At 46.6% G+C, this 69,892-nt stretch overlaps 4 protein-coding genes across 15 annotated transcripts in view; 3 read left to right on the top strand and 1 right to left on the bottom strand.

Annotated features, from left to right (window-relative positions):
• Window positions 1-9,621, top strand: part of CCDC114 (coiled-coil domain containing 114) — a 21,696-nt gene extending 12,075 nt beyond the window's left edge. For 4 of the 5 annotated variants that reach the window (XM_032839239.1, XM_032839240.1, XM_032839241.1 and 1 more), the window contains 10 exons: window positions 1-8; window positions 2,162-2,229; window positions 4,310-4,497; window positions 4,649-4,783; window positions 5,503-5,585; window positions 5,686-5,854; window positions 7,906-8,069; window positions 8,177-8,280; window positions 8,583-8,661; window positions 8,738-9,621. The exon at window positions 1-8 is cut by the window's left edge and continues 106 nt beyond it. In XM_032839239.1, the coding sequence (XP_032695130.1) occupies window positions 1-8; window positions 2,162-2,229; window positions 4,310-4,497; window positions 4,649-4,783; window positions 5,503-5,585; window positions 5,686-5,854; window positions 7,906-8,069; window positions 8,177-8,280; window positions 8,583-8,661; window positions 8,738-9,283 (1,544 nt within the window). In that variant the 3' untranslated portion in view covers window positions 9,284-9,621. The remainder of the gene's footprint in view (window positions 9-2,161; window positions 2,230-4,309; window positions 4,498-4,648; window positions 4,784-5,502; window positions 5,586-5,685; window positions 5,855-7,905; window positions 8,070-8,176; window positions 8,281-8,582; window positions 8,662-8,737) is intronic. The other variant, XM_032839242.1, reaches the window with a different exon arrangement.
• Window positions 9,622-12,605: 2,984 nt separating this feature from the next.
• On the top strand, window positions 12,606-17,394 carry LOC116855941 (60S ribosomal protein L6-like). The gene is given in 5 exon segments (XM_032839031.1): window positions 12,606-13,025; window positions 16,489-16,609; window positions 16,612-16,676; window positions 16,678-17,157; window positions 17,159-17,394. Coding segments are annotated over 5 exon segments (1,281 nt in total). The 3' UTR covers window positions 17,354-17,394.
• Window positions 17,395-19,284: 1,890 nt separating this feature from the next.
• Window positions 19,285-44,767, bottom strand: ZNF114 (zinc finger protein 114). 8 transcript variants are annotated; one of them, XM_032839162.1, is made up of 7 exons: window positions 44,683-44,767; window positions 39,488-39,640; window positions 26,101-26,282; window positions 25,511-25,596; window positions 24,693-24,831; window positions 22,342-22,468; window positions 19,285-20,353 (listed from the first exon to the last, which is right to left on the bottom strand). In XM_032839162.1, exons 6-7 carry the CDS (start codon window positions 22,373-22,375, stop codon window positions 19,353-19,355), a joined length of 1,035 nt encoding a protein of 344 aa, XP_032695053.1. In that variant the 5' UTR covers window positions 22,376-22,468; window positions 24,693-24,831; window positions 25,511-25,596; window positions 26,101-26,282; window positions 39,488-39,640; window positions 44,683-44,767; the 3' UTR covers window positions 19,285-19,352. The 8 variants fall into 8 exon arrangements, 7 of the variants coding, with proteins under 7 accessions (XP_032695053.1, XP_032695050.1, XP_032695045.1 ...); XM_032839159.1 differs by having other exon boundaries at window positions 25,511-25,571; XM_032839154.1 differs by lacking the exon at window positions 24,693-24,831.
• Window positions 44,768-53,197: 8,430 nt separating this feature from the next.
• Window positions 53,198-69,892, top strand: part of LOC116855886 (caspase recruitment domain-containing protein 8-like) — a 17,952-nt gene continuing 1,257 nt past the window's right edge. The window contains exons 1-11 of the mRNA XM_032838941.1: window positions 53,198-53,314; window positions 54,547-54,669; window positions 56,071-56,205; window positions 58,532-58,588; window positions 58,847-58,902; window positions 60,844-60,994; window positions 61,555-61,784; window positions 61,855-62,117; window positions 63,579-63,704; window positions 64,058-64,199; window positions 65,247-65,291. Of these exons, the coding sequence (XP_032694832.1) occupies window positions 53,271-53,314; window positions 54,547-54,669; window positions 56,071-56,205; window positions 58,532-58,588; window positions 58,847-58,902; window positions 60,844-60,994; window positions 61,555-61,784; window positions 61,855-62,117; window positions 63,579-63,704; window positions 64,058-64,199; window positions 65,247-65,291 (1,372 nt within the window). The 5' untranslated portion in view covers window positions 53,198-53,270. The remainder of the gene's footprint in view (window positions 53,315-54,546; window positions 54,670-56,070; window positions 56,206-58,531; window positions 58,589-58,846; window positions 58,903-60,843; window positions 60,995-61,554; window positions 61,785-61,854; window positions 62,118-63,578; window positions 63,705-64,057; window positions 64,200-65,246; window positions 65,292-69,892) is intronic.

The following is a 69,892-nucleotide window of genomic DNA, read 5'->3' as shown; positions in this document are numbered from 1 at the left end:
TGCAGAAGGTCAGTGGCCCTAAAACCTGGGACCCCTTGGCCCAGCCGGGGGAGAGGAGAGGTTGCAAGGGTCACCTTGCCAACTCCAGCACAGTGGCCTCAAGTGAGGAATCGGTCGGAGTCCTAGGTTTGATGTGGTCCAGGGGGAATGGAGACCTCGAGAAGGTTCCGGGACGCCTCTAACAAAAAAAGCAGCCTCCTTCAGACTTGCAGAAGCCAGAGATGTCATTTTGAATATCATTGGCCGGGACAATCAATGAGCAAGCAAGACCGTTTACATTCTGTGGGTATCTTCGTAACCGTTAGTGTCCCTTCCCTTTTTCTTCCACCTTCGCTTCCCTGGAAGGATAGTACAGAGAACTCCAGCCTTCACCAAGATGGATAATTTGCCATATTCTCTCTCTCTCTCTCTCTCTCTAATTATTATTTTTACCAAAAAGGATTTGTTATCACGATTGCTGAACTATGGAGAGCACACTGCAGACACTATGCCCCTAAGAACTTCAGCGGGTTTTGGTCCTAAGAATAAGACCATTTTCTTGCAGAAACACAGGGCACTTATCCAAGTCAGGAACTCCAATGTTATTACAATTCTACGTAGTCCTTGTTTAAAGTTCTCCAATGATCCCGATGACGTCCCTTTCAGCTAATTTGATTTTCCTGCTCCAGGCTCCCAGCCAGGGTCCGACACTGCATTTGGCTGTCCAAGGCTCTGTTCTGGAACCATCCCTCAGCGCCGCTTTGTGGACTTTGACGGTTTGGAAGCCCGTTGTGTCATACAAAGTCCCTCGACATGGGTCTGTCCAATCTTTCTTCACGATGAAATTCGTGTGGCGCATTTTGGGGAGAATAGCACAGAGTTGATGTTGCGTCCTGGGGGCTCATTAAGTAGGAGGCATGAGATGGCCATTTATCCCTCAGTGATCGAGGTCCACGTTGATCCCTGGGTCAGCTGTGGTTCTCCAGTGAGTTTTCCCTTGGTGAGGAGTAAGTGGAGATTCTCGGAGACCACGAAGATATCTTGCTCCCCGACACATTTCCACTCTGTTGCTGGGGCCTCCGATAATGATTCTTGCCCGATGATTATCACTATCATGATGGCTGCTGAATGGGGATCTTCTTTCCCCACCTCTCTCATTCCTCCTACGTGTATAAGAGAGCAGACGTAAGGAAGAGCTTCTCATCCTCCTCTGGGTATTTGTGTGTTATCGGTAAGCATCTGTGGGTTCTTCCTTTACTGCATGGAGGTCGTCACGCATGGTGATGTTCAACTCGTCCCAGATCAGGGAGACAAGTCAGTGGGAGCTAGTAGGGCCCTTCAAGCTGGCTTCTATGTGGTTTTGATGTGCCCCTGGTTGTTTTTTTTTTCTTTTTTTAAGATTTATTTATTTATTTGAGAGAGAGCAAGCACAAGCAGGGGGAGTGGCAGGCAGAGGGAGAAGGAGAAGCAGGCTCCCTCCTGAGCAAGGAGCCCCATGGAGGACTGAATCCCAGGACCTTGGGATCGTGACCTGATGGGAAGGCAGATGCATAATGACTGAGCCCCCCAGGTGTCCCTGAATACGTGAGACTTTAAGAGGATTTCCCAAGACAAAACTATTCCAAAAGATATTCCAGAGAAACACCATTTCCTTTCCATCTCTTCCACTTCGATCTCTGTGTGTGTGTGTGTGCTCGTGTGTTCATATATGTGTGTACGTGAACGACTGTGTGTGTACACATTTTATTTGCATATATGTATGTTGGATATCTATCTATACACACATACACACATCACATGTGTGTTCAAATATATATATGATTTCCTCCCTTCTTTCTCCCGAAAAGAACATTTTTTACCCATAATACTGCAAAGACATTTCTTTGGAACTAGAAATCAGGTTCGTGTGGTCACCACTGCGAAATTCAAGCACATTTTTGAAGCGGACCACAAAGTTAGGTGGTGCTTTTAGGGTTCCGCCGGGAGAAGCCCTCCTAGCCGGCATCCCAGCTCGTCAGTTTCCCTGCCCGTGTACTTGGTACCTCTTAGGATCCCCGCCCCCACCTGGCGACTGTTAATGGGGAAGGTCCACACACCTGGATGGCAGGAGAGCTTCGGGGCTGAAGGGAGAGCCCTACAAGGAGGAGGCTGTAGGAAGGACATTGGTTTTGTTCTCTCGCAGGAAATCGAGCTTCTGCGACACATGGTCAGCTCCCTAATGGTCTCCTCTGTGGCTGCCTACACTGTCAGGTAGGGGACCCCCCCACCCCGCCTCCTGCGCCCCCAAGGCCTCCAGGGAGCTCATGCACTACGAACCTTGCCCTAAGGCTTTGGCGGGAGGGTTCAGAACTCCAGGAACAGACTGTCACAACCTGTTATTTTTTATAAGGTGCCCCTTTCCCCCCTCCACTGACATCCCAGGTCCTCGGGCAATACCTGTTGGCTGTGTGGACCCACTTCTTTGGGCCTCTTCCTTCCCTTCCTTTCCCTCCCCGCCCTCCCTCCCTTCCTATCTTTCTTTCTCTTTCACTCCCTCCCTCCCTTTCCTTTCTTCCTTTTTTGCTAAGATGCACATAACAAAATTCACCATGTTAAAATGTACAGTTCAGTGGCCTCTACGACACTCGCTTCTATCTGGGTCCAAAACGCTCTCATCACCCCAAAAGGAAGCTGGTACCCAATAGGCAGTCATCTGTCTTCCCCAGTTCCCTGGAAACCACTGGTTTCCTTCCTGCGTCTACTGACTTCCTGGTTCCAGGCATCGCGGGGCAGCGGGACCGTACAGCATATAACTTGGTGTCAGGCTTCCTTCACTGAACGTAACGCTTTCAGAGTTCACCCATGTTGTAGCCCGGATCAGTCCTTCCTTCCTTCCTTCTTGTGGCTGATGCTGCAGTTTCTTGTCTTTGGTCCACCGCGACCCTGTCAGAGCCCCGACTCCATCTGGTGGCTTCTGCTCACGCTCTGCTTTGGCTTCATTTGAACTTGACCTTCAGAACGTGACCTCCTCTGGCTTCTCTCCGCGCGTCCTTCTAGCGGGAGCTCCCTGCTCTTCCGTTCTTAGCCCTTTCCAACTCGGCTTCGGAGAGAGAGAATCTGAGTGGGCCGGCTCCTCTCTTGTGGCACTTGGCACTTGTGGCACTTGGCCTGTCTGTGTGGTGAGAGCCTCGACCACTGCTCTTCCAGCCGATGCGGCAGGGGTGGGGGGCGCTGCTGGGTACCAGCACAGGGTGGTCTCAGCCAGAAGGCAGGGCCAGGCAGCGTCTCCTGGGCCTCCTTGTTGGATGACCAGAGCAGGTCACATCCCCTCTCTGAGCCTGTTTCCTCCACTGTGACATGACCGTAATGACGGCATGGCCTGGCTCTCAGGAAGTTGGGGCCCCTCTTCCCTGCCCCTCGGTTTGGTAAGGAGCCCAGTGTACAGAAAGAACTGTGAGTCCTAATCCCTGAAGGATGGCCACCAGCACCTGGAGGGGTCACTGGAGCCAAGGCTGGTGGGCGCCGGGGAGGCGTCCCACTGAGGAGGAGGAGGACGGGCTGATGTGCGTAGGTCTTACAAAGGAATTTGACCGGAACAAGAAGCTGGAGCTCTGGGTGGAGGCAAGGGTGTGATGGTGGGAACTAGAATGGTCCATGGGCAGGGACATGAGGACACTGGCCAGCTGTGCTCCCAACAAAATGACCCTCTGACTGTGATCCGTGTCCTGGGAAGTAGGTTTGGGACTCTCAGGATTTACAGGGAGCCGCCCTGTGTTCAAAAGCTTAAAGGCCACATTTTCCCACAGGCAGGTCAGAAGGGGCTTAGTGACTGAAGCTTCTAGAGTGTCCCCATATCCCAAAAGGGCGGGCACTTCAGCGCTGGTGATGTCATCCACCTGCCCAACAGGAGGCCCCGAATGGTCCAGGCCCCTTATATTTCCAACCACATGACCCCCAAACTCCAGCACCATTACCTTCTCCCCTAGGTCCACCCCGCTCCCAGCCGAGTATAACCTGACTGTGACCTCCTAGCTGTCCGGCCTCCTGTTCCCCGGGCTCACACCGTTGGCCCCGCAGTGCACTGCAGCAATGTCCCATCAGTCCTTTCCATGGCCCAGCATACCCCCCAGACCCCCATTCCACCTCTCCGCTCCTCCCCCGCCTGCCACCTGACTCCCCTCTGGGAACCCAGAAAGTTTTCTGCCTTTTGTGACCTCGGGGAAACTACAACCTGATTCTGTCCGTGCCCTGGGACTGATCCCAGGCTGAGCCGGATCCCCCCCACCCCCGTCTCCCCCCGTCTCCCCGACCCCGGGGCTCACTCACCCCCACTTCCCACCCCCACCGGCAGAGAGGAGGCCAAGAGCAAGATGGACCTGCTGCGGGAGAGGGCGGAGAAGGAGGTGGCCCAGAAAGACGCGGAGGTGAAGACCCTGCAGCGGCAGATCGCGCACCTGGAGCAGCTGCACCGCTTCCTCAAGCTCAAGAACAGCGATCGGGTGCCGGACCCCGCGGTCGTGGAGAAGCGCGAAAAGCGCGGTGAGGCCCGGGCCGCCCGCCCCAAGGGCTCGGGATCTCCCCCGGGCGGAGCGGGCGGGGCGCGCGCGGCCTTAGCTCAGCAACCCCCCAGACCCGCTGCGCACCCCCGGCCGCCGCGGGTGCGGGCCTCAGCACTCCTCCCTCCCTCCAGCCCGGGAGGTGGCCGAGGGCCTCCGGAAGACCTCCCAGGAGAAGCTGGTGATGCGCTGCGAGGACGCCATGAACAAACTGTCCCAGCTGACGGGGGAGAGCGACCCGGACCTGCTGGTGGAGAAGTACCTGGAGAGTGAGTGCGGGCCGCGCCGGCGGGGCGGAGGGAGGGGGCCCCGGTGCGGGACCCCTGCTCCCCCCCGCCCCCACCGATCAGGCGCAGGCTGAGCTCCGTCGTGGTCACCGAGGGCCTCCGCTTGGGCCCTGGGGACTCCGGCACCTGCGCTGGAGACTCGGGGCGTCAGGCGCGCCCTCCTTGCCCCTCTCCACCCGCCCTGCCTCTGCCCCTCTAGCCCTCTCCCCAGTCTCTCTCCCTCCCCGTCTCGGGCCTTCTGAGCCCTTCCTTCTGTGTGCGTCTCCCCCTGGCCAGCATCTCTCAGTCCCCTCCGTGTGTCTTTAGGTCCGTTTGTTTCTGGGTGCGTCGTCTGTCTCCCCCCTCCCCCCCTCCCCATTCCGGGCCTCCCGGTCTCTCTCCACATCTTCCCTCAGCCTCTCTGTTTCTCCCTCCGGGGGCTTGTGGCTGTCCTCTCCCTACCTCTGCTGTTTTCTCTCCCTCTCCTTCTCTTCCTCCGTGTCTCTGCGCTTCTCAGTGTTTCTGGGTCTCTCTTGATTTTGCCGCCGTCGCTTTCTCTTACTCAGACTTGCTCCGGTTTCCTCTGTGTCCCCTCTGGTTTCCTGGGCCTCTACCTCCCCGTCTCCGTCTCTCTTTGTCTCTGCGTGCTGGTGTCTGTGTCGTCTTTCTCAACATCTCTCTCTCCCTGTCCTGTGCGTCCCTCCGGACCCGCCTCTCTCCAGTGGAGGAGCGCAACTTTGCCGAGTTCACCTTCATCAACGAGCAGAACTCACAGCTGGAGCATCTGCAGGAGGAGATCAACGAGGTGAGTGAAGGCCCCCTCCACCCTCCGCTCCCCGCCCCCCATCTCCTCCGCGCCTCTGGGAGCGGCCCCCCTGGCAATGGGCACCTGCCGCGCCCGGCAGATGCAAAAGGCCCTGGCGAGCACGCGCGCCAGCGAGGATCTCGTGCGGGCAGAGCAAGAGCAGGAGAGGAAGGACTTGGAGCAGCGCGCGGACAAGGTGCACGCGGAGGCCCTCGGCGTGGAGGCCAACTTCCAGGATGTGCGGGGGCGGCTGGAGAAGCTCAAGGCCGGTGAGCACCTGGCCCAGCTTTTTCCTGTGGGAGGATGTGATGAGCCCCCCGGAGGGCCCAGCCCGAGGCCGGCCTCGGGGAGGTGTTCCACAGCGTCTCTGTGTGCTGGCTTGTCTGTCCATCCCAGATTCTTCCTGCCGTCCATCCTGCCATCCTCCCAGAGTCCGGCTGCCCTGGGTTTGCAGCCAGCTCCATCATTTGGGAAGCTTGATGTGTGGTTTCCCCGGCCGAACCCCCCTGGCAACAGGATGACAGATGACAACTTGGGGGGTTGTCGTGAGAAGTGGGTGGGTTCACCGCTGGGAAGCTGAGAAGGTGGCGGGGGAGCCAGCCTGTGGTCACAGTAGGGGCTCTCATACCAGCCTGTGGTCACAGTAGGGGCTCTCATACCGGAAGAGCCTCTTTTTCTCTGTCCTGACTATGACTGTAAAGGCTGCAGGGAGCCTGGTGCATAGCGAGAAGGGCCCCGAGGGCAGGGCTGGGAAGGACACCAGCAGGGCAGCTGGGTACTCACAACCATCCCAGGGCCTAGGACAGCAGCGTGGGAGCCTCAAGGCTGCCAGGATTGGCTGGGCCCGGGACAGAGTGAAAAGGTAGGGCCCTTTGTTAAACAAGAGAGCAGAGCCCCAAGCCCAAGGTGGGGCCATCGTGAATGTGGGCGCCCTGAGCCATCGCATCACCTGCTGCTGGGTGAAGTGGGCTCTGCTGGGGTGGCTGTGGGCTTCCTGGAAGCGGTGATGCTTGAGGCTGATTCTTTTTTTTTTTAAGATTATTTATTTATTTATTTGACAGAGAGAGAGAGAGAGAGAGAGACATCATAAGTAGGCAGAGAGGCAGGCAGAGAGAGAGGGAGAAGTAGGATCCCTGCTGAGCAGAGAGCCCAAAGCAGGACTTGATCCCAGGACCCTGGGATCATGACCTGAGCCGAAGGCAGAGGCTTAACCCACTGAGCCACCCAGACGCCCAAGGCTGATTCTGAAGGATGAGGATTTCACTGAAAAGTTGGGGGTCAGGGGTGATCCCAGCAGGTGGGGCCAAGGCCTGGAGATACGTGTAGGAGTGTAGGCTCTTTGTGTGGAGAAGGGGTGCAAGGGTGGGAGTGGGAGGGGGAGGGTGGCAGATTCTGAAGAGGTGCTGGGCTGGGGCATTGGGGAGCCATGGGAGGGCTGTGAGCAGGAGAGGCCATGGACAGGGGTGTTGGAAGAGGAGGAAAATGGAGAGGAGGGATGAGACGCAGCAGTATCAGACAGATGGGCAGTGACTGAGGGGGTCGCACAGGGTCTGGCCTGGGAGGGGTACTTGGGAGAAGAAGTGGGTTTGGGGATGCCCCTGAGCCCAGCATGACCATTGTGGGGGGATGTTCAGGGAGGGACCCCAGGGGGAAACTACATAGGAGTTGGGAGCTTAGGGGGAGGCAGCTCGGGGGGCAAGTGGTGGGGACGCAGTGCCATGGGCTGCAGATCTTTGTCAAGGTCACGGGTGCTTTCTAATGTCATTAACAATAGCCAGTTCGCCTGAAAAAGTGACTAGATACAAGTGGGCCATGCTCTGGCCAACTGTGAGAGCCCGGGGTGGGTCATGACAGTGGCCGGTGGGCCAGCCAAGGGCCATGGCTAATCAGCCAGGTGCAAGTGGGGGCCAGTATTGAAAAAAACAAAGAAGACAGCCTTGGTGGTGCGTGGCTGGCTTCCGACCTCTCCCGTAGAGCACCCACGGAGTGCCTCTCTGGGGTCGCTGGGTGGGATGGAAGTCGGGTGTTTCTGATGGAACTGTGTGAAGGAGGCCTTGAGACTAACTGAACAAAGTGAAATAAAAAAACAAAAAGAAGAAGAAGGCAGCCTAGAGAGCTGGCAGTGCTTTTGTCAGCTTTTCCGCTGACCTCCCTCGATTTCTGCCTTCTGTGGTTCTGAGCCCCGTGGCCAGGCCCCCGGCCACGCTCTCCTGCTGCCTGGCTGGCTGATGGGCAGCGGAGACTGGAGGACAAGAGAGGACGGGACCCCCCAGGGACTAGCAAGTCTGTGACAGCCTGTCCCCTCCACCCACAACCTCAGACCTCCAGCAGCTCTTCACCAGGGCCAAGTGTGACAACACCGTCATCGAAGACCTCCTGGGGGTCAAGACCCACATGCGAGACCGGGACATTGGCCTCTTCCTGGGCCTCATCGAGAAGCGGCTAGTTGAGCTCCTGTCCGTGCAGGCCTACCTAGATTTTCAGGTGGAGAGGCAGGAGGTCCCGGGGGATGGGGGGCGGGGACAGGGAGCCCAAATCTTGGAAGCTGGGGGCTTGGGGATGAGCTGACCATGGGTTTATCCGCCTTCTAGAACTACAGCTCCCCCAGCTTGGTTAGCACTGCCCTCCTGGTTCTGGGCCAGAGCCCTGAGGACCTCCCGAAGAGGATGGCCGCACCCCAGCTCCCTGACAACCAGTGAGGCATGGGGCAGGAAGGAGGGCAGAGGAATTCGGTTCCATGGGGGCTGAGGGGACAAAGAATGAGGTGGAGGGTTTGGGGAGGTGGCTCTTGGGTACCAGAGGGTGAGTGTGGGTGCTCTGGAGGCACCCGAAGGAGTCGGGGCTCCAGAGGACTGAGCTGGCCCCAGGTAGACCAGAAAGGCCAAAGGCCGCTGTGCCGGCCAGAGCGCGGCTAACGGTCTCTGTCCATAGCAATGAGGAGCTCTCGGCCTTTTGTGGCTACGAGTGTCCTCCCTTCCCACCTTCCCCCCACTTTAGGGAGGACACCCCAGGCTTTGAGGCCAAAGAGGACGCCCCAATGAGCAAAGAAGAGCTGCGGAACCAAGTGACAAAGCTGGTGAGGATGGGGGCCTGCCGGGCTCGGGGCCGGACCTCAGCCTCCTTCCGGGGACGCTGACTCGCCTCCCCCGCAGCTGGAGGCGCGGGAGCTGGCGCGGGAGCAGCAGCTGAAGGAGCTGGCGGACGCCGTGCGGAAGGTCGAGAGCGCGCCCAGCGTACCCAGCCTCTCAGGCACCCAGCGAGTCTCCTCGGGCTCACCTGTGGGGATCGCTAAGAGCTCCAGCATCATGCCAGGCTCCATCCTGAGCCAGAGGACTAGTGGCATCCTGGCGTCCAGTGGGGGCCGTGCCACCGGCTCCAATGTCGGCCGAGTCACCTTTGGTGACCCCAGCTCCAGCGTAGGCCACGTGACCTTTGGTTCCACCAGCGCCATGGGGGTTCCGCTCTCCAGCCGGGGCTCAGCGGGGGGCCATGTGACCTTTAGGACCTCCAGCTCTAGTAACTACCTGGGGTCCACCGGGTACGGGGTGTCCAGCGGCGTCCATGAGAGCCACGCGGGCGCGGAGAGCAGAAGCATGGGGTCGGAATTGAGTGGAGGCCTTGGGTCCAGCAGAGGCCAAGTCTCCAGCCCCCGCCACACTTCCAGCACCCGCTGGGGCTCCACCACCAGCAAAGATTAGGGCGCCCCCCCACCCCCAGCCCCGGGGCTCGTCCTCCCTGCCTCCAGATTTCCCCATGACTCTCCATGTCTCTCTTGCCCCGCGGCTGTCTGCACCTGCCCAGCACTGTGTCCCCGTCTGTGTCTGTCCACGCCTCACCACGTGAGACCTCAGCTCTGTCTCCTGGCCCCTTTCGGTTCCCAACCCGCCTTTCCCTTCCTGTCTCCCAATTTCCTGTTCTCCCAGCTTCCCATTAAGAGTATTTCTGTCCTGGATTCGCCTCTCCCCAGCTCTGCCCTAACCTCCCAAGCTGTCCTCCCCTGCACCCCACATCCTGTTTCTGCTCCCGCATCTCTAATCCCCGCTCCTGCGTATGTCTTCCAGGCTCTCCTTTTACCTCTTGTCCCTGTCTCTGTAGCTCCTACTTCCTCACCCTCCCTGGGAGCCCCCGGTACTGAGCATCCGGGCAAGAACTGGAGGGTCAGAGTGAGCTGTGACCGTAGGAAATAAAGGTCAGAGCCTGACTTTGACTCCAGCCTGGTTACAAGTGTGTGTGCAAGCAAGCTTGAGACTTGGCAGTTTCCTCTACCTCCAGCCTGGGAATTTATGACCTTGTCCCTATTCCCATTCACTCATTCATTCATGCACTCATTTAATATTCATTTATTCATTTTAGAGAGACAGAGAAAGAGAGCATGAGTTGGGGGAGGGACAGAGAATCTTCAAGCAGACTCCCCGCTGCACGGGGAGCCGGACACAGGGCTGGATCCCACGACCCACAAGACCACGATCTGAGCCGAAACGGAGAGTCAGATGCTCAAACGACTGAGCCACCCAGGCTCCATCCTGCCCCTCCCACCCCCTTTTTTGAGACTGTCACATTTCAGGCTCTAATGAAGACTAGGATGTATCATTCAGGATAGGCTGGGTTATGCTGTAGTAACAAACAAGCCAGGATCTCAGTGGCCTCGTGCAGCAATGGCTTATTACTTGCCAGTGTTACTGGTCTTTTGTGGGTCACCTCAGGGCTCTGCCCCACATCCTTTTTGTGACCCAGGCCAAGGGAACAGCATCTCTCTGGAGCGTTGCTGGTTCTAAGGCACTGGGAAGAGGAAGTGACAAAGCCTCAGTGACTTACAGCTTCTGCCTGGATACGAAACATGTCACTTGTGCTCGCATCTTTTGGCCCAAGCAGGTCATTGGACCATGTGTAACTTCAAAGAGGAAGGATGGTGGGAAGTATAGTCTGTCTGTTGCCTGGAAGGAGAGTGGGAAAAGAATATTTGAGAATCTCCCTAACACTAGGGTCACAGAGATAAAGCAGACTATCCTCTTCCTGCTGTAGGGTGGTTTGAGAAGGAGGGGGATTAGAACACCGTGGGTCACTCTTATCCATGGAGACCTGTCCTGCTGAATTCACTGTCTAAATTTAATCTGACCAAATCCAGACAGATAATCCATCAACACCCTCCCAATCAAGGAAGGTAATACTCTGCGCCTCACTCTCCTTAAAATAGGTTGATGGTAGCACACGCCTCAAAGGCTTGTTGTGCGAAGAAATGAGTTGGTACATGGAAAGCTTTAGCAAAAGTGGGATTTTCCTGAATTAGCATATGTTAATCCCCGTCTTTAGATTTATTTACTTTTTTAAGGTTCAAGCCAGTGAGGTCTAGCACTGTCCCATTTTCACTCCTTTGCTAGATCACAGAGGTTTTAAGGAATTTTTCGCTGCAGGGGGTTTTCTCGGACCTCAGTCCGGAGCTAGAAAAGGTGTGGATTCCTGCTTTACATGAAGCTCTAAATGCCCTCCACATGGGCAGGGAGTCGGGGATAATATTGGGGCGCATCTGAGTTTGGCCTTGGCTTCAGTAACCATCCAAAATGTGCCAATTAATGTTGGCTTTGACCTTGCCTCTGGAAACATGAATTACCACCTACCTATTTCAGTGCAATAGCCCTGAACTTGTGGGTGTTTAGTGATGTTGCAATCACATAGGTTACACACACACACACACACACACATCACAGGGTCAGTTACAGGAGCAAAACATTTTAATCGGACTTTCTAACTTTTGTGCGTGCACTTCCCAACACGGGTAATCCGGAATGACAAGTTGTGTGTTCTCTACCGGTGAAATTCTATCAGTGCACAGAAGCCTTAAGGCATATTTTCACCGCAAGACTAAGAAGCCGATGGTACCCGTCATTCTTTTATTACTCAAGTGGCGAATTCTCGGTGCAGAATTTTATGTACGAAATTTATGAAGAAATTCCTAACCGAAGCACAAACATTTGAACGGTAAAGGGAGGATGTTTGTCATACGACTCTAGGAAGGATATTACTTCCTTTTTGAATCAATAAACGGTTTAGTAAAATTTAAAAGACTAGGAGGGGTGCTTGGCTGGCTCCTTCGGAAGAACACGCCATTGTTAATCTCAGGGTGGTGAGCTCAAGCCCCACACTGGGCATGGAGCCTATTAAAAAAAAAGTAAATGAGAATATGAGGAAGAATAACAAATTATGTTCTCTCTTAATTCAAATCTTTGTAGAGTATTTTGGTGTACCTTTCAGACTTTTAAAAGAAAATTCCTGTTTCGGAATTAAGCTTCCCAGTGAGCCTGTGTGTGTCTGGGCAGCCAGCAGGGGTCGCCACCTTCCATGCTCAGCCATTCCCGATGTTAGTTCGTACTTCTGGTCCGGGTACCATTTAATTCCACATGGGCTCACTAGTTTTATTTGTAAAATAATCCATCAGAGTCATGGGATTTTAATTTCCTGTCATGCATATGGGAAAAGAGGAAAAAGCTATAGACTTCCTGATCTGATGAGAAAGCTTACTTGTATTTGTAGAGTCTACACGCAGGAAGTCAGCGAGGCAGCTGCCTGTGTGGCCTTCGACTGGTGTCTTCACCTCTGAGCCTAGTTTATCTTGAAATGTGAGCTGGCGACCGCACAAGGTGGTGGACTAATACCGCTAGGGGGCGGTGTGGGTGCTTAGCCCTTTCTCCATCGTAATCTTTTGTCAGAGGAAAAAAAGTAAACCTGAAGACGGGGCGCCTGGGTGGCTCAGTGGGTTAAAGCCTCTGCCTTCGGCTCGGGTCAGGATCCCAGGATCCTGGGATCGAGCCCCGCATCGGGCTTTCTGCTCAGCAGGGAGCCTGTTTCGCTCTCTCTCTGCCTATCTCTGTCAAATAAATAAAATCTTTAAAAAAAAATCATACCGTTATTTCCTGAAGCTATGTTAATGTGGAATGATTTCTTACTGTGCATCACGGTCAGAAAAGTCTGGAAGCCAAAGGGAGACGGGCCCCAGCCTCGCACTGATTTCCAGACCCCCGCCGGATGCACTGGCGAGAGCATCTTCCTTTCAAGAAGCAATCCCACCTCGCCCTGAACAAACCTTCCCGGTCTCCTCGCGGCGCTGTGTTGGCGGGACTCGGCCGCCAGGTGGCGCGCGTGCCCCGCCGTGAGAGGGTTCTGCTCGGTCCCACAGTCCAGGCCCGGTTTCCGCTTGGTCTCGCATCGCCCGGAGGGTCCAGTTTGCCGGGGCTGGAGACCCTGGCCAGGAGTTCAGCTCCCCGAGCAGAGAGCGACAGGAGGGCTCGGGGGTTCAGGAAGGGATGCGGCCACCATGAGCCCTACATCTCCTTTCGTTCTGCAATGATCATCCATACCTCCCGCTGTGCGCTGGACAAGTCGCCCTCCCAGAGTTTGCGCCCCGGCGGGGAGGACAGACGAGAACCCACAGTCACGACCCCGCCAGTAGGGGACGCCTCCCTACCTAGGGCTTAGAGACCGGTGTGGTGCGGGACAGCCGGGGATGGAATCCCATCGCGCCCCTAGATGGCTGTGTGACCTTGGGCAGCTTGCTTAGCCTCTCTGTGCCTGTTTTCTCTGCTGTGGAATGGAAAATAGTGCCCATGGCACAGCGCTGTCCTGGGCATGAAAGTAGTTAATATTTGTAAAGCACTTAGAAGGGGCTTGGCATGTTTTTTAAACCAACTGTTACAAATTCCCATGTTGCACCTGTAGGAAGGCATGGGGCATCGGAAGGAGTCCCAAAGCCTCATTCATCCCTCCCTGCCTGCCACTCCTTGGAGTGGAGTCCAGGGATCCTGACTCCCAGGCAGAGTCCTTTTCCTCTACAAGGCGCTCCCTGGTCATGGTCTGGGCGGATGGGGAGGGGGGCCTAAATGCACCCAGATTCGTGGACAAAACAGTGAGTTGAAAAGGCAGATGGTGGGCCTGCACGGAGCCGGCCAAGCACAACAGTCCTCTCCCCCACAGGCTGGGTCCCCTGACGCCAGCTCCTCCCCAAACCCCCAAAGCTGAACTTAGCAGAGTTTTTGGGCATCAGGCAGCTGTGGACACCCAAGACCTGTGATGTCTTTTACCCTCCTTCCCCTTTTCCTGCTTTCAGGGGTTCATTCAGGCATAATTTACCGGCTGGAGAAGTCATCCGCCGTGAATATTCAGTGATTTTTCACAAACTTACAGAGTTGTGCAATTGTCACCACAGTCCAGTGTTAGATCATTTCCACCATCCCCAAAGGTTCCGTCTGGGTTGCCTGCAGTGAAATTCCTGTTCCACCTACAACCCCAGGCAACCACTGATCTGCCCTCTTGTCTCTCGATTGGCTTCTTCTGGAAATTCCATATAAAGGAATCATACAATACTGTCCAGTCTAAAATACTTTTTTTTTTTTTAAAGTAGGCTCCACGCCAAGCCTGGAGCCCAATGCTGGGCTTGAACTCATGACCCTGAAATCAAGACCTGAGCTGGAACAAGAGTCCCACACTGAGCAGACTGAGCCCCCTGGTGCTCCCTAAAACACTTTTCTGTTGAACTTAAGCAGATTTGTACAACCGAGCAGTTCTATTGCAAGAGAAACCCATGCAGAGACTTATCAAAATTGGTTTTAGCAACAATGTGTATAATATTTACAATGAGATACATGAACAAAGGTCCCTTTGATGAATTTATCTAAAAAATAACCCACGGGTCAGTGAAAATAAAAGAACCAACCATCTGAGTTAATCTTTCTTTCTCTGGGGGCACCCAGGTGGCTGAGTCGTTAAGCGTCTGTCTTTGGTTCAGGTCGTGATCCCGGGATCCTGGGATGGAGCCCCCATGGGGCTCCCTACTCGGTGGGAAGCCTGCTTCTCTCTCTCCCACTTCCCTTCCTTGTGTTCCCTCTCTTGCTGTGTCTCTCTGTCAAATAAATAAATAAAATATTAAAAAAAAACTTTCTTTCTCTGAAAAAAGCAGAACATAAAGACATATTCACTGTGATGTCATTGTATGTAGTATAAAAGTCAGAAAATGTATTCGGGGACTTATACAAAGGCAGTAACATAAAGATGAACAAGGGAATATATACTTATATGGACAATAAATCAGTATCCACTTGGGGCTTGCAAGTAACACTTATAGGTACAGACTATATTATAGGGCATTTAATAAATTGTGATGGGCCTGGATGGTATGTGCTGATCTCTTTATTGACTTTTTTTTTAGATTTTATTTATTAATTTGAGAGAGAATGAGGGAGAGGAAGCTTGAGAGGGGAGAGGTCAGAGGGAGAAGCAGACTCCCTGCTGAGCAGAGAGCCTGATGTGGGACTCAATCCGAGGACTCCAGGACTATGACCCGAGGCGAAGGCAGTTGCCTAACCAACTGAGTCATCCAGGAGCCCTTTTTATTGACTTTTAACTGTATGTTTACATTTTCATATACTTTCGGGGAGCCATATTTCCCAATTTAAAAAAAGTTTTAAGAAGAAAAATCAGTATATAAAGAGCCATGCCTCTACATAGTTCTGTCTTATTCCCAAGAAAACATGAGATAAAATCTTGTTTTGTTCTTTCCTTTAGACCAGAGCCCAGCAAAGTACAGCCTGTGGCACAGATCAGGCCTCTAAATTAAGAATGGTTTTACATTTTTTAAATGGTTGGGGAAAAAAGTAACCAAAAGAAGAAGATTTCGTGATATGTGAAATTACGTGAAATTCAAATTTCAGTGTCTGTAAATAAATTTCACATCCATTTGTTTACGTGTTGCCTGTGGCTGCCTTGTGCTATAACGATCTGGGCAGGGAAGACAGGAACAATATGGCCTATGAAGCCTAAAATGCTTAGTTCTTGGCTCTTAATGGAAAAAGTCTGCTGACCCAGTGTACACCCAGAATCTTTCTCAGTCCTCAGCCTAAGTAAAGGAGATGCTCAAGAAGATATATCTGATTAACAACAGCACAGTCTCAGAAGCCAGAATAACTTAGTTCTGAAGGTTTTCTTTTGGCCCATTAATAAGCTTGATATTTCATATATGTACTGTAGTAGACAGAAGAATGGCCCCCAACGATATGTATGTTCTAATGTCCAGAGCCTATGACTATGTTATCCTATTAGCAAAGGGGAACTAAGGTCACAGATGGAATTAAAGTTGCTAATCAGCTGAGCCTGAGATGGGAGATGATCTTGGGCTATTTGCATGGATTTGATGTAGTCAAAAGGTCCTTATAAATGGAAGAGGAAGGACTCTAACAGAAGCGTAAGAGTCAGAGGAATGTGATGTGAGAATTCAACCACTACTGCTGGTTTTGAAAGAGGGGAAAGGGCCATGAGTCAAGGAATGCAGGTGGCTTCTAAAAGCTGGAGAAGGCAAGAACATGAATTTCCCCTAGAGCTTCCAGGAAAGAAGATAGCACCATAGACACGTTGATTTTAGCCCAGTGAGGCCCATTTTGGACTTCTGACTGCCAGACATGTGAGATGATAAATTCAGGTTGTTTAAAGCCACTATATTTGTGACAACTTGTAACAGCAACAACAGGAAACTAACACAGGCACTAAACCCTGAACTTGACAATGAAAACACCTGCTTTTAAACTCAAAAGAAGCTGTTTACATCAGAAAGTTCCCTTACCTTCTGTGCTTCAATTTCCTCAGTTATGAAAGGGAGATGAAAAGCATTTATTCGTGGAGTGGTGATGATAAACAAACATAGATTAAACAGGAAACTCACATAATAAAGAAAATGGCTAAACTCCTATCTAATAAGATTGTCTACAAATACATTGAGCAAGAATTGATAAAGCTGTTAAGACTTTGATAATCTACTTCTCTAGTGGGATGTTATATGACAATCTTGCTCAGTAAAAGACGGATGAAGACTCAAAAAAAAAAAAGAGCTCTTATTTGTAAGAGCTCTTTCCCATCTTGCAAGAGGGCGGGGGAAGAAGCTGAGAAGCCAGATACCAAGGAGAAGAAACCTGAAGCCAAGAAGGCTGATGGCGGTGGCAAGGCTAAGAAGGGTAACCAGAAGGCTAAAACCCCGAAGAAGGGGAAGCCCCACTGCAGCCGAAATCCTGTCCTAGTCAGAGGAACTGGCAGATACTCCCGATGGGCTATGTATTCCAGAAAGGCCATGTACAAGAGGAAGTATTCGGCAGCTAAATGCAGGGTTGAAAAGAAAAAGAAGGAGAAGGTTCTTGCTACCGTCACAAAACCAGTTGGTGGTGACAAGAACGGTGGTACCCGAGTGGTTAAACTTCGCAAAATGCCTAGGTATTATCCTACTGAAGACGTGCCACGAAAGCTGTTGAGCCACGGCAAAAAATCTTTCAGTCAGCATGTGAGAAAACTGCGAGCTAGCATCACCCCTGGGACCATTCTGATCATCCTCACTGGGCGCCACAGAGGCAAGAGGGTAGTTCTCCTGAAGCAGCTGAGCAGTGGCTTGCTACTTGTGACTGGACCTCTGTCCCTCCATCGAGTTCCTCTGCGTAGAACACACCAAAATTTCGTCATTGCCACTTCTACCCAAATTGATATCAGCAGCGTGAAAATCCCCAAACATCTCACGGATGCTTATTTCAAGAAGAAGTTGCGTTTAGCCCAGACACCAGGAGGGTGAGATCTTCGACACTGAGAAAGAGAAATACGAGATTACAGAGCAGCGCAAGGTTGATCAGAAAGCTGTGGACTCACAAATTCTGCCAAAAATCAAGGCTGTTCCTCAGCTTCAGGGCTACCTCCCCTCTGTGTTTTCTCTGACAAATGGAGTTTACCCTCACAAATTGGCGTTCTAAATTTCTGACAAAGAACCTAATTAAATAACTGATCCAAAAAATTTTTTTTATTTGTAAGAGAATGTAAAACACTCAAGGAGCTTGACCAATCAGACATGTACCGTACCCTGATTCCACCCAAAACCAGTGAAAATCAGTGTTTTGAAACACACAAGAAGCAGTTTTTAAAACACTGGCCCTATACTAGTTTTATCATTTAACTCTTGAGTTATAAAATGCTTCTTACTCAAACTAGGGGATCACCTCACATAATAAGTTTAGAAATGAAGCCTGTTGCAGCCACAGACACCCCAAAACATGCTACAGGGGAGTGGGGGCTCTTGTGTTTTGAGGGTTGTGTTATTGAGGCTATAACCTTCATCTCTATGATCCTCAAGTTGCTTGTGCTAATTCAGTGAACTTCATCCAACTTCCAGAGAGTAACTGGGAAAGAGAGCAGAGGGAACTTAGTTAAGAGAAAAAGAATGACAAACACTCTCCTCTTTCCAACAGCTTTCTAGGCATCCAAGCCAATGAATTCTGTCAAAGATGTAAGCTCTACCTACCATCAGTTATGAGAAAAAGTAGAAAATGCATTTTAAAACCTTCAACAGGGGCGCCTGGGTGGCTCAGTGGGTTAAACCTCTGCCTTTGGCTCAGGTCATGATCCCAGGGGTCCTGGGTTTTGAGCCCCGCATCTGGCTCTCTGCTCAGTGGGGAGCCTGCTTCCTTCTCTCTCTGCCTGTCTCTTTGCCTGCTTGTGATCTCTGTCAAATAAATAAATAAAATCTTAAAAAAAATTAAAAAAATGAAAACCTCAACAGTGCTAACTCTGGAAAAACAAGTCTATGTACCCTTAGTAAAGAGGATGAGAAAAATGGTCAGATAATTGAGAGAATTAGCTGCAGGAGATTGAAACGATCATCAAAACACGTGTCTCACATCAACATCATGAAGACCACATCCTCTGACCATAAAGCAGTCAAATCATGACCAGTAAAAGCCAACTGACCAAAAAAAGCCTTATCAGGAAGCACACTACACCCCAATCTGAATTAAATGAGGTTTAAACAGATGTTCACGTTGGAGAGACCATCTGGATGTAAATTCTAACAAATCTGCTACGTACTGAAATTCACATGGCAGAGTTGCAAGGGCACATAGGGGGATTTTCATCACCTTGTAGGATTTTATTAGAGAAGAAAAACTGGTGAATCACCAATTTTGGTCCCAGTTGAAGGATGAGACGATGTAACAGCAGCAATCTTAACATTTACTGTGTTTCTCTCCAACTATGTACTCATCTTACAGAAGGCTTTCTTCTATCTATTACAATCACAGTACCTCTCTGGCTGTAACTTAAGGAGTAAGTGTTCAAAGGGGTCTTTCCCACATTCCTTACTCTGCAGTGTGAGTTCTTACAGGGATAATGTTGGGATTATGTTGAGACAATGTTGAAGGCTTTCCCACATTCCTTAGATTCATGGCATTTCTCTCCTGTGAGAAGAAATGTCTATTGAAGATGAAAGAAGGGGGCACCTGGGTGGCTCAGTCCATTAAGCATGGGACTCTTGATCTCAGCTCAGGTCTTGATCTCAGGGTCGTGAGTTCAAGCCCCATGTTGGACTCCATGCTGGGCACAGAGTCTGCTTAAAAAAATATTACTAGTTAATAAAAAACGAAAAAGTCATAAAGCTAGAAGGTGTAAAATCTTTCTAGACCTTACCTTCACAAGATGTGAATACGTAAATGTGTGAATTCTCACATTTTCATCCTTCAGGGAAGACTTGAGTTCCCTTAACATGTCCTTATGTGCTTGGTATTTTGAGAAAATGAATGAAGCTTTTCTCACATTCCTTTCATTCACAGGACCCCTCAACTGTGAATTTTAATTTTTATCTATTTATTTTTAAAGCTCGTTTATTTATTTAAACAATCTTTATGCACGACATGGGGCTCAGACTCACAACCCCGAGATCAAGAGTCGCACACTCTCCCCATTGAGCTGACCAGGCATCCCTCAACGGTGAGTTTTCAGATGGTTTTTAAATCTGTGAGAATTGGTGAAGCCTTTCCCACATTCCTCACATTTATAGGGCTTCTTCCTAATGTGCTTTTTTAAGTGTTTGTTAAGGTGTAAGGTATATCTAAAGGCTTTCCCACAGGTCTTGCATTCATAAGGTTTCTCTCCGGTGTGAATTTCCATGTGTTTCGTAAGGAATGACAGATGCACGTAACTTTTCCTACAATCTTGACATATATATCTCCCCTCTCTGGTCTTAGTCTTCCTGTGTGAGTCAGAATTTGCAATGTGGACAGAGGTTTTCTCACCTTGATTCTTATGATTTGCCTCTGCCGTATCGGGTTGCCTCTGAACATCATGGGTTGAGCTATTTTGGAAGGTGATTTCACATGGATTAGACTCGTAAGTCTTCTCTTTCATGGGAGTCTTGCATAACCTAAGGGAAATGTCTTCCTCAAAGGTTTTTCCAAATGGATCCCATTCATGGATGTCCACCCCCCTGCAGACATTATTACGTGTCTGAAGCACATTGTTCTGACGGTCAGTCCATATTTTGGACTCTGGCTCCATCTGATGTCCTACAGATGGGGTCGTCTCAACACTCTGCTGCAAGACTCTATCATTTTTGTTGTTTCTGTAGATCTTTTGATGACTGGTTAGGGCAGGATTTTGTTTCAGAATATCTGAGCCATGTTTCTGGATACGGTTTCCTATAGAATCTCTCCATGAGCTAGGCAGAGAGTCGTCCCTCATATCATGAGAGTCATGGATTCTAACCGGAGACTCATCTTTTTCGTGTACAGTGGCAACTTGCTTCAACTTTTGCTCCCTTTGCGTGAGTGGTTCGTCTGTTTTGTGGCATTTCCAGTCTTCTCCCAATTGGGACGGCCGGGAAGCATGGCTCACAGTGCACACTCTCTTTGCTTCAACAGGTGTCTTTTTAGCAAGAATGTCCGGCTGAGGGGTTGAGTTTTTGGTTTGATGTTGCGTTAGCAAATCTGAAATAAAGGGACACAAACGTTAAGTTCTTTGTTGACAGTTAAGGTGGGTTGGAGATGCTAAAACAGGCAAACGCCTGTGTGGGTTTCTTTTCAAACATTCACTCAGCATATGTGAGGGGGATGTGAAAGGGAAGGAAGACCAAGCAAGCGAAGCAGAAAGACATCAGGGACTTGGGCCGCATCAGGAGCTTGACCGTGGTGATGATGGGTTCTGTGGGGATTAAGAGCGTAATCAGGAATGCCACGTGGGCAAGAATGGGACAAAGAGTCTGTCATGGACTGAATTTGTGTCTCCTACAAAACTCTATGTTGAAGCCCTAACTAACGCCATGGGATGATATTTGCAGGTGGGGCCTCTGGGAGTAATGGGGTTGAGACAAGCTAGGACAGTGGGGCCCCCATGATGGGACTAGCATCCTTACAAGAGCCGGGGAACAGAACTCACTGTCTCTCCACCATGTGAGGACACAATGAGAAGGTGGCCATCTGCAAACCAGGGAGAGAGACCTCACTGGGAACGAACCTGCTGGCTCCTTGACCTGGAACTTTCCAGCCTCCAGAATGTGAGAGAAATGTCTATGTGTAAGTCACCCAAGCTGTGGTGTTCTGTCATAGCAGCCCTAACAGACCAAGACAGAGTTCATGTGTAATTTTAAACATGAAGGGGCAGGGCCCCTGAGTGGCTCGGTCGGTTAAGCATCTGCCTTCACCTCAGGTCATGATCCCTGGTCCTGAGCTCGAGCCCCACATTGGTCTCCCTGCTCAGCGGGAAGTCTGCTTCTCCCTCTCTCTCTGCCTCTCCCCAGCTTGTGCACTCTCTCTCAAATAAGTAAATAAAATCTTAAAAATTAAAAAAAATTGCAATTAAATTCACTTAACATAAAAGTAACCATTTTAAAGTGTACCCTTCATTGGCATCAAGGACATTGGCCATGTGGTGCAAGAGCAACTCTACTCAGTTCCAGGACATCTCCATCACCCCAAAAGGAAGGAGAACTACTAGACCACGAAGCGGCACTCCCTGTTCTTCCCTCCAGCCCTTGGTAACCAGGAACTGGCTTTCTGTTTCTATAGATTTGCCTATGCTAAATATTTCATATAAATGAAATCAGGTAATACATTGTCTTTCGTGTCTGCCTTTTTTCACTTAACATGATGCTGCGTTTGAGGTTCGTCCATATTGCAACCTGTTTACCATATTTCATTTGTACATTCATCTGTTGATGGACAGTTGGTTGATTCCCACATTGTGGCTGCTGTGGGGTGTGCTGCTAGGAACACACCTGCATCTGTTGGAACATCTGCTTTCAACCCCTTGGGTAGATACTAAGGAATGGAATTACTGGGTCACACAGTAATTCTACATTTAACTTTCTGAGGAGCCACAGCTGTTTTGCACATGGATGAAACGGATTCTTCATCAACATTTCCACATTGTAAAATCCTTCCTCGTAAGGATTCATGTCTGCCCAGCAGGCTGGTGCACAAGGTAAAATTCCCCCGCACCATTCCCGGACCAGCTTCTTGCTCCAAGTGGGAGACCAGACTCAGTTTGCCTAGTTGAGATGCCCGGTCACGGGCAATGCAACAGTGCATGACTCAAGAGAGTAGGGCCAGGGCTTACCACGAAATAGGGGTGCACATTGTGGTCTGCAGGGTTCTGGAGCTAAGTAAGTGTGAGTAGGGAGCAACAAAGTGGTCCCTCTGTTTTCCTCATGAATGCACTGAAATGCTCTGTTCTCATGTTCATTCACCTAAGGACCTCCCGAGGGCTGTTAATCAGGAAGAGAATAAAAATGCAATGCAATGGACAGATTTCCTGTCTCATGGGGTGAACTCTAGTCCACCCCTTGGGGGGCGGTGGCCCCGTCTTGGTTATTCAGCAAGTCCCATCCCATTTCTCAGCACAGCTCTGGGAACCCAGGAAGGGGTCTGACTCGCATTTGTCCTGGCCGTGATCATGTCTGGGAGGGTGGGATGCTCACCCAGAGAGGCCAGGTTCCTGCAGTTTTCCAGCATCACGTCTCTATAGAGAATTCTCTGCCCGGAGTCCAGGAGGGCCCACTCCTCCCTGGTGAAATTCACGGCCACGTCTGTGAAGGTCACAGGGTCCTAGAACAACACACCCATTTGGGGGCACTGTTATGAGCTGAAATGCGTCCCCTCCCAAGATATGCCAATGTCCTAACCCCCAGGACCTGTGAATGGGACAAGATTTGGAAAGAAGGTGGTTTGAAGATGTGAAAGAGGTACCATGAGGGGGCACCTGGGTGGCTCAGTCATTGGAATGTGTGACTCTTGATCTTGGGGTTGGGGGTTGGAGCCCCACATTGGGTGTAGAGATTGCTTAAAATCTTTAAATAGAGGGGAAAAAAAGCTTAGCAGTACAAAAGATCTGTCTAACCATTTGCTGTTAAATCATGGAAAGTGTGAACACGCATAATACAGGGAAAAGAAAATGCAATCAAGCCTTGACCCACCATCCACCTGTTTCCACCCATCCCCACCTCTTCCCATCCCTCTTCACTGCCCTTCTCCTATCGCATTATTGTCAACAAAACTCCAGCTATCATAGCATTGCATCCTTAAATATGTGCATTTCCTATCTCTAAAGCATGAGGAATCTTTTAAAATGTGGCCACAAGGGCACCTGGGTGGCTCAGTGGGTTGAGCCTCTGCCTTCGGCTTGGGGCATGGTCGCAGAGTCCTGGGATCCAGCCCACATCGGGCTTTCTGCTCGGCGGGGAGCCTGCTTCTCCCTCTGCCTGTGTCTCTGCTTACTTGTGATCTCTCTCTCTCCCTCTGTCAAATAAATAAATAAATAAATAAATAAATAAATAAATAAATAAAAATCTTAAAAAAGTAATACAATAAAATGTGGCCGCAACATTACCATGCTGAGAAACATGAGCAGTAATGTTTTTATAGAATCAAATACCCTTGTCGGTCTCCGAAGACCCCCATACGATATTCGGTCACTTAAGCCTTTTAAAATCTGTAACACTAGCTGCAGAAGAGTGCACAATGAGCTTCTTTTCTCATTTTCATGAATTAAAGGAAAAATAAGGAACCTTGAAAAGACAGGCAAGGATCTACAGAAGTGGCTGCTTCCGGGCAGCCAGGAGCCTCGAACAGAGCAAGCCAGGACAGATGGAGGAAGCCTTCAAGGTCTACCCCAACCAACCTGCAATTTTTTAAACACACTGATCTATTATTACATATTCCAGAAATACATTATCAAGCGAAACACAACCTACAATTAAATAATTTACAATGCAATTGATGAGGTTGGCTTTTTTTTTTTTTTAACCTTGAAGTCATCTTTTCCAACTAAAATAAAAATTCCTTCCACCGGAGAGATTTAATTAATGGCTTTCATATTTCAAAATTCCCTAGGGGTGCAAATGATATGCCAGATGTCAGAGTACCCACATCTTCTTAAATACACTGATTCTGGGGGGCGTGGGTGGCTCAGTCGGTTAAGTGTTTGACTTCGGCTCAGGTCATGATCCTGGGGTCCTGGATCGAGCCCCACATCGGGATTCCCTGCTGGGTGGGGGGAGCCTGCTTCTCCCTCTGCATCTGTCGCTCCCCCTGCTTGTGCTTTCTGTCTCTCTCTCAATCTCTCCCACAAATAAAGAAAGAAAATCTTTAAAAAATATATACCGAATCCATTTCTTAAGAAACAGACATCCATCCTACTTCGGCTTCAAAATGTCAAACATTTATGTGGGGTCCCCAAGATCCCCTCGCATTCACTACTCCAGGGTTCACGCGAACTCGGGTTTTCACAAAACAAACAGAAACACGACCCTCAGTATGACAAAGTTACTAAGTGTCTGGGCAAGCTGGCGATTATAGCCAGCCCTGTCACCGTGAACACAAGGCTGCAAACCCGCCCTACCACTCATCAGGTGAAGAGATCAGACCCGGAGGAAACCAGCAGCAAAGTCAAAAGGACTCTTCCCCACCCGCCCCCTTACTTGTTTGCTAACTTACCGATAAACTTTGTTCCCTAAAAATCACAGCCCTCAAAAATGCTGCTGTTTGACATCCTATCAGTAAGAAAAGTACATCCCACTCCTGCCTGGGGGGAGTCCTGAGTCACATGGACCGGGAGGCAGCCTCCAACTGCAACTCTGGGCAGACTTTCAGATAAGGGGTTTGGGACACAACATTCCACCTCTATGTGACCTTGTAGTTTCCAAGGGACAGTCTGGTCCAGATCATTCCTTTGCACGCAGTTCAGCCTGAGCCTATCTAAGCCAGCATGCGGTGACATTTACCCTGAATTCCATCCTCCCCCCTTCCTCCCATCCCCCTCCCCGCCCTGCACCTCTTGATCCTGTAAGGAATGAATGCCTCCATCCCTTCATTTGCAAGGTTCCTCTCTGGGGTGGATCTCTGTCTCTCTGTCCTTGCAACAAACCCATATAACTGGGGCTCCGGGAGAGTCCCTGGTGATCTCAGACACCCTGGGGTTTGGAACGGTGGGAAAAGCAAAAAACAAAACCAAAAGAGAATTCATAGTTCTGGCTGGGCTCAGGTAAGCAGGTAGAAGGAAAACATCCACATCGGGTGATGAAACACCTTCCCACTGCTGCCCAGAGCTTCCCTGGAAACAGACTTTCCTGGAGTCGGTGAGGACAAACAGACAACTTGTTGAGACCAGGGGATTTGATCCTGACCACTCCCCTGGAACTCCTTTCACCTTGGCCTTTTATAAATGCCCTCAACCGAGACCTCAGTTCCCGTGCTCCTGGATCCTACTCAAATCCCGCAACCCTTTCCCCAGAAGAGAACCCCAATGGCCATCCCCTCGATCTGATTGTGCCCAGAATTTTTCAGCTCGCCCTAATCACAACGGACTCCAAGACTTACCTGGATCCAAACAGCAACCCTTCACCTGGCCCGCTGCAGTCCCGCTGCAGCCCCACCTGCGCCGCAGGCTGGTGTCCCCCAGCTCCGGCCAGGGAGTGCCCCTTGGGGCAAGGTGAAAGGCGCATTTAGGGCTCGACGCGTGGGCCACTCTCGGCCTCTTCTCTCCTCCAGGACGGAGAGAATCAGGCTTCCCCGGACAACAGCTCCCTACCCCCCGGAACCCGACCCGGTTCCCCCAGCAGTGTGGACTCCGCGACAACCGCGCACACTCACCATCTCAACAACACCGGCTTCGGGACCGGCCTGCGGGCAGCGCAGCCTAAGGGCTCGTTCCCTGTGCGAGGCAGAGGGTTGCAGGGCTGCGGACAGGAGGAGTGGGACTGTAAAAATAACTAAAGAAACAAATAAAACAAAACGACGGCCCACCCCAGCCCCCCCCCAAGGAAGGATCGACGACAGAGACTCGTCCTGCCCAGGCCCTTTGTACCTGCTTCCGGACCCCCTCCTCAAAATGGATGGTTTGAGGGATTGGGTAGGGGCGGGAGGAGGAGGAGCCACAGGAAGGGGATCCCGGGACCTGCACCCCTGCCGGGCCCTGGGATTCCCCCCTTCCACCCTGGGGTCCGCAGAACTTTCTCCCCAGCCACTTCTGGTCCTTGGGGGCGCCCGGAAATGAGAGCCACTTCCCAGCCAAAGGAGGACTTCTCAGAGCTGGAAAAGGACAGTGTGGTGGAAGGGTCCCCGGTTTCCCTCTTGGGCCCCCCTCCCTCTTTTCCTTTTGCAACCTTCCCCACCCGGTGAGCGCTGGCTGACGGATAACTACAAGGTTTGCGCGAACAGTCCTCCGAAAATACTATTCTGACAGTTACTGGGATTGAACCAGCGACCCTCCGGCGAGGAGCAGGAGCGACCTCCGCTCCCAAATTCCAGCGAAAGAAAACAGCCGCCTAAAATTCAGCGGGCGAGGGTCCCGACCCAGCTCCCCTCGCTGCTGTCAAAACGCCTGGATCCGGAGTCACGTGATCTTCGGGCGCCCTGCGAAACCCTTCGGTGGGATAAAGCGTTTAACCTCAATTGGAGAATTTATTCTGGATGGGCCCCGACAAGACCTGATTTACATGCCCCCTCCTCCCGCCACCCTGTCACCTCCCCTCCACCCTCCGGTCCTCGCCCTCCGCCCCTCCCCCAAAGACTGAGGCCAGCCCAGCCCATTCCTCTGACTCTAGGAAAGAAGGGCAGGGAGCCACAAAAAGTCCATTAAATCAATTAAATTTGTCTTAAATGTCTCATTTCTAGTCATGCCATTCTACTCTAAAGCTTTCACAGTCTAATAATAATATATACCTACACTCCTAAACTCATTTTTCAAAAAATAATCTTTACGCCCAAGGTGGGGCTCGAATTCACAACCCCTTCACCCCCCACCCCCGCAAGATCAAGAGAGATCAACAGTCCCACGCGCTCCGCTGACTGAGCCAGCTGGGTACCCCCTAAACTCGTTTTTTTTAAAAAAATACTTCATTATTTTTAAAGCAGTATTAGGTTTACAATAAAACTTAGGCGGTACAGAGATTTCCTGTATCTCCCCGGCCCCAAACATGGTCTCCCTCCTTATCAACATTACTCTCCAGGATGCCTTTTTTTTTTTTTTTTTTTAAACCAGAGATGAACTTACATACAGTAATCAGCCAAAGCCCATAGTTTGCCTTGGGGTTCACTCTCAGTAGTGTACGCTGTATGGATTTGGACAAATGTATGATGACATCTATCCACCACTGTAAATTCACACCGAGTATTTTCACTCTCCTAAGAATCCTCTGCGCTGTCTCTTCCTCTCTCTCCCTCTACCCCCACCTACACTACAATCAGTTTCTGTTGTGATAAAATATACATAACACATGAACCCTTGCACTATTTTAAGGATCTAGTTCAGTGGCATTAAGCCCATTCCCACTGTTGGGCAATCATCCCCACTGTCTGACTGCAGAACGTTTTTCTCTTTCCAAACGAAACGTCTGTATCTATTAAACACTAAATCCTGCCAATTGCAAGAAAACCGACCTTTATTCACCATAGCCTGGGAAGGAGTCTTTCCGATTGCTCTGAAGAGGTCCTCCAAAGCTTGTTAGCTGCAGAAGGGAGAGGGGTATCGGCTTGCAAGCATTTCTCTAAGTACTTGAGCATCACAAGGTATAACTTGTTACAGTTGTTAAAATTAAGGTTTACCGGTTTCCACTGAGACACAAGAAAGACCCTCAGGTCATCTTAATACATTATGTTTTTTATCTGATTGTTTAAAAGTGTTGCTTGCATGCCTCTGTTTAACTGTTGTTTATTTTTCTGGTTTTGTTTCTTCCTTGAGGTCACTTGAGAGGGTCACGGAAGGCTGACATCAGTCACTTAGCACAATTTTGTTTTACTTTTTATTTTATTATATATATATACATATATATATAAAGTTTTATTTTATTTTTATTTTTTAAAGATTTTATTATTTATTTGACAGACAGAGATCACAAGTAGGCAGAGAGGCAGGCCAAGAGAGAGGAGGAAGCAGGCTCCTTCCGGAGCAGAGAGCCTTCTGGGGCTGGATCCCAGAACCCTGGGATCATGACCTGAGCCAAAGGGAGAGCCTTTAACCCACTGAGCCACCCAAGCATCCCTATTTTTTATTTTTTAAAAATATTTTATTCTCTTAATATGCCTGAGAGAGAGAGAGAGAGAGCGCGAGAGGGCACGAGCACAAGCGGGGGGAGCTACAGGGAGAGGGAGAAGCAGGCTCCCCAAGGAGCAAGGAACCAGATGCAGGATTCGATCCCAGGACCCTGGAATCATGACTGGAACTGGAGGCAGATGCTTAACCGACTGAGCCACTGAGGTGTCCGAACTTAGCACAATTTTAGTTCATGTCCCCATTTCCTTTTTCCTCCAGCCCCTAATAACCTCTACTTGCCTTCTGCCTCTATGACTCTGACAATTCTAAGTATCTCATAGAACTGGACTCATATGACACTTGTCCTTTCGTGTCTGGCTTTTTAATTTAATTTTTAAAAAAGATTTTATTTATTTGACAGAGATCACAAGTAGGCAGAGAGGCAGGCAGAGAGAGAGGGAAGCAGCCTCCCCACTGAGCAGAGAGACTGATGCGGGGCTTGATCCCAGGACCCTGAGATCCTGACCTGAGCTGAAGACAGAGGCTTAATCCACTGAGCCACCAGACACCCCATTTTATTTAATGTTTTCAAGGTTCATCCATGTCACGGTGTGTATCCATGCTTTGCTTCTTTTTAATTGGTGAATAATATTCCACCATAAGATTACACCACATTGATTTATCCCTTCATCCGTTCATGGAATGTGGGTTGTTTTCCCCTTTGGGCTTTTGTGCATTATGCTATAAACACGGGTGTTCAGGGACCTCTGGCTAGCTCAGTTTGTGGAGCGTGGGACTCCTGATCTCGAGGTTTCGATTTGGATCCTCAGGTTGGTTGTAGAGATTGCTTTAAAAAAAAGTCTTAAGGGGCGCCTGGGTGGCTCAGTGGGTTGAAGCCTCTGCCTTCGGCTCAGGTCATGGTCCCAGTGTCCTGGGATCGAGCCCCACATCGGGCTCTCTGCTCAGCAGGACGCCTGCTTCTCTTCCTCTCTCTACCTGCCTCTCTGCCTACTTGTGATCTCTGTCTGTCAAATAAATAAATAAAATCTTAAAAAAAATAAAAAATAATAAAATAAAATAAAATAAAATAAAATAAAAATTAAAAAAGTCTTAAGAGGGGCACCTGGGGGGCTCAGATGGTTAAGCATCTACCTTCGGCTCTGGTCATGATCTCCAGGTCCTGGAATGAGCCCCAGATTGGGCTCCCTGCTCAGTGGGGAGTCTGCTTTTCCCTCTCCCTCAACCCCTCCCTTTGCTTGTCCTCTCTTTCTCAAATGAATAAATAAAATCTTAAAAAAAAAATTAAGAAAAAAAGTGGGTGTACAAATACACAAATTTTTTTTTTAAAGTTAGTGTTTTGTTTTGTTTTTTAATTGCCTTGGAAATGTGGGAAAGCATTGCATTTCCTTTTTTTAAAAGATTTTATTTATTATTTGACAGAGAGACACAGAGACAGGGAACACAAGCAGGGGGAGGGGGAGAGGGAGAAGCAGACTTCCCGCTGAGCATAGAGCCTGATGCGGGGCTCTATCCCAGGACCCTGGGATCATGACCTGAGCTGAAGGCAGATGCTTAATGACTGAGTCACCCAGGCGCCCCTTTAACTTAGTGTTTCAATGTTATAATTTATTTTAAGACTTCTGCTTTCCACTCTTCGGTATCATTATACTTAAAGCACATTTCTATAAGCTCTGTAGTAAGTGAATTTTTATTTTTATTTTTTAATAACTGAATCTGAAAAATCCCATCTGAAAAACTTTGTCTTTGAATTGGAGTCAATCCATTTATATTTAATGTAGTTACTGATATAACTGAATTTAAATCTGCCGTTTTATAATTTAATTTATATGTTCTTAATGTCCAGTGTTCCTTTTTTTACTTTCTTGCCAAATCTTGGGTTATTTTATAATCCCTCTCTAAATTATTCAATCTTTAAAAATTTTTTTCACTTACCCTAGAGATCTCAAAATACATTTTTTTTAAAGGATTTTATTTTTAAGTAATCTCTACAACCAACACTCAGGGCTCGAACTCACAATCCCAAGATCAAGAGTCACACGCCCCACTTACTGAACCAGCCAGGTGCCCCAGAAAATACATTCTTGACATAAATATCTAGCATATAATTATACATCAAAGATAATGTAAAGACCTTAGAATTTAAATTCACTTACTCCCTCACAATTTATAGGCCTACCTGTGTTATGTGTTTTGGAACAGTTTGCATTTTAAATCCTATATGATGTTATCCTTGTTGTTTTATACAACCAACATTAATTTAAATTTCCCTTGATATTTATTCTTCTCTTTGTGTCTTTGGTCCTTTCTGCATCTTTGTTTCCATCTGCATTTCTTTTCTTTTCTTTTTTTTTCCCCTTAGTGTAAGGCAGCTGGTGATAAATTCTCTAAAATTCTTGCCTCAAAATGGTCCATTTCCTTCTTATTCTTAGGGATATTTTTACTGAGTATAGAATGCTGGGTTGGTACTTTCTCCTTCACACTTTCAAGGCATCACTCTGAACCTTCTCTGTGGTCCGATCTTTTTATTGGGAATTCAGCTGTCACTATAATTTTTATTCCTTTAAAGGTAAGAGGCTCTCCTTAGCTCCCTCCCCAATACAGCCAAGATTTTTAAAAATAGTTTATTTTATTTATCTTTTTAAAGATTTTATTTATTTATTTGACAGAGAGAGAGATTACAATTAGGCAGAGAGGCAGGCGGCAGTGGGGGGGGTGGGGGGTGGGAAGCAGGCTCCCTGCTGAGCAGAGAGCCTGATTCGGGGCTCGATCCCAGGACCCTGAGATCATGACCTGAGCTGAAGGCAGAGGCCTAACCCACTGAGCCACCCAGGCGCCCCTAAAAGTTTATTTTTAAATAATCTCTGTACACCCAACCTGGGGCTCCAAATCACAACCCTGAGATCAAGAGTCAGATACTCCACTGACTGAGCCAGCCCCCTTTTCCTTTTCTTTTTTATATCCCCTTCACTTATACTTCACACATCATTTCGGATTTTCTTCCCTTACCAACCCTCTAGGTCTTTGCTCTTTACTTCAACTGTGTATAATCTGAGATTATTCATAAAAATGAATAAAAAATTAGTTCTAAAGATGATTTTCATCTCATGCATCACCCCAGACTTTCTCTGCTGTTGCAGGGAGCAGTCCTGGGGGACCCCGTGTGGCCATTAACGCTGTCGTGTGTGCAAACCAGAACGTGGGAAGGTGTCAGACTCTCAGCATCATCTGACTGAGGGGTGACGGGAACCAGTGAGGAAAAAGCCGCAGCCGTTTGCCCTCTGTTGGAGCCCTTCAGGGTACGTTCTATGTGGTTCCTCAAAAGATGTCCAGAATTGCCATTGCACTGCTGTTTAAAGAGGGAACCAGTTTGATATTCTAGCCTTGGCTTGGCTTCTCCCCTTTTCCTATTTCATTTTCCCCAGTGCCCCCACATTTGTTCCCTGTGTTCAACTTTTCCCCCAAATAAACTACCTCCAGGTAAGTCTTTAGGGCAGCGCAAGAGTTTCCCCTTCTGGCCGCCTGTCTCCATTTTCGTGAGGTTTCCCTTTATGCATTTTCACAAAATGATGACTTCGAAATTCTCTATCCCTAGAGGGGTGCCCCCAGTGGCTCCTAGAGTTAAGCATCTGACTTGATCTTAGCTCACAGTATTGATTTCAGGGTCCTAAGTTCAAGCCCCCCACTTTGTGCTCCAAATGCTTTAAAACAAACAAACAAAAAACTACCCCTGGAGCACCTGGTGGGCTCAGTGGGGGGGGTCTGAGTCTGAGCCCCACGTTGGGTGGAGAGTTTCCCTAAAAAAGAAAAATAACCACACTTCATGAAATTGTACATTTTCCAGCCAAGATTGTTATGTTAAAAGTATTGCTAGCGTGCCTTGCTAAACTGGTTTCCTAGTTCTTCCTGTTCTAGATTCCCCCTGGAGGTCACTTGCGATGACCCAGGGATCAGATGCACAAGGGATCAGAATTTGCTTCCCCCATAATCATTTTGCAATATATGTGTCTACCAAATTGTGGGGGCAAAGGGCAGGCCACCCCAAAAAGTACCACTTTGGTATATTGATTATTTAATTTATTTATTTTTAAAGTTACCTTTTTAAAAAGATTTTATCTATTTATTCCAGAGCGATGGTGAGCATAAGCCAGGGGAGGGACAGAGGGAGAAGCAAACTTTCCACTGAGCAGGGAGCCCAACTCAGGGGCTCAATCCCAGGACCCCAACATCAGGACATGAGCCCAAGGCAGACACTTAACTGACTGAGCCACCCAGGCACTCCTATTTCTTTTAAGCTTTGTTTTCTTTTTTCATGTAGTCTCTATACCCATTGTGGGGCTTGAACTCACAACCCTGAGATCAAGAGCCACACACTCTAAGGATTGAGCAAGCTAGGCAGCCAGGTTTGTTGGTTAAGAAACAGCCACTACGGGGCGTCTGGTGGCTCAGTGCGTTAAGCCTCTGCCTTCGGCTCAGGTCATGATCCCAGGGTCCTTGGATCGAACCCCGAATCCAGCTTTCTGCTGAGCAAGGAATTGCTTCCCTGTCTTTCTCTCTGCCTGCCTCTCTGCCTACTTGTCATCTCTCTCTCTCTCAAATACATAAATAAAAATCTTTAAAAAAAAAATGAAACAGCCAATGCAAGGACACTCAAACCCTCCTCTGACCTGCTGAAAGCTGGAAATAAATCTTCCATTTGAAAGATACCCTCCCTGCACTAAGATGTAAAAAGACACCCTTATCATAGGATCCGGACTTTAAAGCCCAGAACAATGTAAAAATAAAACCTGTTCCTTTTCTCCTGGTCTACCTTGGCCCTAATTCCACTTCAAATTCCTTCTACGGCATTTGCACCATGGGGCCCTTGGGTGGCTCAGTCGGTTAAGTGTCTGCCTTAGGCTCAGGTCATGATTACACCATCCCAGGACTGAGTCCTGTATTGGGCGGGGAGACTGCTTCTCCCTCTCCCTGTGTCTGCTACTCCCCCTGCTTGTGTCCTTTCTCTCTTTCTCTGTCAAATAAATAAAATCTTTAAAAAACAAACAACAGAGGTGCCTGGGTGGTTCAGTGGTTAAAGCCTCTGCCTTCGGCTCAGGTCCTGGTCCTGGGATTGAGCCCCCCCATCGGCTCTCTGCTCAGCAGGGAGCCTGCTTCCTTCTCTCTCTCTGCCTGCCTCTCTGCCTACTTGTGATCTCTGCCCGTCAAATAAATAAATAAAATCTTAAAAAAAAACAAAAAGAAAAACAAAACAAAACAAAACAAAAAAACAAACAACAACAAAAACCAACCCCCCCCAACAAATTCCTTCTGAATCAAAACTCCCAAACACCTATTTTCCTTATCCTATAAATTCCTCACAAATGTATGGTCTCTTTGCTTAAAAAAAGTATACAAACTGCTTGCCTTGGTCATTTCTCTAGGTCTCAGTTTCATTATGGGCCTTTTGTGAACCCACAACACAAATCTGTTTTCTTGTTCATCTGTCTCATGTAAATTTATTTATTTTTTTAAAAAAGATTTTATTTATTTATTTGACAGACAGAGATCATAAGTAGGCAGAGAGGCGAGCAGAGAGAGAGTGGGGAAGCAGACTCCCTGCTGAGCAGAGAGCAGGATGTGGGCTAGATCCCAGGACCCTGAGATCATGACCTGAGCTGAAGGCAGAGGCTTTAACCCACTGAGCCACCCAGGCGCCCCTGTCTCATGTAAATTTAATTCTTAGTCCAGCTGGAAGGACTTTCCTTCCCTATAAAATCATGATGATAAGAGAATGAAGGGAAGAGAAATGCAGATAAAATTAAATCCCACTGATAAATATCTGAGGCAGATTGAGGAAGGTCCTCAAGGAACTTGTGGCGGCCTTAATGTAAATGCTTGGCTGGAGATGGAAAGCAACCTGACCTTGACAATCCCCAGGCCTCCAGGACCCTCTAAGACTTCTTTAATGAAGGGAAATCCCTTTAGAGACTCGTGTGACCTCTACCTGCCTACCCCCAACTCAAGAATATATAATCATTCCCACCTTAACACCCTCATGCAGTTTCTTTCCTTCTTTTTTAAAGATTTTATTTATTTATTTGTCAGAGAGAGGGCAGAAGGACTGAGAGCAGCAGAACAGGCAGAGGGAGAAGCAGGCTTCCTGCTGAGCAAGGAGTCAGATGTGGGGCTCAATCCCAGGACCCTGAGGTCTGCTGAAGGCAGACGCTTAACCGACTGAGCCACGTGCAGTTTCTGCCCACAGGTCCTGTCCCCAGGCTATGATAAAAGCACCTTCTTTGTACCATAAAATATCTCAAGAATTTTTCCTTTTTTTTTTTTTTAAAGATTTTATTTTTAAGTAATCTCTATCTCCACCATGGGGCTTGAACTCACAACCCTGAGCTCGAGTCCCCTCTCCACCAATCGAGCCAGAATTCTTTCTTGACTATTGAACTCAACTGCCCAGCATCAATTACGTTGTACACCTTAAACTTACCAATATTATATGTCAGTAATATCTCCAAAAAGGTGGGGGAGAAAAAGGAAATGCCACTCCAGAATACGTCACTTTGGGGTAAGGATTATTTTGAGCTGAAGACAATCGAGAATGGGTTGATGCAAGAAGAGCTCTCTCTCCTTCCCTTAAATGACTGAAAGCAAACCATAAATTTCTCTTTGGGGAAGGTACCTCTACCCCCTGCGCTCCTCTGCCCCCAGCTCTGTACCAGGGAGAGAAAAAGGACTCTTATTGTGGAAGGTGGGGGAGTCAACACAAAGACTAATTTGCATAAACTGACACTACTAAAAGAGCCCATATCTTCCATTAGCGCCCCCCCCAATTTCCTAGTCCCCTCCCTCACTAGGTCTTCTTCCTTAAGGTCCAAACCCTCTTTCCTACCGCTCGAGTTTCACTTCTTTCCAATGAACTACCGAGCACGAAACTATTAATTAAAATTCTGTGCCTTTTCTCCCATGTATCTGTCTTTTGTTATTTAATTTGCAGGTCCCTGGTGCTTAACCTGATGTGGGAAAGAAAGGCAAAAGAAATGTTAAATTTCCCCACTACCTATAGCCTGACAAGTCCTTGAAACAGGCAGAGTGACATTCCTCTAGAAATTCAGCTACCTTGATGTTAACACTTCGCTAAGGGCAAAGGACAATCTTAGCCTGACCCCCAGGTTCCTTAAAGTCTACTTTAACATGTAAAAATTCCTTTGGAAACTTCCTTTATCTCTACCCTCAAGATACACGTTGGCACATATCCCCCAAGCGCATGGCCCACCGATGTACATCTGAAGGGTCTCATGACTAAGGTTTTATTAGATGGTAATAAAAGATCTTTTCCCAACAATAGGTAGCCCTCATCGAGGTCCTGGAAACCTTGCTTCCAAAATTCCTTAGAGACTTACACTATCCCCAACTCCCTCCCAGCTTGAAAGTATATAATGGGTCACTCCTGTCCCCAGTGCAGCTCCTTCTGCCCAAGGGTCCTGTCCCTGTGCTTTAATAAAATCACCTTTTGGCACTAAACACACCTCAAGAATTCTTTCTTGGCCATCGGCTTTGAACCCTAATGTCTTTCCTACATCAAACCTAAGAGGGAAGAGGCGAAGTCTTTCCTCCTCATTGTGGGAAGACAGTGCAAGAAAACACAAACACCACAGATCCGGTAACTCCGTTCCTTAATGACACTTAAGAAATGGAAAATGACTTTGTATCATCCTATGGCCTCCTTGATTTGAAAGTGATCGATCCACTTTGAAAATAAAATGCAGCATAAAAGAAGCTGGAAGTTCCCCCAAGGCAGTTAAGGATTTTCTCCTCTATCCTGACATTCCAAAGCAGGGTCTTTTCGTATCTACATTAATTGATCTTGCTTTATGCATGGGGGCTAAGTTTTATTGAAAAAGGAGTTGGGAGGGGGGCACCGGGGTGGCTCAGTCGGTTAAGCATCAGCCTTCAGCTCTGGTCATGATCTCGGGATTCTAGGATGGAGCCCCATATGGGGCTCTCTGCTCCACGGGGAGTTGCCTTCTCCCTCTCACTCTCTCTGGGCTCTCTCTCAAAAAATTAATAAAAACTCTTTAAAAATATATAAGAAATATATGTGCGGTCTTTGTTTTGTTTCGGGAGGCAAACTGATGCTCGCAGATTGTCTTTGCCAGCAACTTATTTAACACAAGGCCACTGCGAGAAATCCTAGTAAGTTCGCAAGCCAACAGCATATAGGTTAATGTCTCCAGGAAGCCAATAAAGAAATAACACAGGGGCGCCTGGGTGGCTCGGTGGGTTAAGCCTCTGCCTTCGGCTCAGGTCATGATCCCAGGGTCCCGGGCTCGAGCCCCGCATCGGGCTCTCTGCTCAGTGGAGAGCCTGCTTCCCCCTCTCTCTCTGCCTGCCTCTCTGCATACTTGTGATCTCTCTCTGTCAAATAAATAAATAAAATCTTAAAAAAAAAAAAGAAATAACACAATCTAAACCAATGGCAGATCAATCACACCAGTTCCAGGCAAGGGGAGATGAAAGGGAATAAAGTCGTTCAATTGAGGTGTATTTTTATAGCCGTTGTACTCCGGTGAGCTGACGCCGATCTGCCAGGACAAAAGCCAAAGTCCCCTGACGCCAGAGCGCTCTCTTGCTAGCACCGGCGCGGACAGCCTTTGGGAGGCGCTGTTCCGTTTCCACCTGTTGGGAACCGAGTTGCCTTGACCTTGGCAGAAGCTAATCGTCCAAAGGTCCTCAGAGTCCTAGCTAGCTACTTAGAGCAAACAGTCTCCTTGCCCAGATGCAACAGTTTCCACTGATCTAAACGTCCCCGGTCACCAGTTGCTTTTACATTTTTATTGATAAAGCCCCTGGCGGGTTTCCTCTGAAGCTAAGCTACAGAGAGCTTCCCAGTGACGACGGATGACATGACCACATCCTGTCCTTCACTCTTCGAGCAAAATGACTTTACTTTTTCTTTTTTTTTTAAAGATTTTATTTATTTGATACAGAGAGAGAGGGCACAAGCAGGGGAGTGGCAGGCAGAGGGAGAGGGAGAAACAGGCTCCCCACCCACTAAGCAGGGAGCCCTACGCAGGGCTGGATCCCAGGATCTGGGATCAGGACCTGAACCTAAGGCAGTCACTGAACCAACTGAGCCACTCAGGCCCCCCAAGACGATTTTACTCTTAAGAACAATTTCGGGGCGCCTGGGTGGCTCAGTGGGTTAAAGCCTCTGTCTTTGGCTCAGCTCATGATCCCAGGATCCTGGGATCAAGCCCCACATCGGGCTCTCTGCTCAGCAGGGAGCTTGCTTCCTCCTCTCTCTCTCTCTGTCTGCCTCTCTGCCTACTTGTGATCTCTGTCAAATAAATAAATAAAAAATCTTAAAAAAAAAAAAGAACAATTTCATTTTGGGGGACCCCTGGCTGGCTCAGTTGGTACAGCACGTTGATTCTTGGTCTCAGGGTCATGAGTTCAAGCCCCACGTTGGGCCTGGAGCTTACCAAAAATGGGGGGGGGACAATTTCATTTTTGTCATAAACAAGTGGGATTTGAAATCATATCGAACTGATCTACAGCAGCCTTCTATCCTGTGGGGCACAGAGCTTCTAAAAATCCTTGGAATTTCCCATAAGGCTGATAAATGTGTTTTTGTTATGCTAATGAGGCGACTGCCAGAAAGCCCAGAAGGATGTGGATGGTTGCCAGGGGAACCAACCCCGTGTTCAGAGGGTTGGAACTTTTACCCAAGGAGAATCCGTTTCCTTTCCTCGCTTTCCCTACGCCTAGAGGCTGCTTGGATTCCCTGGTTATGGCTCCTTCCTCCATCTTGAAAGTGAATCTACCCACCATTGCTTCCACCGTGACGTCTGTGACCAACATTCCTGCTTCCCTCTCGAATCTACACAGACCCTGGTGATCCCACGGATCCGCTCAGAAAATCCAGGATAACCTTCCATCTCAAAGTCTTCATTTTAATCATCTTGGCCACCCATCCCTTTCGCCATGTGTGGGGACAGATCCACAGGTTTTGGGGATCAGGGCATGGGCATCTCTGGAGGGCCATTATTCTGGCTACCGTAACATGGTAATGAGCTCCAAAGACATTTCTATTAAATGCTTTAATTAAATGTACATAAAGATTGAGAAATGCAGGATCGACAAAAACAAGCCAGGAACGTGAGTGGGAGAAAAGCCAGGACCTGTGGATCACACAGGGGAGAGAGAAAACCGGGGCCGCATCAGAAAGCAAAGGCGAATTTGTCTTCCTGTGGATGATTCTGACGATGGGTCAAGTCCATGATAGATCTGGACGCGTGTATCTTCCAAATGCACGAAGCAGTTATCTGTCTTCACAGAAGAAAAAACCAACAGAGACAGGGGAGTCGCTAAAATGCCGAAGAAAGTAAATGTGCATTTGAAAAATTCTCACGGTTGAATCTCTCTACACAAACTCTGGGGGAAGGCAGCTGCTCCAACAGCGTTTTCTTTCTTTTTCTTTTTTTAAAAAGATTTTATTGATTTGACACACACAGAGGGAGAACACAAGCAGGGGGAGTGGGAGAGGGAGAAGCAGGCTCCCCACTGAGCAGGGAGCCCGATGCGGGGCTGGATCCCAGGACACCACCTGAGCGGAAGGCAGACGCTTAAACACTCAGCCACCCAGGTGCAAGTTTAAACTTGAATTTAAATTCAAGTTTCTCAGTTACACGACTCATATTTCAAGTGCTCGCTAGTAACAGCTGACTCGTGGCTTCTGCACTGGACAACATGGATGGGGCACATCTTCATGACTGTAGAAAATTCTATTGGACTGCACTATTCTAGATATAATCTTGGCTCCTGTTTTTGATTATGTGATGGTGACAGAGGCTTTTTTTTTGCTTTTGCTTTTTTCAATTTTCTGACTTTCTTAACTCATCACAAAAAAAAAAATGACATCTACTTCCTAGTTAGATTTTACTTCCACACGTGATGTTTCTGGAATCGGGTCTGACACTAGATCCTCAAAAAAAAAAAAAAATTAGCTGGGATTTCCCTCATGACCCCAGTCCCAACACCATGGCCAAATGCAGCCATAGGGGTGATCATAGCAAAATTGTTTAAAGATCCAATCTGTCTCATCACTCAACTTTTTGCCCCCCAATTAATTGGTAATTCCAACTCTCTCCGAAGTTCTTACTCTCCAAAGTATAAATTCCCAGAAACTCACTGATCGACAAATCTGCCATACTACTGATATGTGGTCAAAGAACACTGTTTTATAATGGAAACTCGGAGCCAAACATATACTCAAGAACAAAGGAATTTTTTTTTGATGGTAAAAATCCAGTTATTTGGATAAGACGTGAATAATATTTTCTGGCAAGAAGCACTGCAATAAAATGGAATGATCTAGAACTCCCAAATTGGTCCCTGGTCACCAGGCACATTTTCTTGCTTGGGCTCAGCTCAGAGTCCTAGAATTGAGTCCTGAGCCCAGTTCCCTGTCCAGCGGGGAGCCTGCTTCTCGCTCTCCCTCTGCGGCTCCCCCTGCTTGTGCTCTCTCTCCCTCAAATACATAAACCTTTCTAAACATAATTTTAAAAAAAGATGATGGTATAGTATCTTACCTGTCTCACTGATTCTAATGATATTTTTGAGCGAAACAGGCATTTCCTTCATCCTTGCTTTGAAATGCTCATCATCTTCAGGGTTCAGATTATGGCCCTTGCCTGGAATCAGAGGACAACATTCTTGTTCTTCTTGTTCTCCTTCTTCTCCTCCTTCTCTAAAAAAAAAAAGCATTTTATAGTAATCTGTGTACCCAACGTGGGGCTTGAACTTACAACCCTGAGATCAAGAGTCACGTGCTCCACCGACGGAGCCAGCCAGGCACTCCCGGAGGATAACATTCTGAGTGGTTATTTCCCAGATGTGAAATGGAAAGCCAGTTCCCAGAGTAAAGTAGTTCTTGGGACATCAATATTTGAGCAGTTCACAGAGGGTGGGAGGCTTTCTAGGCATGGGCCAAGACCCCTTCATGTGGTCCTACTGTACCTGTAGCCAAACTTCAGCTACAAGAGTTCAGACCAAGTGGGAGGACACCATGATTCCCAGATGTGCAAGGTCAGGACGGACACATCGCCTCCCCCTCCCTGCCTCCTGCAAACCAGTCCTGGGGAATTAACATTTGACGCTGCTCTCTGCTGGGAAGGATGTGTTGGCCACTGAGCAGGGACCTTGGCAGTCATATGAAGAAATGTATCATTCATAAATGAAGTCACTGACGGTGATCATTTTTTCTACCTTTTCTAAAATCTGAACCTCACTCTGGGGATCACTAACACAACTTTCTGATACGTCCTGTGGGTGATTTGGACATTTGAAAACCATCCACAATCTTGGATATTATCACCCCAGTTTGGGTTCCCATTGACGTTCTCCAAATGGTGAATCCTACCGTAAGAAACACCAAAGCATATTTCTCAAATGCCCTGCGGGATAATGTGGAGATCTCTTCTACCAAATGTGTGCTTAATTAGGAGGTTTGCATGTTAAAATCTGATCAGAATGCGTGTCCTAGGGCAGCGATTCCAAACCTTGCCCTCGCATTGGCGTCTCCTTTGAAAAATTCCCAAGATCCCGAGAAACTCACTCCCCAGGTTTCCTTAAAAAGTTAAATGGAGAGGCACCCGGCTGCCTTAGTCGGTAGAGCACACAACTCTTGATCTTGGGGATTGTAAGTTCAAGCCCCACATTGAATGTGGACATTACTTTAAAAAAGAAGTCTATGGGGACACGTGGGGGGCTTGGTCGGTTAAGCATCTGCCTTCAGCTCAGGTCATGATCTCAGGGTCCTGGGATCGAGTCCAGCATCAGTACCCTTGCTCAGCAGGGAGTCTGCTTCTCCCTCTCCCTCTGCCTGCTGCTCCCCATGCTTGTGCTCTCTCTAACAAATAAATAAATACAATTTAAAAAAAAAAGAAAGCTATGGAGCACCTGGGTGGTTCAGCTGGTTAAGCACCTGTCTCTTGATTTCAGCTCAGGCCATGATCTTGAGGGTCCTGGGATCCAGACATGTAAAACCCACATTGGGTTTTACCTGGGCATGGAGCGTGCATAAAATTCTCTCTCTCCCCCTCTCCCTTTGCCCCTCCCCATCCCATCTCTCTCTATAAGTTATGGTGGGGGGAAGGAAATCTAAAAAACCGCCCAAAACCCAAGTTAAACAGAATTTCCATGACTCAGCAATTCCACTCTTAGGTACATACCCACGGGAACTGAAAACAGGTCTTCATAGAAAAACTTGTACATGAATATTCATAGTAGGACTATGAAGGTAGAAAGCCAAAAGGTAGAAACAACCCAAAGGTCCATGAGTGAGTAAACACAACGCGCTTATCGATACAATGGAATATTATTCAGCCTGAAAAAGGAATGAAGTATTGCTATGTCCTTCCACATGTATGAACCTTATGCTAAGGGAAAGAAACCAGTCATCAATGTCCAGAAGAAGCAAACCATAGAGATGGAAAGCAGATTAGCGATTACCAGGGGCTGGAGGAGGGACGTATGGGGAGTGTTTCTTTGTGGGGACAACCTCGGGAACCACTGAATTAAGAGGGTTATGTTACTAAATTCTTGACTCCTTTGGGAGACGGCCAAAAGACAAATTCGAATTTGAGATAATCATAAAAATAATCAAGAGTCCATGAATCAGCTGTATTATGTCATTTTCAACAGTTCTGGACTCCCTATTTAAAGTTTGCTTTAAAATTTACATTTAGGGACGCCTGGCTGGCTGTCACTGGAGCTGTGGACTCTTGATCTCTGGGTTGCGAGTTCAAGCCCCACGTTGGGTGTAGATATCACTTAAAAATAAAATGAAAAAAACCCCACAAAATTTACATTTAATAAAATTCATGCTTTTGAGGATACAGCTCTAAGTTTTGACAATGCAGTTTCAAAGCCACTGCCAGACAGAAGGTAGGAGGGACTCTGACGCAGTGGAAACGTTTTCTTGGGCTGCCCCCTTGTGGCCATCTTCAGTCCTCAGTCCTGGCAACCACTCATCTATTCTCTATCTCCCCAGTTTTGCTAGAACGTGTCCTAAACGCAGTACCACAACGCAAAGGCTTTTGAGACAGGGTTTTTTTTCCTCTGGGTAGGAGGCATGTGAGATTTGCCATATGCATGACTGTTTGAAAACTTCATTACTGTTTATTCTGAGTAACGTACTAGAGTTTATACATTTAGCCACTGAAGGACCTTCGGATAGTTTCAAGTTTTTGTGGTCTAAACATCCCCATACTGGGGTGCCTGGGTGGCTCAGGTCATATGATCTCAGGGTTTTGGGATGGAGTCCGCATCCGGCTCTCTGCTCAGCTGGGAGCCTGCTTCTCCCTCTCTCTCTGCCTACTTGTGATCTCTTTCTCTGTCAAATAAATAAATAAAATCTTTTAAAAAAATAAATAAAAAATTAAAAAAAGAAACGGTAAAGAAAGAATTCTAAAATAAGGCAAAACAGAAATCATAAAATATATGGTAGAAACAAATCAAAATGTATCAGTAGTGACACACACATGATATTGTCCAATTAATGTACAATGAAAGTCAGATAGGGAAAAATAAATGTTTCATTTTGTTTACCCGGAAAACGGAAAGCACAAGGTGACAAACATATGTACTTTTTTTTTTTTAAATAAAAGGAAAATTGTAACATGCAAATTTAGGGATCTTTTGCACTGAAGCCAATATGACCATTGAATGCAATCTATTCAAGGCACCGCCCTCCCCGCTCCCCAGCCACACTTACAAGCAAAACTCCCAAGTGTCTGCACTTGACCCTGAACTCTCTGTTTCTGGTGGTCTCGGTGCTCCACATTGTTGGAAAGTAGGCACCAACTCCAAAACATTTTCTTCTCTAGCGAGACCACAACCCACATCCCAGACAGAGCCCCTCGGAACACCGAACACTGGCTACCTCCTGCTGAGTCCGCCAAGACCTTCCGTGGGTGCAGAGGCAAACCTCTCACGTCCTTCAAAACCCTTAAAGGGCCCAGCCTGACAGGAACTCGGCTGATATTTCTCTGGATGTCCGGCCCCTCTCCTCCCTGGGAGAGTGAATGGATTCTGCCCTGTTTGTTGCTCCGCTCTCTGCGCAATCCTTGTCACCCTTGTCACTGGCCAACCTCGTAATGGTACCCTATATTCTTCTATTTTTATTCTATTTTATTTTTAAAGATTTTATTTATTTGGCAGAGAGAGAGAGAGAGAGAGACAGCGAGAAAGGGAACACAAGCAAGGGGAGTGGGAGAGGGAGAAGCAGGTTTCCCGACAAGAAGGGAGCCCTAAGCGGGGTCGATCCCGCGATTCTGGGATCATGACCCAATCGGAAAGCAGACGCCTAACGACTGAGGCACACAGATGCCCCTATTCTTCTATTCTAAAATTTATTTATTTGTTTTTTTAAAAAATATATATATTTATTTATTTATTTATTTGACAGACAGAGATCACAAGTAGGCAGAGAGGCAGGCAGAGAGAGAGGAGAAAGCAGGCTCCCCGCTGAGGAGAGAGCCCGATGCGGGGCTCGATCCCAGGACGCTGCCATCATGACCTGAGCCAAAGGCAGAGGCTTAACCCACTGAGCCACCCAGGCGCCCCACTAAAATTTATTTTTAATTTTTAAAAAGATTGTATTGATTGAGGAGATGGGGCAGGGGAGAGGGAGAAGCAGGCAGAGGGAGAGGGAGAAGCAGGCGCCCCGCTGAGCAGGGAGCCCAACATGGGGCTCGATCCCAGAACCCTGGGATCAGATCATGACCTGAGCCAAATGCAAACACTTAAGCGACTGATACTACCTATATTCTATACATCTTTCAACTACACTTTAAAGATGTCATACACCAAATTGGCCCTTGAGAAAATATGATGATAATCTAAACACCTCTTACAGTAAAATGCGTTATTGACTTGCAGTTTTCATCTGCAAGCAAGACAGGGTGATAATCGACGTAGTATCATTATCCGCACATAAAGAAATCGAGGCCAAAGCTGTTGAGGTTGTGTAGTTCGACAGAAAGGTGAGACGGGTGTGGGGGTGCCTGACTGGCTTAGCTGGCGGAGCCATCACGCCCTTGACGCTTGGATCGCAGGGTTGTGAGTTCAATCCCCCATGCCAGGTACAGAGATTACATAAACATACATTTAAAAAAAAAAAGCAAGTATTAATAAGACAATGAAATCCAGATCCTAGCCAACGCTGAAATTTTATCTCCATTTTACATATAAAAAAAACTTTGCTTGGGGCACCTGGGTGGCTCAGTGGTTTAAGCCGCTGCCTTCTGCTCGGGTCATGATCCCAGGGTCCTGGGATCCAGCCCCACATCGGGCTCTCTGCTCAGCGGGGAGCCTGCTTTGCCTGCCTCTCTGCCTACTTGTGATCTCTGTCTGTCAAATAAATAAATAAAATCTTTAAAAAAATAGAGTTTCCTTGTCATAATTATAGTATTACATGAACAATTCAAAATTATGAATATCACCAGCATAAACATTAATGTAAAAATCATTATTATAGAAACATTTGCCTTTGAGTATCAGTGGGGGGCCTGTCTGGCTCAGCCCCTAGAGCAGGTAACTCTTGATCTCCGGGTTGTGAGTTCGTGCCCCACGTTGGGAGTAGCAATTACTTAAAAATAAAGTCTTGCAAGATAAAATAAAATAGAATCACAGTAACCGCACGTCTCCCTGGGAGAGCATTAGGTTATAAGTAACAGGAGGCAGGATTTCTTCATTTAACAAGGGGAGGTTCATTACTTCTCACCTGATTCAGCCTCCGTCCCTTCCCTTTGGGGTCCTCCTTCTCCAAAGGAACGGAATTTAGAGCAGCCTGGGGATGTCGGAGCCAACAGACCCACCTTCTGCGTTCTGCACCCTGAGGAGACTGAGGTTTAGCTGGTAAGCACTGCAGGAAAAGAGCAGGAGGTGTGGCCTTGGGGGAGGGACAAACCAGAGTGTCTATCAGCCATGGATTGCCTCCCGTTGTCTGCCTACCTCTTTTTTTTTTTTTAATTTCTTTTGAGTGTACCAGAATTCATTCTTTATGCTCACACCCAGTGCTCCATGCAATACGTGCCCTCCATAATACCCACCACCAGGCTCACCCAACTTCCCACTCCCTGCCCCTTCAAAACCCTCAGATTGTTTTTCAGAGTCCATAGTCTCTCATGGTTCATCTCCCCCTCCAATTTCCCTCAACTCCCTTCTCCTCTCCATCTCCCCATGTCCTCCTTGTTATTTCTTATGCTACACAAATAAGTGAAACCATATGATAATTGACTTTCTCTGCTTGACTTATTTCACTCAGCATAATCTCTTCCAGTCCCATCCATGTTGATACAAAAGTTGGATCTTCATCCTTTCTGATGGAGGCATAATACTCCATAGTGTACATAGACCACATCTTCCTTATCCATTCCTCCGTTGAAGGGCATCTTGGTTCTTTCCTCAGTTTGGTGACTGTGGCCATTGCTGCTATGAACATTGGGGTAGAGATGGCCCCTCTTTTCACTACATCTGTATCTTTGGGGTAAATACCCAGTAGTGCAATTGCAGGGTCATAGGGAAGCTCTATTTTTAATTTCTTAAGGAATCTCCACACTGTTTTCCAAAGTGGCTGCACCAACTTGCATTCCTACCAACAGTGTAAGAGGGTTCCCCTTTCTCCACATCCTCTCCAACACATGTTGTTTCCTGTCTTGCTAATTTTGGCCATTCTAACTGGTGTAAGGTGGTATCTCAATGTGGTTTTGATTTGAATCTCCCTGATGGCTAGTGATGAAGAACATTTTCTCATGTGTCTGACAGCCATTTGTATGTCTTCATTGGAGAAGTGTCTGTTTATGTCTTCTGCCCATTTTTTGACATGATTATCTGTTTTGTGTGTGTTGAGTTGAGATCAGGAACACGACAAGGATGCCCACTCTCACCACTCTTGTTCAACATAGTTTTAGAAGTCCTAGCAATAGAAATCAGACAATGAAGAGAAATAAAAGTATCCAAATTGGCAACGAAGAAGTCAAACTCTCTCTCTTTGCAGATGACATGATACTTTATATGGAAAACCCAAAAGACTCCACCCCCAAACTACTAGAACTCATACAGCAACTCAGTAACATGGCAGGATACAAAATCAAGGTACAGAAATCAGTTGCTTTCTTATACGTTAACAATGAAAACACAGAAAGGGAAATTAGAGAATCAATTCCATTTACTATAGCACCAAGAACCATAAGATCCCTGGGAATAAACCTAACCAAAGAGGTAAAGGATCTGTACTTGAGGAACTACAGACCACTCATGAAAGAAATTGCAGAAGACACAAAAAGATGGAAGACCATTCCCTCTTGGATTGGAAGAATAAACATTGTTAAAATGTCTGTACTGCCTAGAGCAATCTATACTTTTAATGCCATTCTGATCAAAATTCCACCGGTATTTTTCAAAGAGCTGGAGCAAACAATCCTAAAACTTGTATGGAATCAGAAGAGACCCCGAATTGCTAAGGAAATGTTGAAAAAGAAAAACAAAACTGGGGGCATCACGTTGCCTGATTTCAAGCTTTACTACAAAGCTGGGATCACCAAGACAGCGTGGTACTGGCATAAAAACAGACACATAGACCAGTGGAACAGAGTAGAGCCCAGATATGGACCCTCAACTCTATGGTCAAATAATCTTCGACAAAGCAGGAAAAAATATACAGTGGAAAAAGACAGTTTCTTCAATAAGTGGTGCTGGGAAAATTGGACAGCTATGTGTAGAAGAATGAAACTCGACCATTCTCTTACACCATACACAAAGATAAACTCGAAATGGATAAAAGACCTCAACGTGAGACAGGAATCCATCAGAATCCTAGAGGAGAACATAGGCAGTAACCTCTTCGATATCAGCCACAGCAACTTCTTTCAAGATATGTCTCCAAAGGCAAAGGAAACAAAAGCGAAAATGAACTTTTGGGACTTCATCAAGATCAAAAGCTTCTGCGCAGCAAAGGAAACAGTCAACAAAACAAAGAGGCAACCCACGGAATGGGAGAAGATACTTGCAAATGACAGTACAGACAAAAGGTTGATATCCAGGATCTATAAAGAACTCCTCAAACTGAACACACACAAAACAGATAATCATGACTGCCTACTTCTAAGCTCGGTTTGAAACCAGCAACACAAGGGAAGTGGGTTTTCGGAAGCCAAGGTCATTGTGGCTAGATCAGAGCCAGCCAGAGCCGACATCCCAGGCAGAAGCAAGCAAAATCAAGCTCAGTTTTGCAGAGTTTATAATAGGCTCACACAAATCTTTCTTTTCAGCAGAGTAGATTACAGGCACGATAGGATACTTTAAATAAAACCAAGGCTGGGCGTGGAGCTCCCTCTGGAAGGCGTCTAGCCCCTCAGCTCTAACCACTCACGGGAAACTGGCCTTAATTTCGAATTAATTCCAGGGGTGGGGGTGGGGGTGTGGTTTTTTGTTCTTTCAATTTTGTTTTGTTTTAAGTAGACTTCCTGTTCACTGTGGGACTTGAGATCACTACGTGAGATTAAGAGTTGAGGGCTCTACTGACTGAGCTAGCCTCGAGCCCTAGTTATTTCCTGTTGATTGCTCTATCAGGTTAATGCAGTGATGGCATCAGGAATGATCTAGCCATTCTTTGGATGATAAACATTTAGCTGGTTAACCAGTTTCTTCCCAACAGCGGGCAATAACACAACCAATAACTTTTTCTGTGCATTTCCGGGTGCACATATCAGATCCTGGGAATGGGATTGCTGATTCAAACCAATTCAATGCTTGAATCTTCTTTTTTTTTTTTTCTAGATGTAGCCAAATTATCCTCCAAAGTGGTTGTGTTTTCTCCAAAATCCGCTCACTACCAGTTTGAGTCTCTATTGCTTTACGTCTTCATTGACCCTTGGTTTTGTCCTATTTTCTTCTTTTCATCGCTATCGTGGGTGAGAATCTTATCTCATGGTGGTTTTTATGGGCCTTTCCATGATCACTAATGAATCAATCTTTTCTGGAGCACCCAGCTGGCTCAGTCAGAGAAACATGTGAGCTGGTCTCGCAGTTGTGAGTTTGAGACCCATGTTGGGTGTAGAGATTACTTAAATAAATAAACTTAAAAAAAATCTTTTTGTGTGGACACTTGTGTTTTTTCTTTTCTTTTCTTTTTTAAAAGATTTTATTTACTTATTTGAGAGGCAGAGAGACAGCGGGCAAGAGAGAGAGCACGTGAGCAGGGAGGAGAGGAAGCAGTGGGGAAGCCAGGAGTGTGTTGGGGGCGGGGAACACTAGCATCTCTCCTATGGGGCCTTTAACAGTGGCGGTGATCACAGTGATTGTGTTCAGGGGATGCCTCGGTCGCTTTGACACTGGGAACTTCTAACATAACCTCTCGGGGGTCACAAAAGGATTTTTTTGGTAATGGACCTTCTCTTCTCCAGTTCCCAAGGGCTCTCCCTTGGGGTGCCTTTTAACCCACTGGAAACCATTCTGACTGCAAAATTTATGAAAGGCCAGAGCTCCTGTAACACTGCATGGCCCCAGCAGGATCTATCGGGACACAGGCAAATGGACCTGGGGTGCCTTCATTGCTTTACACCAGGACCCTGAGCTAAGGGCCTCTCGCAGAATCCCAGGGTCCTTGCTCATTGCCGTGGGTAGGGGGAACTGCTTCTCCCATTCCCCCTGCCTGTGCTCTCCTGCTCTCTCTCTGTCAAATAAATTTTAAAAATCTTAAGAAAAAATGTGTTTGCCTGAATGAGTTCAACCAATAAACTCCCTCCTGACATGCTGGGTGATCGTGAGCCAAGTAGACCTCCTCAGAATAAACCCAGGCCCGCCCGAGCAAAGAGGACGCCGACTCTCTCTCTCATTGTTCCTCTTAATCTCCACACTGGCTTCACCCTTGTTTCCAGCGCAGTGACTCCCACTGGAACCCACTGCCTCTGGTTAGTCTAGCTTAGGGCTTTACGGAACACTCCCAAGCAGCTGCTGAAACTCCCTCTGCTTTGGGCCATTCCCTGTCATCTCTGGCCTGACACGGACTCCTGATTCCACTTTGGAGGAGAAACGAATGTCCACAATTCCGCATCTGCTCCTCTGTCTGGGCTGACAGGTTTTAGGACCGGAAACTTTCTTTTTCTGCCTTCTGGCAGCGCTCTGCGCCTTCTGCCTCCTCCCCACTCCTCTTCCTGTTTCCGTCCGATCATGTGTGCCGCTGGCCTTTAGGACACCGTTCACTTCAAGATTTTCCCACCAGCGTCTCAGGTAAAAATCGACCAAATAGGGGCGCCTGGGTGGCTCAGTAGGTTAAGCCTCTGCCTTCAGCTCGGGTCATGATCTCAGGGTCCTGGGATCGAGCCCTGCATCGGGCTCTCTGCTCAGCAGGGAGCCTGCTTCCCCTTATCTCTCTGCCTGTTGCTCTGCCTACTTGTGATCTCTCTCTCTCTGTCAAATAAATAAAGTCTTTAAAAAATTGTGGGGAATATTTGAAGAGCTTAGAAAAATGTAACTTTGAGGGAAATGTTGTTTAAAAAAATCGACAAAATAAACTGATGGGTTTCTAAAAAAGAATTCAGGTGGAATATAATTTGGTGTTTTAAGTAATGTAAGTGCATTGGTTTAACTAAAATAAACACAGCTTGAAAGTTTTCAACATTAAATGCGAAAGTTTTATTCTACCAAGATTTACCGACGGTCAAATGGGCTCATGGGTTTGTTTTGTTTTTAAAGATTTTATTTATTTATTTGACCCAGAGAGAGCACCAGCAGGGGGAGCAGCAGGCAGAGGGAGAAGCAGGCTCTTTGCCCAGCAGGGAGCCTGATGTGGGATTCAATGCGGGACTCGATGCCAAGACCCTGGGATCATGATCTGAGCTGAAGGCAGACACTTAACTTACTGAGCCACCCAGGTGTCCCGGAAAAAAAAAAATTCGTATGTAGTCGGATGTAGTTAGATTGAGATGAATGGATTTTATTTTATTTTGTTTTATTTTTTTAGATTTTATTTATTTGTCAGAGGGAAAGAGAGCATGAGCAAGGGGAGCAGCAGGCAGAGGGAGAAGCAGGCTGAGCCACCCAGATGTCCTGAAACAAGTGGATTTTAAAGGTGCACTGGGAGAAGATTGAAATTCTGCTTTCTCTCTCTTCAAAAGATGAAGTTTTCCTAAATTGTTGGTCTACTCTTGATAAGAAAATGTAAACAAAGTTGTTTTTTCTTTATCTGTCCAGGAAAATCAGTTTCTCTATTTTTTCTTTTCAGGTCTTTGATTACTTAGTTATAACTTCTATATTAAAGGAGCTAACTTTTGGAGCCTGGGTGGCTCAGTGGGTTAAGCCTCTGCCTTCGGCTCAGGTCATGGTTCCAGGGTCCTGGGATCGAGCCCCGCATTGGGCTCTCTGCTCAGCAGGGAGCCTGTTTCCTCCTCTCTCTGCCTGCCTCTCTGCCTACTTGTGATCTCTGTCAAATAAATAAAATCTTTAATAAAAAAAAATGTTATATGTCCAGGGGGCCTGGGTGGCTCTGTTGGTTAAGTGCCTATCTCTGGCTCAGGCCACGATCCCAGGGTTATGGGATGGAGACCTTCACAGGCTCCTTGCTCAGTGGGGAGCCTGCCTCTTATTCCACCTCTGCCCCTCCCCCATCATCGCTCTCTCTATCTCAAATAAATAATAAAATCTTAAAAAAAATAAACTGGGGGTGCCTGGGTGGCTCAGTCAGTTAAGAATCTGCTTTCATCTTGGGTCATGATCCCAGAATCCTGGGATGGAGCCCTGGGTTAAGGCTCCCTGCTCAGTGGGGAGTCTGCTTCTCTCTCCCCCTCTGCCCAGTGCTCTCCCTGCTTGTGCTCTCTCTCTCTCTTTCTGTGTCAAACAAATAACTAAAATCTTAAAAAAAAACTGAACAGGAATTAGTAACATGGGACTAAATGAGCTAAGAAAATGATTATAGTTTTGTGACTCTTGTTTAAAACATTGCAGGTTCTCTAATGTTTAGTCTTCCAAATTAAAAAAACTTTCTCTTAAGAAAACCATGACTCCAGAAATGTATGCATTTGTCAACAAACTGAAGGAATTAACTTTCCTCTCTACTTGAACCCTCTGAAATTCAAAAGGTCTCAATAAGTATTCTTTCTTCCATGGCAATCATAGTCATTTGCATAAGTTTAATAAGAATCTGGTCTCCTAGGAATAGGACATCATTGGAAACATGGGTTATTTTGCCAAGGCTTTGACTGGAATGTTGTATTTGAGAAAGACATGCACAGACTCAGATAGGACCAGAGAGCTTTAAGGAACTGAGGTCAGCTTATGAAACGTGGAGCCATAAAGCCTCTTGGAACTGTTGGCCTGATACTTTGCTTACAGGTTTCCAGCAGCCTCCCCAGGTAATAAAGAATGTCACTTCCTGGCAGGTGCAGGAACCTCAGGATACTTTGGGGACATCATGAAGAGGAATCCATCCAAATCTGCAGGTATTGCCAACATGCCTGGTGGTAAGCGCTTGGCTTGGCTTCTGGCCTGGAAAGACTACTAAGACTTCAAACTAGAGATTCCTTGGAAAAACTTCCAGCAACGCAAATTTTAAAAGCTCTGTATGGCCAATTGCTCTTCTTGCTGAACTTATTTAAATAATTAAAACAAGCTTGTTAATATTGGACTTGTTTTGTCAACAAATTGGTCTTGATTTGGCTATCTCTAAAAATGAGGGTTATTACAGAGGAAATTATGTTTCAATAACCCACTTTTACACACTCTAAATCTAGTTCTGATTGTCTTTAAAAGTTGTTTGCCTAAGCTAGACAACTTGAGGTAAACTTCAGAGTAATTGACACAATAGTTTTGGCTGCTTCTTTGGTGGGATTCCCAGGACTTCTGGTAGGACTACCACGTAAAATAAGCAAAACAGAATGTTTACCCAGCAGGACTGGAAATGATTCTTCCCAGGTGCCAGGTGAATTTAACCTAAAAGGCCACAAACTTCTTAGTCAAGTTTTCAACAAAAAACCTGCCCTAAAAACCCTGGGTGGCAACTCTTTGGGTCTCTCACTCTAGAGAGCTTTTCCTTCCCTTTCTGTTCTCACGTTCTCACTTAATGAACTTTCCTTCACTTCACCTTTTTGGGTCCACGAGCGTCATTCTTTGACTCTGGGAGACAAGAACCCTGCAATCCTGCAACATTGCTGTTGTAAGGAACCTTGCCCTTAAAAGACCATGAACTTAATGGTCATGTTGTGACCGTGTTGTGTGTGTCCTGACAGCCCCACTGGCCTGCCTCTCCCCATCTCTCTCCCTCCCCTTGGGTCTCCCTAGTGTTTGAGACACAACAATGTCGAAATTGGGCTCCTTAATACTCCAACAATGGCCTCTCTGTTCAAGTGAAAGGAAGAGTCACTTACGTCTTTTACTTTAAATTGAAAGCTAGAAGTGATGATACTGGGGAAGGCATGAAGAAAGCTGACATAGCCCAAAGCCAGACCTCCTGATCCAGTTATCTAAGTTGTTTATTCAATGGAAAGTTCTTGAAGGAAATGAAAAGTGCTATTCTGGGGAACATATGGACAATAAGAAAGAGAAACACCCTTATTGCTGATGTGGAGAAAGTTTAATGGGCTGGATGGAAGATCAAAGCAGCCCCAACATTCCCTTGAGCCAAAGCCTCATCCAGAGCAAGGCCCTGACTCTCCTCCATTCTCTGACGGCTGAGAGAGGTGTGGGGGCTGCAGAGGAACAAGTCTGAAGCTAGCAGAGGTTGGTTCGTGAGGTTTAAGGAACAAAGCCCTCTCCATAACAAAGTTGCAAGGTGGTGTGTGCAAAATGAAACTCTTCTTCCTTCCCATTTTATGTGGCTTTTTCCTCCAGTTTTTTGTCCCACTGTGTTGCTGCAAATTCTTCTGTGGATTCCAGATGTCTTCCAGAGCTGGTTTTGTTTGTGGATAGCTGCGTATTTGTGATTTTCATCAGGGGGACGGAGGCTGGGTCTCTTGCGGTGCCATCTTGGTGATACCACGTCTCTGATCTGGGAGTTGTTTCTGTACCTCTTGTATTTGCACATACAGAGTTTTATATAAAATAAAATAAAACATGTATTCAACTTCATAATCTCTTCTAGGTCTCTCTCCCAAGTGCCTAGCATTACTGGAAACACTTCAACTGATGTATTTCTATTGAATGGACAATAAACAATTTTGGTTATCGTGTGGAGATATAATGGCTAACATTTATCTGCCAGTTCTTCCAACTTACTTGGTTACAATTTTCTTTTCTTTTCACAGGGTTAATGTAGCAGGAAGATAAACAGACCAGCTGATAAACGGGAAAAGATACATTTAAGAAGAGATCCAGGAGATGTCCTCTGACAGATCCCGGAGATGCTGTCTGACATGGAGAAGGTACGTATCTACCCTTTAAAGTCTCTTGATGGCTTTGATTCCTCTGTATCTCATTATTGCTGCAGAAAATTCCGAGTTCTGTGGCCTTTATTACTATTATTATTTTTCCTTTAAATAAAGGCTCTGCTTACAGTTTTACTTACTCACACAATCTCATCATTCCAGAAGGGAAACACCTTCTTGGGCACCTAGATGTATTACTTAGACTTCTTCTCTCCGTTGTGGGGTAATATTACCTTGACTCTGACCACACTTCATACCTGAGCACAAGCAAGTCTATGGATGTTCCTCCAGCTCTTTCCCTCATGCCATGGCCATGCTTTTGACCACCCCAAGGCACTAGGCAAGCCCACTAAGCTCCATTCATGAGTGCTTCTGCTCCTCCCCATCAACATGCTTTCAGAGGCTCATGTCTCATCTGTGACCAATTCATGCACGTCTTTGCATTGTCTTAGAACTTGCAATAAATGAATTGGACCAAAGATTCAGCTACTATGGCGTGTGTAGAATCCCCACAGGCCAGGGAATAAGGAGGATCACTGGAGTGAGTTACTTTCTTCGGGAACACAATGTTTTCCAGTTTGGGTACTAAGTAATATTACCCTTCTATGATTAATCACCACAAGGATTTGTGTTATATCCTTATTTAAAAGTTGGAAAACTAATACTTAACCCAGAAAGTGAAGCCACGATTTTGACCCGAGTGTAAGTTCTAGGAAATGGCTTTGCCAGACTGTGGATTCTTGTCTCTTTGGTCTCTGTAGTCATGACCAACTCACACTAAATAAAGAGCTATTGCTTCAGGGGAAGTATAGTTCATCCAGTGTCATGCAACTTTGTAAAAGTTCCCTCCTGTTTAGGACCAGTGAAGGATGGCATGAGAGTCAGGGACTTCTCACACCCCCTAAGTTACTAGTACGTGGTATCGTTATACAAGTTATGTACGGGTCTGTAGCCAGTCTTCGCAGGTATTACATATAGATGTGATGGACTTGAAGAGCTGAGAGTCCACTGAGGCATGCCCCCCGAGATGACATCACTGTCTGCTGCACGGGGACAGAGGAAGAGTTAACACTGCGAAGTAAGTGGATCCCGGGGCGGACATCAGGGAATGCCTCTCTGAAGATGGAACATCCAGTTTGTGCTACTTCCTCTCCATCACAGCGAAGAGACCTTCCCACCACCAAGTTCCTTGCACACAACCAAATTACAACTCCCTTGTGTCTTCCCAGGCTGTGCGGGTGCTGCTGCTTTGGAAGCACAGAGGAACCGGCCCGAGAGCTCAACTACAAGTCAAGTCCGGGATGGACAGCCCTGCTCCCTTTTCATAGCCTGCGCCCTCCATGCTCTGACAGGTAAGGGACATATAATTAGTAGGGAAAAATGGAAGACTTTGTATCTTGTTCCTCTGTCTCTTGTCCCTCTGTCTCATAGAGATTCATGAAAAGCAAAGATGTTTAGATTATTTGCATAAAACGAGCATAGTTCTTTTTTCTTTTTCATCATTATAACTTTTTATTTTGAGATAGTTTAAGACTCATGGGAAGTAGAAAAAAAATACAGAAGTGACAAAAATGTACACTCAACCCAGCTTCCCCTATTGGTAATACCTTTTACATAAATAGTCATTGTCAGGATCAGGAAATTGACTTGACTCAGTACTATTCACTCCGATACAGATTTTGATCAATGTAATATTTGTCAGGCTGGAAAATGCTGCTGATGAACATAAGAATTCCTCAGTCTTGCTTTGTCTACCCACCCTTTCTCAAAGACCCACTTTGTTTGGTTGAGCTGATGGGATATATTCAATGCTTGTGTCTAGTCAGCTGGACTGTAATAGGTGATCAAGGTCAGAGTTATCAATAAAATTCTTGCCATGAGAGATATATTTCATGTCTGGGTTTATTTTAATATGGAAACTGGTCATTTATCATGTTTGGGCACTTGCAATAGGGCTAGTTCAAGTGAGGAGCTGATTTCCAAATTTAATTACTTAAAAAGCAAATTTAAATAGGTTCATGGGGCTAGTAGCTACCATGTTACACAGTGCAGGTGCTGGCCCAAAGGAAAATCTCTGGCTCCTAACCCCAATCTTGATCCAAGCCAGCCAAGGGAGACCAGAGACCAGCTCTCAAGCATGAAGAAGAAAGCACCTAGCTTAGTTAGGGTTTTCCAGTTGCATATCTGGATGAGGATCCCCAGTGGAAGAAGAAAACAAGTCTGATATCCATCATTTCCTTCCCTTGTACCATCCTCATGTGTCCCTCACCACATGAAGTCGGGAGGCAGAGAAGAGCATTAGTACTACGTGTGTCCTTATAGCACATACACAATGTCACTGATGCCCTGGAATTTCAATCACAGTAGGGTCCCATTTTCTTGGGAACCGATGAAGGATGAGGGCAGAATATAAGCTAGGAATCTTCTCTTCTCCCAAAAATTCTCAACAAGGTCTTCTAGGTCAATAACCTATTAGGAAACAATACCTTACAGCAGGTTCTAGGTGTTGAGAATTGACTGAGTTCTGCTTCCCCGAGATGGAGAGAGCAATGTGGAGTGGGACACAGAGACACAACTGAATCCATTATAATGAGGGTGAGGTGGAGTCATGGGGGCTTGAGAGAAGGTTTCCCTAAAGACAAAGCATGGGGTCTAGGGCTTTTAATGAACATGAAGTCATGCTACAGAGACTGTCCTGTCACCAGACTGCGGCCACGCTGTATTCCTAACACAACTTCCCTTCTGTTTTCCAGTGGATATTGTGAAGAATCTCTAAGCAGTACTTTTAAGACGTCAAACAACAGCTCCCAGGCTTGTCCTTCCTCAGAATCTGAAGAACCATTAACAGGAGAGCCAACACTGCACATCCCTCCTGAAGTTCTGTCTTGGTATGGCCAAAAGGAAAGAGGGTTTAAAAAAAATACATATTTAGGGTGCCTGGGTGGCTCAGTGGGTTACGCTGCCACCTTTGGCTCAGGTTATGATCTCAGGGTCCTGGGATCGAGCCCTGCATTGGGCTCCCTGCTCAGTGGGGTTCCTGCTTTCCCCTTTCTCTCTGCCTGCCTCTGCCCACTTGTGATCTCTATCTGTCAAGTAAATGAATAAAATCTTAAAAAAAAACACTAGTAACTTACAACTGCCACACAGACAAAAAAACAAATGGTCCACAAAACATTCTCCTTTCCTTCTGAAGATTTTACAATGCATTGTTATCATTAACCAGTCTTTTACTATTAAACTTAAATGGCCAACTGACACAAACAGTTCTGAGACATTTCTTCCACCACTGATTAAGACAGGGGAGGCAGGTATTGGAGATAATATTCATTTAGCTTTCTTTTATTTATTTATTTATTTTTAATGTTTTATTTATTTATTTGACAGACAGAGATCACAAGTAGGCAGAGAGGCAGGCAGAGAGAGAGGGAAACAGGCTCCCTGCTGAGCAGAGAGCCCGATGCAGGACTCGATTCCAGGACCCTGGGATGACCTGAGCTGAAGGCAGAGGCTTTAACCCACTGAGCCACCCAGGTGCCCCTACCTTTCTTTTTTAAAAAAGATTTTTATTTGTTTATTTGACAAAGAGAGACACATCAAGAGTGGGAACACAAGCAAGGGGAGTCAGAGAGGGAGAAGCAGGCTTCCTGCAGAGTAGGGAGCTTGATGTGGGGCTGGATCCCAGGACTCTGGGATCATGACCTGAGCCGAAGGCAGATGCTTAACACCTGGGTCACCCAGGCACCCCTTCATTTAGCTTTCTGAGCTTTCTGGGCAGACTTGGTGACCTTGCTCGCTCCAGCTGCCTTCTTGTCCACTGCTTTGATGACACTCACAACAACCATTGGTCTCATGCATGAACAGCAAAACAACCCAGAGGACAATAGTCAGGGAAGCTCTCAACCTGCATAGGTTTACCAAGAACCATATCAACAATGGCAGTGTCACCAGATTTCAAGAACTTGGGACCATCTTCCAGCCTTTTTCCAGAATGATGATCTAGATCCATCTATCTATCTAGAATATCTATTTATCTATCATCTATCTATCTATCTTCTCCTTCAACTCAGCAAACTTGCAAGCAGTGTGAGCTGTGTGACAATCCAGCACAGGTGCATATCCAGCACGGATGGGCCTGGATGGTTCAGGATAATCACCTGAGCCATGAAGCCAGCTGCTTCCATGGGTGGGTCATTTTTGCTGTCACCAGCCACATCGCCACGATGAACATCTTTGACAGATACATTCTTGACATTGAAGCCCACATTGTCCCCAGAAGGAGGCTTTGAGCCTCACTCAAAGCTTCATGATACATTTCAACAGACTTGACTTTAGTTGTAACATTGACTGGAGCAAAGGTGGCCACCATGCCAGGTTTAAGAACACCAGTCACCACTTGGCCCACAGGCACAGTACCAATACCACCAACTTTATAGACGTCCTGGAGGGGCAGACGCAAGGGCTCATCAGTTTGACGAGTTGGTGGCAGAATGCAATCCAGAGCTTCAGGCAGCGTGCTTCCACTGGCATTCCCGTCTTTATGGGTGACTTTCCATCCCTTGAACCAAGGCACGTCAGCACTTGGCTCCAGCATGTTGTCGCCATTCCAACCAGAAACTGGTGCAAATGCTACTGGTTGTAGCCAATTTTCTTAATGTAGCTGCTGACTTCCTTAATGATTTCCTCGTATCTTTTCTGGCTGTAGAGTAGCTCAATGGAATCCATTTTGTTAACACCAACAATTAGTTGTTTTACACCCAGTGTTTAAGCCAGAAGGTGTTATGTTTAAGGATGTTTAAGCCATGCTTACGGGTCTGCCCATTCCTGGAAATACCTGCTTCAAATTCACCAACACCACCAGCAACAGTCAAGACAGCACAGTCAGCCTGAGATGTGCCTGTAATCACGTTTTTGATAAAGTCTCTGTGTCCTGGAGCATCAACGGTGGTCACATAATACTTGCTGGTCTTGAATTTCCACAGGGAGATATCAATGGTGATACCATGTTCACGTTCAGCTTTCAGTTTTCAGAACCAGACATACTTGAAGGAGCCCTTTCCCATCTCAGCAGCCTCCTTCTCAAATTTTTCGATAGTTCTTTTGTCGATTCCATCACATTTACAGATCAGATGACCAGTAGCGATAGACTTACCTGAATCTACGTGTCCAATGATGACGATGTTGATGTGAATACTTTCCTTTCCCATTTTGGTTTAGGTGGAGTTGTGGTTTTTATGACACCCGTGCTCTGGTGGCAACCTCATTGCAAAGGAGGTAATTGAAAGTTTAAATGGCCCTTCCTGGCTAGTGGCCTCTAGCTTGTAATAACATTCCCTTTACTTATTTACTTTATTTATTTACTTTGGTGAACTGATTACTTTTTTGAGATTTTATTTTTAAGTAATTTCCACCCCCAAAATGGGGCTCAAACTCATGACCCCAAGATCAAGAGCCACATGTTCCAATGACTGAGCCAGTCAGTCATCCCTTCTGAACTGATTTCTAACATTTTCTTTATTTTTGAAACACAAGGGTCCCAGGCAGTAGCAAATCAGAAGACCAGGAATCTTCACAGACACAAGAATCAGGTAATTGTCTAATATAGAGATGAAGCCAGGGGTGTGTAGTGGGCTGATGGAAATGTCCTGTGTTTTAATGGGGAGAAGACAGTTTGAAGCCTTTGGGGTGGTAACAATCAAAAGCAATTTTTTTTTTTCTTAGCTCTAACACCATCCTTCCTACAACTTAAATGGGAATACGAAGTACTTGTCATCATGGATAGAATGTCTGGAATAGATTCCATATTCTAAACACTCTATTAGGGGCATTTTACATATTCCCTTTTTGTTATCCAAGGGAACTCTATGAGTGCATCATCTAGACTCTATGTCAAGACAAATAAAGCAAACTTAGAGGAGAGAAATCTTCCAGATGAGGTGTGACAGCATTGGATTGTGTTTGGGTTAATTAAAAGGGGCTTGTTTTCTTTTACCCTAATCCATGCTAAGATTTCAAAATATAAGCAATGTGTGCTTAAGGGTCTTGATCCTTTGTGACATTTGTACTCTGACAGGGTTTGGGCTGGGAGACATTCCTACTGTATGAGTATCCTAGGGCTGCCATAACAAGGTACCCCAGATGAAGGGACTTAAACAAAAGAAGTTAATTTTCTCATCATTCTGGAGGCCAGAAGTCTCAGATCAAGGTGCTGGGAGATTTGGTCTCTGATGAAGGCTCTTGTTCTGGCTTGTAGATGGTCACCTTCTCTCTGGGTCCTTACATGGCCTTTCCTCTGTGTAGAGAGAGAGAGAGAGAGATATCAATCTAGTGTCTCTTCTCCTTCATATAAGGACACTAGGACACCAGTCCTATTGGATTAAGAGTTCTTTCTTATGACCTCATTTCAGCATTAGGACTTTCTTACATGCTCCTTCTTCAAATTCAGCACCATACCAGCCCGATGCTCACTGGGTTGGAAAAATTTACCCGACTTGACTGTCCTAGATCCTGTCATTACACACTCCACTTCTAAGTGCTCATGATTGGAAAGTGTCCCACTTGGTGTGAAGTAGTTTGAAAGCCACCTGAGATTCCAGAAAGCAGGGCACTGGTGTTGGCTGTGTCCTGGTGCTCAGCTCAGCTCCTATGCTTACCAGCCACGAGGTTGGGGGAAGCTCATCTGTGTTCACATGAACAGCTGACACCATGTGCTATTTTCTGGAGGTGCCACACAGCTAGTACCAAGATTCAGAGCAGTTCTATAAGGTGCGGGTAGCATTAGTCTATCTGACATGGGAAAAAAAAAAGGCTCAGAGTGGTTAGGTAACCATCTGAGACTTTTCCTTTTTCCTATCCAAAATCCCTACTCTCTGCCAAATGAGATTCCATCATATGTAATTCTTGATAAACCGATTTTCTCCGAGCACAGTATTTCAGAGACTTCTATCATCCAGGGTACAGATATTTGTTCTATGCAAATCATCCTCACCCAGAGTCTGAGCGGAGAGATTGGTATCCGGGAGCCCATGCCTAGAGGGTCTCTAAGTGCTGCTGGGAAGGCTCTCCCAGTTGGGTGGTGGAAACGCTGGGGGAACCAGGGGATGGTCTGCGGTGCCTTGGGTTGGATGGTGGTGAACACTAGGGTGAAGAGATGTGACTTTCCTTCTTAAGCTTTCATGCTTGCTCCTTTTATGGACTTGCATTCCCCCACCAGCATCAGGTGTTAGCTGCTGCTTGGGACCATGTAGAAATTTAGTTGCCATGGTTCCTGCCCTAGGTGAATACTGCCCCCCAACAAAGCCATCCAGCCTCACTTCCTTCTTAAATTTGGGGGTTCAGTTTCAGTAGTGACCAAGACATTCTTGGGCCTTTCTTTGTCTGGATTCCAAGACCAAAGCCCCTTGATCTCCCTACATACTCTTCTCTCTGATATCTGGATTCCCAACAGCACATGTGCAATTCGAAATCCAGAACGCCTTTAGGCCTTTTCCAACAAATCCAATCTGACACGTACAATGTGTATTTTTCAGAAGACACTTGCTTGGAAGAGAAGACACTAGTGCCCCTCGAGGCTCCTAAACTCGTTTTTGGGGTTGGACCAGCTTGTCATAGTTATCAGTTTCTGGGACCTGAAGGAAATGTGGATATTGAGTTGATTGATGAGAGTGCAAACAGATACAGGTAAGAATTGAAGATGTTGTTTGTTTCAATACAACTCTCCCATAAAGGAAGTATGTGTTGTGTGATACTTATATATACACACCTACATGATAAGGTATGCGATTCACCCCTTCAACATTGGAAATATTGTCAGGATTCTCTGATCCTATGCACTGAGTTGGTGTTTTTAATTTCAACACATGTAGAATACAGAGAAAGTGGGGCCCTCAAAGCATCATTAATTTGCCAGAGTTTCTAATGTGGTGAAAGTCACAGAAGGGTCTTGAACTTTGTTCCACCACAAACACCACATCCCTCTGCACTTTTGTTCTTTAATTAAAGACCCAGGGAGCCTGGGTGGCTTGGTCGATTATGGTCCGTCTTTGGCTAAGGTCATGATCCCGAGGTCCTGGGTCGAGCCCTAGTTCAGGCTCCCTGCTCAGCTTCTCCCTCTCCCTCTGCTGCTCCCCCAGCTCCTGCTCTCTCACTCACTCTCTCTGAAATACATAAATAAAGTCTAAAAAACAAAAATCAAAGTCCTGGTCTTCTCCCAGCATGACAATCACTCTGTCTCCTTTCAGCGTCCACTTCCCCATGGCTGGCTTCTATCTGTGGCCAGCGACACGCCTTGGATTCTTGGTAACAGCAGCGGGGACCGTGAGGATAGCGTTCGATTCTTGGAGTCAGAACCTGGACCTGAAGTTACAGCATGAGGAACAGTGGATGGTGGCAGGCCCACTGTTTGATATCTCCGTGGAGCCCGAGGGGGTCATTGCTGAAATCCACCTCCCTCACATCATCTCCCTGTCAGGTAAGGAGGGGAGAGGGGGCTGTGGGGCTGGTGGGGAACTTGTCTGATGACCTTTGTCATTGTCCTACAGCAAATGAAGTCGATATGTCTTGGTTCTACGTTGCCCATTTTAAGGATGAAGGGATGGTCCTAGAGCCACCAGCCCGAGTAGAGCCTTTCTATGCTGTGCTGGAAAACCCCAGCTTCTCTCTGATGGGAATCCTGCTGAGATTGGCTAGTGGGGCTCGTGTTTCAGTCCCCATCACTTCCACGACACTGCTCTATTATCACTTCTACCCTGAAGATACTAAATTTCACCTGTACCTTATCCCCAGTGACTCCTTGCTAACGAAGGTAAGGTTGGCAGATTTGGAGAAGTGAGAATTACCCATCCGCTTACAACCTTGGACCTTGTGCTTCTGTTTCTTTTATTTTCTTTCTTCTTTCTTTCTTTCTTTCTTTCTTTCTTTCTTTCTTTCTTTCTTTCTTTTTTAAGATTTTATTTGCAGGAGAGAGAAAGTGAGAGAGAAATATAGACTGACAGAGACAGAGAGAGCACAAGAAGGGGGAGTGTCAGGCAGAGGGAGAAGCTGGCTCCTTGCTGAGCAAGGAGGTGGATGGAGGACTCCATCCAGGACCCTGGGATCATGACCTGAGCTGAAGGTAGACGCTTAACCAACTGAGCATCGTTTATGCTCACATGAAACTCATGTCTCAGCATTGGACACCCTTCTTTTAAATGGATCTATGGATTTCTTTTAACATGAATCAAATATGCAGATAAATGGATCGCTTCCTAATTTTTGCAGTGAACACACCATGTGTGCGGCACCCAGATGGAGAAATGGACATCACCAGCTTCTTTCCCTTTCCCCTTCCTGCCTTGACCTGATCGCTACCCACCAAAAGTATTTACTAATTGGACTGATGAGAGCATCTTCTGTAATTGTTTTTGACAACAGTTCTTGCTTGTTAATTCCAGAAAGTGTGTATTGAGCTGTAGCTGAGACTTGTCGAATGTTATTATTATTTTGTTGTTTGAGTTCTATTCTTTATCATGGGTGGATCCTCAGAGAGCTCTGAGGTCCCTTCTGTTCTGCTTCTGGGTCTCTCTGGGGTGGCATCACTGCTGTATTGCTTGCTGGTGGGCAGGCGGCTGTCACCTCGTGGAGCAGGAGCCTCGAGATGGAGGGAAATCGTCTCTACCCTCGTCCCTCAAAGATGCAGCTGCGGACAGCAATGGTCCTCTGCCGAGGCACAAGGAGAAAGCCTCTTTGTCCCCAGATTTGAGGAACACTGAGTCTATCCCTGCCACATTATACAAAGAAAAACCAAACTCTACAGAGATTTGTAATAAAAAGAAATCCTTTGTGGGGGGAGCGATTGGTAGCTCAGTTGGTTAAGTGTGTGACCTTTGATTTTGGCTCAGGTCATGATCTCGGGGTCTTGAGATGGAGCCCAGAGTTGGGCTCTGTGCTGAGTTTGGAGCCTGCTGAAGACACTCTCTCCATCTTCCTCTGCCCATTCTGCCCCGCCAAGGAAAGAAAGAAACAAACAAACAAACAAAAATGAAAGAAATCCCTAGCTCTGAATAACCAGCAGGAAAATTTTATTAATACACGTCTCTCGTGCACCAAGCTGGGGCAGCTGGAGGAACATGCAGCTCTGGATCTCAGAGTTGGGAGTTTGCTCCCCACATTGTGTACAGAGATTACTTAAAAATAAAATCTTAAAAAAATAAAATCCCTCATGTCCAGAGGCATATGTTTACTTTTAGCTTTGCTCCCTGATTTGCTTCTGTGGCTTCTTCCTCAGGCAATAGATGAAGAAGAAACTAAGTTTCACGGTGTGCGTCTGCAGACCTCACCCCCTGTGGACCCCCTGAATTTTGGTTCCCGTTATATTGTGTCCGGTTCAGCTCACCTGGAAATAATGCCCGAGGTCAGTAGAATTTGAATCTAACTCAAATTTCACTCGGGTTTCAAAATATTTTGTCCTTTTTTTTTTTTTTTAAAGGAAGACCAGAGGAGGGTTAGTAGCTCAGGTGATTATTCTCCAAGCCATATCCTGATAGGAGCTCGGCTACCTTTCTTTCCATGGAATAATACTAATTCCTAAAATTGTAAATTTAAAAGATTGTTGACCATTCTCCTTTTGTTCTCCCCTCAACCGGCCACAATACTGTATAGGAAATGGCTAATATTTCAGTGACCAGTTCACTGCAGGCAAATAGCCCTTTCTACTCCCGCCCTTAATGCCATGATAGTTTAATTCAAGTGCTGTGCTTCTTCTAGGAGCTGAAATTATCCTACAGGAGTCCTGGGGAAATCCAGGTGTTCTCTAAAGTCTTTGCTGGGAAGATGGAGGAACCAATCATACTTGAAGTTATGGACAAAAGACACAAGACTTTGGTCTGGCGCACTTTGGTGAAGCCAGGTAGGTAAAAATATGAGGTTTAAATTTGGGGGGATGAAAAAAATTATGCACCTCTTTTCTGTGTTATAGTAAAGTGTGTCAGAGGAGAAGTTCTTTTTATGGTCCCATTGCAGAGAAGAAAATAAATCTACTGCCAGCTTAGAGTCAGTGTTGAGTTGAAACAAAAGTGTAGACACTGGTCAAGTTTGCCTGGGATAGGGATGGCTGTTGCTATGAAGAATTGGACCCTCTCATACGTAGGAGACAGTGAACAGGAAATGCTAATTATAAGAATCAGAAGGAACAGAAAGTCAATTTAATTCTATGTTCTGGGCAATTTTATAGTTGCTTTCATACATAGAGAGTAATTAGATGCTGAAGGAAGTACACAGAACTGATCAGAACTTTAAAGAACAGCAGAGCTTTTAGAAAGAACATGTAAGACCATTTGGAAGGCTTCATGGTAAACAGACTCTAGTGCCTTTCCCAGATGGTGGCTCCAATCGGCAAATCTCCCACCAACTCATATGTGTGTTCAACATATAAATTTTGCACTATCACAATCCCAGTATTTTAGGGTTTAAAGAATATCATCACTTATTGTCAAAATGTACTCATGATGGTATTTCGTGTCTAAAATACATTTGCCTGGAGGATGATTTATGTAGAATAGTATGATAATGTTATCATAGCTCACATTTCCTCACATATTGGCTTAGAAATAGAAATAGAATATTGGAGAAACTGTTACTTCCTCTGATTTAATTCCTGGGTGGGCAGTGAGTGACCTTCTACTTAATTGGGTTCCATTAGGTATATCAATGTTCCAATGGGATCCTTAACCCAGGAAATGGAATCAAATTATTTTAGTGCATAGCATCAAAGACCAGAGGGGCACCTGGCTGGCTCAGTCAGAAAAGCCTGTGCCTCTTGATCTCAGAGTTGGGAGTCTGAGCACCATGTTGGGTGTAGAGATTACAAGAAACAACAACAACACCTAAAAAAAAAAAAAAAAAGAAATCTAAATAAGGTAAATGGTTCATTTTCCAACTTTTCCTTCTTTCCCAGTGGAGCTCCAGTTTTGTGCTGCATCACCGCCTTCTCCCCTCTCAGGTGAGTGCAGTGTCCACACCAAACATCAGGATTTTTTGAGGGGTGTGAGGTGGCTCAGTGAGGGATGCTACCTTCTCTTCAGTTACAGAGACTGAGTGCTGTCGGACACAAAGAAGGAGTCTGAGCCACTTGAGCGAATTCATGGGAGGGTTTAATAAGCAGACTCTGAGCCTGCAACCACGTCTTATTGGGGAAAATATCTTGCATCTGAGGAAGTTTCAATGAAAGTAGTTCAATTGGCTGGAGATGAAACTTTAGAGGGACGGAGGACACATGAGACCAGAGGCAGGCAAGAAACAGAAGTTGAAAGCAGAAGGGTGATGGCTGAACTCTTTTGGTCCTTAGGCTGAAGGCAAAGGGGGACTTAAGAAAGGTGGGTAGCAATGCACTCACTGTTCTGAACAATGTGGATGGCTGTGGGTGGGGAATGGACAGGAAGTGGGAGCCGGGTTAGCAGGCTGTTGTGAAAATTGAGAACAGGGATTAGCTGGGAATTGGTTAAGGTTACTGGAGTTGATAGGTAATAGAGAAAGAAATTATTCAAAGTAAGGAGCCAAGGGGCGCCTGGCTGGCTCAGTCAGAAGAACATATGAGTCAATCTTGCGTAGTTGTGAGTTCAAGCCCCACCTTGGAGTAGAGATTACTAAAAATAAATAAAGAAATAAAGCCTTTTGCAGTCAAATGCTCTAATAAAGCCTTTTGAAAATAAAAAAAATAAAAAAACAAAAGTCAAGATTCAGAGGACTGCATTCTGCCTTCTGTTTTGTTGGCTTTGATTGTCAGTCTCCACACAGTAAAAGTGACAGACCTCCTATCTCAAAATAGATCATCCAGGAGGAGAAAGGGAACATCCCCTGATCCCTCTTACTCCTCAGGTGTCACACTGGCTTGAAATGGCACAAACCCACTTCCTGGCCAGTTGGTGTTATGGTCAGGGTCCCAGACAGGCAGATGAGCTACAGAAAATCAGACCTCACACCTGGAGTTGCAGTTGGGTTAAAACCCAACCACAGATACAGTTAAACATGATTTCACAAAGGAAACTGAAAGGATTTATGTAGGTGGTGAGTGTGTAGCACCAAGGAGACCCTTCCTCTTCTACAAGCTCTTGAGCGAGAGCTATCTGCCACCTGGTGTCAGAAGGATGAAACCCACCCTCATTTGCTCTCTCTAGAACACCCTTCAGAAGTTGCTGCCAGCCCACATCTTGAGTCAGATCTTCATTCTGGCCAGCATGCACTGTGAAGCCTGACATCTCTCTCCCTCTCTTTGCTGTTTGGCCTGGTGGCATCTTGTATTTAATACCAGAATCCTACTCCTCGAAATCCTCCTCTGATACTAACTCTTCTGTGAAGACTTTGCTTGAAAGTCTAGTTATCCCCTCCTTTCTTTTTTTTTTAATAAAAGGAGTATGTATTTAATTTTATTTATTTTTTTGTAAACCTTTTTTATTAATCATTTTTTAAAAATTTATTTTCAGCATAACAGTATTCATTGTTTTTGTACCACACCTAGTGCTCCATGCAGTCCGTGCCCTCTCTAATACCCACCACCTGGTTCCCCCAACCTCCCACATCCCACCTCTTCAAACCCTTCAGATTGTTTTTCAGAGTCCATAGTATCTCATTGTTCACCTCCCCTTCCAATTTCCCCCAACTCCCTTCTCCTAACTCCCCATGTCATCCCCTCCTTTCTGAGCCATGGTTGCATTTTTCTCCTATGGAATTATGGTGATAAAAATGATCATGGTGACAAATGCAGCTTGTTGAATGCCTGTTGCGCGGCAGATATTCAGGGTACGTATAGGTGTGCATTATACTCATCACTTCTGTCTAGTCCTGTCAATGCACTTTGGCTGGCTTCCGCAGAAAAGCATGGAGGAGCATCAAAGTGAACATGGCAGTGGTAGCAGTCCTGTATGGAACGTAGTCTGAGACAGACACACACCCCACACTCATGGGGTTTCTATTCCAGCAGGTGAAAACAGTGAAGCTGATTTCCCAGTGCTTATCGAAATACAGTTGTGATACACGTTCCAAAGGAAAATTAGAGGGAATTATGAGAGGATAAGATGGGTAGCTCAGATGTAAACTTGAGGGAGTTGAAAAGTTTCAGCGTACACCCTGGAGAGAGGACAAAAGTGAAGTTTATGTCCATTGAAGAAGATTTAATAGAAACTGCTAAAGAAATGGGTGGGGTGAAAACAGTCAAGGCAGCAAGAATAGGTTAAGTTGAGCATCTTTCTGTGAGAGGAACTTTATTCATTCAAATTGAGGAGTCACTGAATGAACACTTCCAATGACTTGACTTTTTTTTTTTAAAGATTTTATTTATTTGACACAGAGAGAGAGAGAGACAGAGAGAGAAGGAACACAAGCAGAGGGAGTGGGAGAGGGTGAAGCAGGCTTCCTGCTGAGCAGGGAGCCCAGTGCCAGGCCTGATCCCAGGAGGCTGGGATCATGACCTGAACTGAAGGCAGACACCCAATGACCGAGCCATCCAGACGCCCCTCCAATGACTTTTCAATAGAAACACCAAGACTTCACAGAAATTACATCATTAAATTACGCTATTTGGTTATGGCGGTATATGGCATTGATGATCTGAGCTACTGTGTTTAGAACAAAAGTTCTAGAGGCATGAGTTGTACATAGAAAGCAATCATGTTTTTGGGCACCTAGGTGACTCAGTGGGTTAAGCATCCAACTCTTTTTTTTTTTTTAATTAACATGTAGTATGTTATTTGCTTTTAGGTACAGGTACAGGTCTGTGAATCATCAGTCTTAACACAATTCGCAACATTCACCATAGCACATACCCTCCCCAATAGCCATAACCCAGCCACTCTATCCCTCCCCCATCCCCCAGCAACCCTCAGTTTATTTCCTGAGATTAAGAGTCTCTTATGGTTTGTCTTCCTCCCAGTCCCATCTTGTTTCATTTTTTCCACTCTCTGGCCCCCATAACCCCCCACCTTGCCTCTCAAATTCCTCACATCAGAGAGATCATATGATAATTGTCTTTCTCTGACTGACTTATTTCGCTTAACACAATACCCTCTAGTTCTATCCACATCATTGCAAATGGCAAGATTTGGGGCTTTTTTGATGGCTGCATAGTATTCCATTGTATATATGAACCCCATCTTCTTTATCCATTCATCTGTTGATGGACATCTGGGTTCTTTCCATAATTTGGCTATTGTGGACTTTGCTGCTATAAAAAAAAAGCCATGTGCTAAATGTAGGTTATATTTTGATCTATTAGAAGAAACTGTATCCCAAAATTTTAAAGAAAGAAAAACCTATATGTATACTAAAAATAAGGTTAAATACAATGAAGGGATAGAACATGACTATAACAATGCAAATTTAAAAAGATTTTTAAAAAGGTATTGATAAGATAAAATAGTTAAAAAACGTTAAAATAAGAAAGAGGAAAAATGTAAAAAATAGAATAAGAAAAAAATATAATTTAAAAAATTTAACCTTGAAAGACTAAAGAATTATGGGAAAAAAAGTAGTGAATTCTATGTGTTGCTTTCCCCTAGCTCAGTGATCTCCGTGTGTCATTTCTCAGTTCTCAGTGATTGGTGAACGTGGTTTTGGCTGGTTGTTCTTGCTGATCTTCTGGGGGAGGGGCCTGTTGCCGTGATTCTCAAATGTCTTTGCCAGAGGTGGCATTGCACTGCCCTTGGCAGTGGCCATGCTAAGCAATCTGCTAAGGTTCGTGCTTGGAGCTTTTGTTCCCTGAATGCTTTCTATACTGCTTTGGAGGACGGGAATGAAAATGGCAGCCTCCCAGTCTCCTGCCAGAGGAGCCGAGAGCTCGGGCCCCACTCAATGCACCCTGGGAGAAAAGCAGTCAATCACTCCCATCTCCCTGGCCTCCGGCTGCACTCTGAGCTCACCCGTTTTGTGACCAAGCATTTCTATCTCGGGCGCCTGGCCCCGTTTGGAGTCTCCAAACCCAGCAGATTCCTGCTGTGCCCCATGCCACTCCTCCCAGAGGAAGAAGGAAGGGTCTCCCCAGATCTGCCACTTGTGAGGTCCCTGCTTGAAGAGCAGTGGTCCGATTGTGCCGTGGATCATGGTTTAAGGTAACCCCAAGCTGAAAGTCCCTCCTCGGCTCCATCTCTGTTGTGACATCCCTGCTCTGATACTGGGGACTCTGTCACACTCAGATAACCCTGGTTTTTCTGTGACTCTGTGGGTCCTAGACCACACTGTCCCTTCGAGGGCTCCACCCCCCACTTAGCCTCTGGGGCGATGACCCTCAGTGGAGCAGACTTCTCAAAGTTCCAATTTCATGCTCCGCTGCTCTACTGCTTGCAGGGAATCAGCCCCCCCAACCCCACCCCCGGTCTCTTCTCACAGCCTCGGATTCACCTCTCTGCATGTCCTACCTTCCAGAAAGTGGTCGATTGTCTGTTCCTAGAATTGCTGCTTCTCTCCTCTTTGATCTCCTTTTGAGTTTGTAGGTGTTTTGGTAAGTATCTAGCTGAACTCCTGGGACCTGATGATATTTAGTCTCCTACTGCTCCACCATCTTGCTCCTCCCCCCAAGCATCCAGCTCTTGATTTTGGCTCAGGTCATGATCT

This window comes from Lontra canadensis, unplaced genomic scaffold (genome assembly GCF_010015895.1).
Source record: "Lontra canadensis isolate GAN:19392208 unplaced genomic scaffold, GSC_riverotter_1.0 scaffold107, whole genome shotgun sequence".
Lineage (NCBI taxonomy): Eukaryota > Metazoa > Chordata > Mammalia > Carnivora > Mustelidae > Lontra > Lontra canadensis.
This window is presented reverse-complemented; position numbering and strand designations above follow the sequence as displayed.

Excerpts from the sequence above, each read along its gene's own strand:
- ZNF114 (XM_032839154.1), bottom strand. Across the intron at positions 20,354-22,341 it reads CAGGAACCTGGCCTCTCTGG|ATTTGCTAACGCAACATCAA; the intron begins GTGAGCATCCCA and ends CCTTTATTTCAG.